This window comes from Macaca nemestrina, chromosome 17, assembly GCF_043159975.1.
Source record: "Macaca nemestrina isolate mMacNem1 chromosome 17, mMacNem.hap1, whole genome shotgun sequence".
Classification (NCBI taxonomy): Eukaryota; Metazoa; Chordata; class Mammalia; order Primates; family Cercopithecidae; genus Macaca; species Macaca nemestrina.
Window position 1 is genome coordinate 10,819,737 of NC_092141.1, and position 70,606 is coordinate 10,890,342.

A 70,606-nucleotide genomic window follows, 5' to 3' on the forward strand; every position below is an offset into this window, starting at 1 on the left:
AGTACAGTATGGGAATTTCAGCTTTGGGGGTTTCTCATCTTATGTCTGTTGTCAGGGTAAGCCCGTAAGTGCGGGGGGCACCCTTGCAGAGAGCAGCCCAGGTTCATTCTGAATTTGGAGAGACCAAGAAATTTCAGTCTGTGTCAGAGAAACCGACCCTTGGTTTGGGCCTGACTTGGGCCAGGGAAGGGATGTCAAGTAGAACAGTGCTTGGCACATAGAGGTACCAGAAATATCTGCTGAATGACGGTGCCGCTGATGTCACTGAGCCGTCGGTAGCCACGGTCTGGCGTGAGACGCCCAGAAAGATTCTCAGGCCACGCTTGGCGGGAAATGCTGTCATTTAGGATTGCTTTGCCACAGGTGCAGGCGAGTGAGTGGAAGGGGCGCGATGCAGGTGCAGGACCTGTGGTGGGACGTCAGAACTGGAGTCTGAAGATGTTGCAGTGACCCTCCATTGCAGATGGGAACCAGAGAAGAGTCTGGGCACATCCACTTTTGGATAACCTGACACTAAGGGACTCTGCTGAGCTCAGACCTGGGCAGATTAGCAGACAGGACACCCCCAGACTCAACTCAAGGTGGTTAGAATTGAGGCAGCCTCCACAGCAGCTACCCTGGTGGGCCTGCATTTGACGGACCGTAAAGTGATTCCCCTCATAAGTGACCCAGCCCTGCCCTCTGGTGGTCATTTCCATCAACTGCACCTCAGTTTAAAAGGATTGGTGTGGGAGCTCCTTTTCCTCATTACTTAGTGGATGTCCTCAGCATTGGGGCTTTAGGACTAATTTTACTAACCCACATGAACCCAGTTCTGCTGTGATGTGAGCGTAATAAGCAGGAAAAGTCAATGTACTTCAAGACTCCATCTGGTTCCACCCATTGTCTGAGACAGTGCAGTTACGGTTATAACATGTGATAGGCATCATGCAGGGCCTTGTATTTGCTTCGTAGCAGAAATCCTTTAGGGCAAGTACTATAATTATTCACATGTTACAGAGGAGGAAACTGAGGCTCAGAGAGGCACTCACTCTTGCTGCAAGAATATGACATTCAGCTGGGTGTGATGGCTCACACCTGTAATTCCAGCACTTTGGGAAGCTGACAGGGCAGGATTTCTTGAGCCCAGGAGTTTGAGACGAGCCTGGGCATCATAGTGAGACCCTGTCTGTACAAAAAAATTTTTAAAAGTATCCAGACGTAGTGCCGCGTGCTTGTGGTCCCAGCTACTGGGGAGGCTGAAGCAGGAGGAACGCCTGAGCCAGGGAGGTCCAGGCTGCTGTGAGCTGAGATGGCGCCATTGCACTCCAGCCTGGGTGAGAGAATAAGATCCTATCTCAAAAAATAGAAGATAGATAGATAGATAGATACATAGATAGATAGATAGATAGATAGATAGATAGATAGATAGATAGATAGATAGATAGAATATGACATTCAGTTCTGGGTGCCACCAATCTGTTAACGATGGGACCTCCCCACCTTACCCCACCCCATCCCTCAGATAGTGGGATTGAGGAGAATGGACAGGGAGGGACACTATTTTATGTTTTACAAATATATTTTTAATATGAGCATATATTATCTCTATAATTCTTTTTTAAATTGTAGACTAAATTCTGGGTGTCATCCCTGATGAAGGGATCTTGCTGGTCTAGGAAGGAGGGGGCAGGGTATAGGAACTGGAGCTCCTTCACCTTGAGAGAACGGGGGTTCATAGGAGTATGGTGGCTGTCTAACCACCCTGGAAGATCCAAGAGAGCAGGTTTATTCCATGTGTATCTCGAGCGCCCAGACCCAGGGCCAGGAGGTGGAGCTCTCAAAAGGGAGTTCAGCTGTGTGACAAAGCATATTGCTAGCCAGGAGAGGCTGCCCTCTGCTGGAAAAAGTGGGATAACTTTGAAAGAGCTTGGGTTGGAAGTTACTGGGATGTTTATACAGGAGAGTCAGTGGTGGGGAGAAGATTCGGTTTTAAAGTCTTAAAGCTACGGCAGGGTGCTGTGGCTCATGCCTGTAATTCTAGCACTTTGAGAGGCTTGAGGCTGGAGGATCATTTGGGCCCCGGAGTTCAAGACCAGCCTGGGCAACATAGTGAGACTCTGTCTCTACCAAAAAAAAAAAAAAAATTTAAAGCATGGTGGTGTGCGGCCAGGTGGGGTGGCTCACGCCTGTAATCCCAGCACTTTGGGAGGCCGAGGTGAGCGGATCACGAGGTCAGGAGATCGAGACCATCCTGGCTAACACGGTGTAACCCTCTCTCTACTAAAAATTAAAAAAAAAAAAAATTAGCCGGGCGTGGTGGCGGGCGCCTGTAGTCCCAGCTACTCCTTCCCAGCTGAGGCAGGAGAATGGCGTGAACCTGGGAGGTGGAACTCGCAGTGAGCCGAGATCGTGCCACTGCACTCCAGCCTGGGCGACAGAGTGAGACTCCGTCTCAAACAAAGAAAAAAAAACCAAAGCAAACAAAACAAAACAAAACAAAACAAAACAAGAAGCATGGTGGTGTGCACCTGTAGTCCCAGAGGCTGAGGCAGGAGGATCGCTTGAGCCTGGGAGGTTGAAGCTGCTGCGGGTCGTGATTGCACCCCACCCTCCAGGAAAGCCTTTGATGTTCAGCTCTCCCAGTCTGTGATCCTACCAGTGGGCTGCAGTACCCACTCCTGCCTGCAGGTGACAGCCTTGGCTCCGTAAAACCCAGGCCTGTTTTTGGTGCGCTGGTTCCCACCCTTGGCCGGGTATTGTTTTCATCTGGAGAGTTAGGGTATTGCAATCTACCGAGGCCTGGGGCTGCACTTCCGGATATTCTGATTTAATCGGTCTTGGGTGGGACCTGGGCATTGGGATTTTTGAAAGCTCCTCAGGTGGCTGTAAGCCAAGATTCGGAGTGACTGAGTGCTTAGACCCTGACATTTCTGTGGATTCGGTGGGCAGATTGTATCACTTTATCTTTTTTCACTGTACTCTGGAGGGGGAGACTGAACGCACGGAGAGAAAGTAGGAGCATTAAAAGAGATGTCACCAGAAGCTACAAAACATACCAGCTCATTAAGATAGAGACAAAATAAAATAAAATAAAATAGGTCCCTCTACAAACAAGAGAGAGAGAAGAAACAGGAGCTTAAACAGTGCCCGTGAAGGAGTTACAGGCCTTTAACTCACCCAGGAAGTGAATTTACTCCAGCCACACAGAGGGCAGGGGAGTGCTCCAGAAAGCAGGGCGACACGCTTGATGGGGGCCAGAGACCTCTCTCTTTCAATAGCAGTGGCTTTAGCATGTGGCCAGGCAGGGGCAGTCTGGAATTCAGGACTCTCTGGGGACCTGAGGGTATGGGCTGGCAGAAGGGGATTCACAGGGAGAATAAGGGGCCTGCGGGGAATTGGCTCCAGCCAGTGACAGTGAACTGACCCAGCCCAACACCTCTGTCCCTAGGCATGGTGGCTGCCCTCATATCTGCCCCAGCCCAGCACTGGGATCTCACAGAGAAAATAGCTATTGTCATAACTCTTCAAGATGCTGGACCACAAACCACATTGCTGCGGCCTGTGCCAGGACTAGAGGGAGGCAAGTGAGGCACCCTCTTCAGGCTCAAATCTAAGGGGACTGCAAAAAACCCTCAGTAATCGAGGCCAGGCACAGTGTCTCATGCCTTTAATCCCAGCACTTTGCGAGGCCAAGGTGGGTGGATCAGCTGAGGTCAGGAGTTCAAGACCAGCCTGGCCAACATGCTAAAACCTGGTCTCTACTAAAAATACAAAAATTAGCCAGGTGTGGTGCCGTGCACCGGTAATCCTAGCTACTAGGGAGGCCGAGGTAGGAGAATTGCTTGAACCTGGGAGGTGGGAGTTGCAGTGAGCCAAGATGACGCCACTGCATTCCAGCCTGGGTGACAGAGTGAGACTCTCTCTCTCTCTCAAAAACAAACAAACAAAAAACCCCTCAGTAATCAAAATTAATCCTATTGTATTGCAATATTTTTTAAAATTGAGGTTAGTGCAAAAAACACCCATGATGAACAAAGTTTTCAATGAAGACGGGATGGGTGTTCTTGCCTTTATGAGCCTAAATGACTTCTCTTGCCTTTACTCTGGTGCGGCACGGCACGGCTCTGGACTTCTGTAAGGGAGTCTTCTATTTTTCACCCACACCTTGCAGGAGCCACCGGTCAGCTTTGACACCTCAAGAACTTTAGCACTCAGGGTGAGGCCAGGCTGGAGACCCTGATGCCTGGCAGAGCAGCAGTGCCACCTAGTGGCAGGCTCTGGTGCCAAGGCATGAAGGGTGATGCCAGACAGAGCAACAGAGAGGGCCAGGAGTGGTCTGGGAGAGAGCGTTTTCCAGAGCACTGGAGCACGCGAGCCTCTGCCTGCACGGGTGTCCGCTGAGGTGGGGCAGCAGGGAGGCTGCGTGAACAGATGAGGCAGGAGCAGGAAAGTGAGAGTCAGTGTTGCTGAGACTGATTTTTCCGGCAGGCAGGAAATTGCGATGCACAGTCTTAGCACAGCCACAGGCAGATGGGGTGACCTGGAAGCAGTTGCCCTTCCTTGTCCTCATCTATGAAACAGGAAGGTCAGCACAGACCGTCTGTCTCTGTGGCTTGCATACTCTTCAGAACTTGTGCCCAAGTTTCCAGTTCCAGGGACGGGTGTGAGAAATCAGCTTCCGAGCAACAAAACAGCCTCCTGTTGGCAGCTCCAGGCCACTTTTTTTTTTTTTTTTGGAAACGGAAAGTGGTGGGGAGAAGTTTCTTTTTTTTTTTTTTTGAGGTGGAGTCTTGCTCTGTCGCCAGGCTGGAGTGCAGTGGCGCGATCTCGGCTCACCGCAAGCTCCGCCTCCCAGGTTCAAGCTATTCTCCTGCCTCAGCCTCCTGAGTAGCTGGGACTACAGGCTCGTACCACCACGCCTGGCTAATTTTTGTATTTTTAGTAGAGATGGGGTTTCATTATGTTGGTCAACATGGTCCCAATCTCTTGACCTCATGACCCGCCCACCTTGACCTCCCAAAGTGCTGGGATTACAGGCATGAGCCACCGACCCCTGCCAAGACTGGGTTTTAAAGTCTTAAAGCTATAGCAGGGTGTTGTGGTTCACTTTCCTTCTTTCATTCTCTCTCTCTCTCTTTCTCTCCCCTTCCTTCCCTCCCTCCCTCCCGCTCTTCTTCCTTCCTTCCTCCCTCCCTCCCTTCTTTTCTTTCTTCTTTCTTCTTTCTTTCCTTTCTCAGACAGAGTCTCACTCTGTCATCCAGGCCAGAGTGCAATGGCATGATCTTGGCTCACTGCAACCTCCGCCTCCAGGGTTCAAGTGATTCTCCCACCTCAGTCTCCCGAGTAGCTGGGATTATAGGCATCCACCACCATGCCCAGCTGATTGTTGTATTTTTAGTAGAGTTGGGGTTTCACCAGGCTGGTCTCGAACTCCTGACCTCAGGTGATCCACCCACCTCGGCCTCCCAAAGTGCTGGGATTACAGGTGTGAGCCACCGCGCCTGGCCTCCCAGCCACTTTGGACGTAACAGTCCCAGGAGTAGCATCACCAGCCACCACATATCCAATCCAAGGGAGAGGAAGGAGGAAAGGACTTCTCCATGTGGATGTCCTCACCCAGCCTCGAGACTGATTTTCTGGAAACTTTTATAACAAGTGCTGTCTGTGCCAACAGCTTAGCACTTGGTGATACTGTTAATTAATTCCCAGAATCTTAGACACTAGGGTGGCGAATAGGATTTTATGAGTGCCTGAGTGCCAGAGTAGATTAGCAAGAGAAAACAAACAAACAAACAAACAAAAAACAGAATGGAGAGATTTCACTCTTGGACATGGAGTTTTGAGAAATCCCCCAGGGTCTGATTCTCAAAGGGTGGTCCCTGGACCGGCAGCATCAGTATCATCAGGGAACTTGCTAGAACTGTAAAACCTTGAGCCCCACTCCAGACCTGAGAATCAGAACCTGGAAGGTGTGGTCTGGTGAGGTGGGTTTCATTCAACATTCCCTGCAGAGCATTCCGAGGCATGTTCAAGTTTGAGAATCACTGATTTTGAGCCATGCTTCTCAAACCCCGCTGTGCCAGCCGGTCACTCAGGGATCTCGTTAGAATGAAGATTATGATCCAGTGGCCTAGGAAGCGGTCTGAGACTCTGCAGTTCTGACAAGCTGCCAGGTGACACAATACTGCTGGTCTTTGGAAAACTTTGTGTAGCAGGGATCTAGGTCTGCATTTCCCAGACAAGCTTTGCAATGAAAGTCACGTGGGGGCTTATTAACTGTGCAGGTTACCAAGTCTCTCCTCTGGAAATTCCTGTTTTGTGGATCTGGCTTCGGGCCCAGGAATCTGCTTTTTAAAACAACTGCTCTAAAAGTTTACCTTTAGGCTGGTCATTAGAATCACCAGGGAGAGGCGAGCGGATCACGAGGTCAGGAGATCGAGACCATCCTGGCTAACACAGTGAAACCCCGTCTCTACTAAAAATACAAAAAATTAGCCGGGCGTGGTGGTGGGCGCCTGTAATCCCAGCTACTCTGGAGGCTGAGGCAGGAGAATGGCATGAACCCGGGAGGCGGAGCTTGCAGTGAGCCGAAATAGCGCCACTGCACTCCAGCCTGGGTGACAGAGCGAGACTCCGTCTCAAAAAAAAAGAAAAAGAAAAAAGAAAAAAATAAATGCAGATTCCCAAGCTCCAACCCAACCTATTGAATCAGAATCTCTAACGGTGCAGCCCTAAATTCTGAATATTTTTTTAAAAAGTAAACCAGGCAGCCAGGCATGGTGGTTCACGCCTATAATCCCAGCACTTTGGGAGGCCAAAGCAAGTGGATCACAAGGGCAGGAGTTTGAGACCAGCCTGGCTAATATGGTGAAACCCTGTCTCTACTAAAAATATAAAAACTAGCCAGGTGTGGTGGTGGGCGCCTGTAGTCCCAGCTACTTAGGAGGCTGAGGCAGGAGAATCGCTTGAACCCTGGAGGTGGAGGTTGCAGTGAGCCGAGATTACACCACTGCACTCCAGCCTGGGCAACAGGGTGAGACTCCATCTCAAAGAAAAAAAAGTAAACCAGGCAATGCTGATGCCCAGCTAGGTTTAGAAACCCTTAAAATAGTTCAGATCTCTCCTTTTTCAAGTAAGTAACCAGAAACCTGGAGACTGAGATGACAAAGATTGTGAAAGAAACTGAAAGGAGTTAAGACTGAAACCCAGATTTTCTCATTCCTACTTGAGTGTTCTTCCAATGACTGTGTGTGTGGCTTTGAAAATACAAAGCATTGGGAATAGGAACTGTGATACAAACAAAGGTGAGTAAGACAGCGTAAGTCGTGACTGCTACTCAGGGAGAGTAGAGGGAGTTTTTTAAAATGCCCCTAAAAAGGTGCACAAAGGATAGGAGCGTAACCACTGGTGGGTGGGGAGGACCAAGACAGCCTGAGGTGTGTTAAGATTTCGAGGGGAGGTGGCTGGGCGGGAGTAGCGAAGGGGAGCCATGTCTGCAGGCACAGGTGGAAGGCCAGGTTGAGCATCCATCTGAGGAGGCTGGGCGTGGTGGCCCACGCCTGTAATCCCAGCACTTTGGGAGGCTGAGGTGGGCAGATCACAAGGTCAGGAGTTGAGACCAGCCTGTCTAATATGGTGAAACCCTGTCTCTACTAAAAATACGAAAATTAGCTGGGTGTGGTGGTGTGCACCTACTGTAGTCCCATCTACTTGGGAGGCTGAGGCAGGAGAATCGCTTGAACCCAGGAGGCAGAGGTTGCAGTGAGTGGAGATAGCGCCACTGCACTGCACTCCAGCGGAGCGAGACTCTGTCTCAAAAAAAAAAAAAAAAAAAAAAAATCCAATATCCATCTGAGGCAAATGTACCAAACTGTTGGTGGGCCGGGCGGGGCATTGACAGTGTCTGGGGAGAGCAGTGACCGGTCAGAGTTGTGTTTCAAATAGGCTTGATTAAAGATGACTAAGCAGTATTAACTAACTTGAATGGACTCAGCTGTGACATTGTCTGTCTTGAACACTACACACTTTGGGGCCAAATGGCTGCTGAACCATGTGTACCCCAGCTCGCCAGATCTTCATATCGCCAGCCTTTACAAGCCAAAAAGTGGTTTCAATTGAGCCATGACATGCAGGAAGAGACGACCCAAAACTACTTCTTCCTTTTTCTTTTTTTTTTTTTTTTTTTTTTTTTTTTTGAGACGGAGTCCCACTCTGTAGCCCAGGCTGGAGTGCAGTGGCTGGATCTCAGCTCACTGCAAGCTCCGCCTCCCGGGTTTACGCCATTCTCCTGCCTCAGCCTCCCGAGTAGCTGGGACTACAGGCGCCCGCCACCTCACCCAGCTAGTTTTTTGTATTTTTTAGTAGAGATGGGGTTTCACCGGGTTAGCCAGGATGGTCTCGATCTCCTGACCTTGTGATCCACCCGTCTCGGCCTCCCAAAGTGCTGGGATTACAGGCTTGAGCCACCGCGCCCGGCCTCATGTCCTTTTAATCTGCTTTTCAACAGGGAACATCACGTCTGAAAGCTCATGGCCTCTGCCTACCTCGTGGGACAGTGCTGGAAATTATGCTCATGTTTAGATAGAATTCTCTGTGAGTGGCTGCTGTTGTCTTTCTGTCAGCACAGACAGGTGCTGGGGTACCCACCTTGGGGTGGGGTGGCAAGAGAAGGCCAGCTTGTATCCACCTCGTTGTCTTCCTTCCTTCCTGACTTGACTTTCTCCTGTGTGGCCTCCTCAGGAGGGGGATGTGGTTGAGAGGAGAATGTGTACTTTACCCCTCACCAGTCCGGAGACGGTCACATAGTCCAAACCTCTCCCCTTCCCAGAAACCTGCAAGTCCCCCTCGGTGCGCCCGTGTGATGAGGCAGGCTCCGATAGCCACAGGCTGGTGGGCCACTAGGGAAGCAGAAAAGGAAGACATTGGATGATTCTAGCTGGAGATAATGAATTGAAAAGCTAGTCTTCGTTTCTGGAAATGATGCCATGAGGCCCTCAAAATAAACATGCACCTGTCTTTCAGGTCTCAACACCTGTTGCTCTTGGGACAGAGACCCCAGGCCCAAAATAGGCACAGCTGCTATGGATGATCTTCTCACCCTTCTGGAGCCGAGGCTGGGTCATGTTTGGAAATACATCTCCCTCCATCCCCTCCTCCCATCCTCATTCGGAGCCTTCGGGCTTTAAGAGCTCTTTCCTCGTTCCCTCTCCCCAGTCTTTCTTGGGTATCTCTGCTTCTCCCATCCCCTGTTCCTGGGCATGTCATAGGCAGTTGGTAAATGACAGATGCATGAATACATGTATAAGGAAACACAGATCTGAAATTTCTAGGAGTAAAGTTTGGAGCAGGAAGCTCTGGCTGGCCCTGGGCTTTTTGCTAACGGTGTCCTGGCTTCGCCCGGCAGCATCCCTCCCCACCAGGCCTTTGCCAGGACGCTCGATCCTCTCTTCAGGCTTCTGAGCCGTGTAAATTGCAAACAGCCACCCCCACTCCCCAGGCCAAGAAAACCAAGGGTTGCTCACAGATTTGTCAGGAATCACTTCTGCCTTATTATCCTCTCTTTATTACCGAAATGTGGAGGCAGAAAGTCAACAGAGAAAGAATTTGTTTTCCCCAAGGCCACATAGATTGCCCCAACACTTGGCTTTTCCTGCTAGGAACTCAATCCAAAAGATGGGCTTTCTTTGGTTCTCTGACTGTAAAAGCGTGCCACCCTGTCACCGTCCTCTACCACGCAGGACCCCTATGGGCTTGGTTTGGTTGTGTTCTTTCATCACTCTTATTGGGGAAGTTTTATTTCCTTTACCTTCCTTGAGGTGTGAGGCTTCACCTTACCTTGTCTCCATTATCCCTGAGTCACTGAGGAGTCCTATGTCAGTGACACCTCTCCATATGCTTTACCCTTCTCTCAGCAAGCTTGCTCCAGGCTTCCCCATGAAGGCCACCTAAGGGTGTCTATCATCCCCCTCCTAAATCTCCCCAGGACTTTGAACAAGGACCATGTCCCGTTTAACGTCACCCGAAGAAGACTCATCAAAGCCCAGGAGTTGGGAGTTCGTGCTCCTCACTACCTTGGCAAGCATGAAACACCTTAGATAAAAACAATCTGTGCCATCCCCTGGCTCCGGATGGCCTGCAGTTGGGGCATGAGCGCCTCCAGAATGTCTTGGCATGGCTGAGGGTAACCAGATCGCCGCTCAGATCCAGCAAGCAGCCTCAGAACCTCCCAGCCGCTGTTGTTTTTAGCACTGGGATTATTGATAGGGGTGTAAAAAGACGTCTGTGTTCTGAGTGGCTCGCTCACCCCACATTCCTAGGCACACTTGTTTTATTAAAGCTCTCAGCTGTCGGGTGATCCAGGCGTGGAGAAATGAAAGGCCGCCCTCACCAGCTGGTGGCGGGCTGCAAACTGCAACTAGTTTTCCCCCATAAGGACATGTTACTGCTATTAGAAACTGTGTCCCTCACATGTCCTTAAGAAGGGGGCCATCTGCCAACCATAAATCAAGGCTTCAGCTGTTCCAAATAAAGAGTCTACCCTCCTTGCTGGCGGTCCTTTTATAGTTGACAGATTTTTTTTTTTTTTTTTTTAATCTTGTGCTTGGCCGTGTATTTCTTGTGTAATTAAAAAATTATAAAAGTAATAAAAAATACAAAGCCACTGCTAAGAGATTTAAGACTCAATAAAAAATTCAGAAAGCCAGAGGTTTCCAGATAGCATGAGGATTACAGGGAGAAGGTTAATACATTCCATACCCCAACACCAGAAAGAAAGAATAAAAAAGAAAAAGCAAGCTGTTTATGAAGGGGAAAAGTAATTAGAAATGGCCCTTAATGGCTGGGTGCGGTGGCTCATACCTGTAATCCCAGCACCTTGGGAGGCCGAGGCGGGTGGATCACCTGAGGTCAGAAGTTCGAGACCATTCTGGCCAACATGGCAAAACCCCGTCTCTACTAAAAATACAAAAAAATTAGCCAGACCTGGTGGCGTGTGCCTGTGGTCCCTGCTACCCTGGAGGCTGAAGCACAAGAATTGCTTGAAACCGGGCGGCAGAAGTTGCAGTGAGCCGAGGTCGCGCCACTGCGCTCAAGCCTGGGTGACAGAGCGAGACTCCTTCTCAATGAAAATAAAAAATATGATAAGAAATGGCCCTTAATTTGGAGAGGCTCACCCAAAAAAAGTGAGATTCAAGGCGCCCTTCATTCTTTTGCCACCCTGCCCTGGAGCCCATGTACGAAAGAGCCGGTGGATGTTGCAAATGAGCTAAAGTCACCTAAGTTCCTACTGAATGGCCGAAGGTCCTGTCCTAAGAGAGTCTCCCTGAGGATGGGGTGGGCTGAGGTGGTGGACAAGAGGAGGGTTATAGAGAAACACCTGGTGGACGCTAACAGAAACAGTCCATCATCGGAAAGAAAACACAAAGTACGCTTTGGGTTCTATCAGCCCAGTTTCAACACAGCTGTACCCTGTGCTCCAGCTCTTTGAGGGATTTCACCTGTCTGTGTGGCCAGCTGCCCTGATAAAAGGTTAGTACCTTGTAGGGTAAAGGAGTCTTAGGATCCAGAGAGAATCCCAGCTCTGCCATTTTGACCTGAAACAAATCACTCAGTGGTTCGTGTCTTCATCTGTAACGCAGGGTTGATAAGGTCCCTCTCCTCATGGCTGAGTCTGCGTGCTGAGGGCACGAGGGAGTGCATGCCAAGTGCACACGGATAGAGTTCAGTCAGTAAATAGTGGCTGATCTCATCCTCCTCCTCTCCACGGTCGGAGGAGACCCCTCCCCAGCTCGTGCGGCACAGCGGTTCCTGATTTGGAATGGAATTGGTGCTTTTATTTTTCTCTTCTTAGTAACACAGCTTACATTTTCTATAGTCATGGGCATCTTTTTTTGATGGAATAAATGACCACTGGTGACTTTGGTCATAATATTCACTCTTAGAAAAGGAATCTTTTCATTTATATCCTTCACAAAATCAAAGCCTAGAAGAGATCGTCATACATCACTTCCAGCACCAAACTCCACACCTTCTCCTTTGTGGGAAATGTCACACTTTGACAATAAGTGGACACAAGGGGTCCCACGATCCCAGATATTTTCAAGTTCAGAGGCACCCCAGTTCTGCATAAAATGCATCAAGGGCCTCTTTTATTAATTCTTTAAGTCTTAAATTCTGTAAAATAAGTTTACTTCAAAGATCTCTTGCTTAGTCTTCCTTTCTGGTGTGTATGTATTTTACCACTTTTTTTTTTTTTTTTTTTGACAGTGTCTCACTCTGTCGCCAGGCTGCAGTGCAGTGGCGTGATCTCAGTTCACTGCAACCTCCGCCTCCCAGGTTCAAGCGATTCTCCTGCCTCAGCCTCCCAAGTAGTGGGGACTACAGGTGAGCACCACCACGCCTAATTTTCGTATTTTTGGTAGAGACGGGGTTTCACCATGTTGGCCAGGATGGTCTCGATCTCTTGACCTTGTGATCCGCCCACCTCAGCCTCCCAAAGTGCTGGGATTATAGGCGTGAACCACCACATCCGACCTTTACCGCGTATTTTTAAAATATAAGGACTATCTTAGAAAGCATAATCACAATATCACATTATACCTTAAAATGAACAATAATCTCATATCACCAACAATATCCAGTCAGTTTTCAAATTTACCAGTTGGACTGTGTGTGTGTGTGTGTGCACGTATTTTTTAACAGCGTGTTTGTACAAAGCAGTATCCTAACAAGGTCCACACAGTGCAATTGGTGGATAGGTCCACTAAGTGTCTTTTAATCTACAAGTCCCCCTTCTGTTTGTTTTATATTTTTTTCTTTGCAATTTATTTATTGAAAAAGCTAAATGATTTGTTGAGTTCCCCCACATCTGGAGAGAGCACCCCTTGGCCTTTCATTCTCACGTGAGTCAAACTAGGTCCCCTCATCTTCTGGAATCAGACAAAGAAGGGAACTTGGCAACTATTGCTAATAAATTTAATGATGACAATAAACAAAGGATCCCATGCTAGAAGATGCTCTTTCTAGTAGCAAGTCAACCAGATGGTTATCTGACTTCCTGCCTTCCTTCCCTCTTAAGGTAAAGACAAGATTATCTTGGGTAAGGGGTGGGATTTTCTGTTGTGCAGCTTTGAAATAGTGCACATTGAGCTAAGGTAACAGTAGTAGATTTAGACTGAGATGTTGAAGGGGCCAGCCTCTTTTTTATTCATTTGTGTATTCCTGATAGCACGGTGCTTGCATGAACAACAAATATTTACTAGATTTCAGATGTATTTCCCCAGTAGAATGTAAAGAAGGGGAATGTGGGCCTTTGCTTTATAACCGTATTCGGCTCGAGACAAGGGCTTTTCATGAGCCTACCTTTGTGTTCCCTTCATGTCATATTAAGAGATGACTCTTTTGAAAAGCTGTGCCTCCCACTCCCCACCAAAGCAAAGGTTAATCCAGAAGGTTTTTTTTTTTTTCCTTTTTGATTTAAGCCAAAAGCCATCTCCCCCTCCGCACATGCACACACCGGTTGAATTTACCGAGCCGTCTGCTTACAAGGATTTCACCTCTGACCATACAAACCATCAAACTAGGAACCATTTCTGCATGGGAAAGAGGAAAACAAATATGGTGAAACAGCCCCAGATTGAAATAAAGCAAAGTTTATTGCATGTGAAAAGGAGTCACATGGACATTAAGTATCAATGGTCAGGAACCAAGAAAATACACATTTTGCATATCTTCTGTCCTGCTCCGGAACGGCTGGCTCACTCTTCACTCTCGTGGACCACCATCTGGGAAGAAAGTAGGCACCTGGAGTTAAGTCAGGTGGCAGACACATTCCCACCCCACCGCTTCGCCGGCTGGCATCAGAGAATTGCTTGCCTACTTCAGTGGGACACAGGATATTTTTTGGACCTTGGGAAAATGCACGATTGCACACATGAAGTCACCCCATAGCCTGAGAAACTGGCCCTACGAAAGAGCAAGCCCCGAATGCTGGACAGCCAGCGACCTACTGTCTGATGCCGTGTTCAGCGGACTCTGGAGGAGCCTCCTGCAGCAGCCTTTTATTACCAGCAGGGGGCGCGTGAGAGAGCTCAGTGGGACCCGCTCACTCGTTTTCAGGATGGCAGTTTGTTTTGCTGGGATACGTGTGCAGAACGTGCAGGTTTGTTATATAGGTTTACATGTGCCATGGTGGTTTGCTGCACCTGTCAACCTGACATCTAGGTTTTAAGCCCTGCATGCATTAGGCATTTGTCCTAATGCTCTCCCTCCCCTTGGCTCCCACCCTCTAACAGGCCCCAGTGTGTGATGTTCCCTTCCCTGTGTCCATGTGTTCTCATCGTTCAACTCCCACTTATGAGTGAGAACAAGCGGTATTTGTTTTTCTGTTCCTGTGTTAGTTTGCTGAGAATGATGGCTTCCAGCTTGATCCATGTCCCTGCAAAGGACATGAACTCATTCTTTTTTATGGCTGCATAGTAGTCCATGGTGTACATGCGCAGGATGGCGGTTTTTACTGTGACTCACAGACCTGGATTCTAGCGAGGGTCCAGTCAGCTAAGTGACTTTAAGCACTTTCTCTTCCTGAGCTTGAGACTCCCAACCTCTAAAGTAAAGGGTTCTCTGAGGTTCCTTCCAGCTCAGAAGCTTCTACAGTCCCTGGGGGGCTCCTCCCAGGTTAGCAACTCACCCTGCTGGAGGTGAAGTCTCGAGTCTTAGCGCGGAGCTTGTTGACTTGAGATTCTGCAATATCCGCACGTTCCTCGGCCTCCTCCAGCTCATGCTGAGCCTTTCGAAATTTGGTGAGATGAGCATTGGCTTGTTCATCCTAAAACCAAAGAGCCAAGGCAGGTTAGATCAGCACGCACCCCTCTCAGAACTCACCATGGGAAACAGCCCAGCCTGCAATGCAGCAGTCAGCACCTATCTCACTTACAGCCTCCTCTGCCTGCCTCTTGTAGGACTTGACTTTCACTTGTAGTTTATCCACCAGATCCTGCAATCTCAGCACATTCTTCCTGTCCTCTTCACTCTAAGAATGAGAAAATGGGAATGTCACTGGAGAAGAGGCAGCAGATTTGCACATGGCATGGGCAGCTTTCTGGGCTAAAGTGTTTCTTCCCATAGTTTGGTGGAGAATCTGGAGTGGCATTTGCACATCACAGAGGACACGATCATGGCATTTACTTTCCACTTACCTGGTACGTCAGCTCCTTGACCCTCCGCTCATACTTCCTCAGGCCCTTAACAGACTCTGTGTTCTTCTTCTGCTCCCCCTCAAGCTCAAACTCCAGCTCTCGGATCTGGGGGAGAGGGTGGGGATATTAGTCAGGGGCTGGAGCATGATCGGGAGGTTAAAAAGCTCGGTGCGGGCGGGGTTCCTCCTGCACACACCCTGGTCTCCAGTTTCTGGATCTGCTTCTTCCCGCCTTTCAGGGCCAGCTGCTCAGCCTCATCTAGACGGTGCTGCAGGTCCTTCACCGTCTGTTCCAGGTTCTTCTTCATCCGCTCAAGGTGGGCGCTGGTGTCCTGTTCCTTCTTTAGTTCCTCAGCCATCATGGCAGCCTGAAAAGCACATGGGACTCGCTAGGATGCAGAGGAAGCTCCAGTGCCTTGGAACTGTCAAAACCTGGACCCCAGAGGACCAGAGACCATGCTAAAGAAAAAGGACAGGACAGGCGTGGTGGCTCATGCCTGTAATGCCAGCACTTTGGGAGGCTGAGGCGGGTGGATCACCTGAGGTCAGGAGTTCAAGACCAGCCTGCTCAACATGGTGAAACCCCATCTCTACTAAAAATACAAAAAATTAGCTGGGCATGGTGGCGGGTGCCCATAATCCCAGTTACTCAGGAGGCTAAGGCAGGAGAGTTGCTTGAACCCAGGAAAAGGAGGTTGCAGTGAGCCGAGATCTCGCCATTGCACTCCAGCCTGGTCAATAAGAGTGAAACTCCGTCTCGGTGGTGGGTGGTGGGCGGGGGAAGAAAGAAAGAAAAAGGACAATAGGTGAGACTGTGATGAAGCACACTCTGCCACCCGGGAAGAGGGCCAGAGCTACACCCAGTAGATAAAATAACCTAAGCAATGAGGCAATGAGAACTTCAGGGACAGGCTGGGAAACAGTTTCTTGCCTTTCTTAAGCTGGCCTCCTTTGAAACCCTCCCCTGTCCCAGGGAAATTTTTGTTTTCATTATCACCAATATATATTTTCAAAGGAGCCTGAGACTTAGTCTGATCTGATACCCAGCCTCACAGTTTTGGAAATAGTGAGATTAAGGGAAGGCCTCTGCAGAATGAAAGCTATACAGGAACAGCAAAATCGTTTCAAGGTAAAGTTCTCCCGCCGGGCAGCAGGTGGCGCCATGAGCGCTGTGGGCTGCCAGGAGAAAGCCTCGGAGACCCAGGAAGGAAGAAATGTGTAGGCTATTGACACCTCAGGTTCTTGTTTTCATATTTGGAATAAGTCAGATGTTGAAGGAAAGACGTGCACACCTCTCCACAGGCAGACCTACTAGGATATAATCCCTTTCTGCCTTTTTTTCTTATGCCCTTCTTCTAAAGTGCAGGAGGGAACAGGAGAGTTTGAGCGGAGATGGGAGTGAATGGGGAGCAGAATGTGGGCACCAGGTGTGTCTGGAGGAGACCGCACCTGTCTAACTATGAGAGGGCTTTAATGCAATGCAATCCTGGCAGCCCGAGGGCAACGGGAAGGAGATGCCTTACGTCCGTGATGGCCTTCTTGGCCTTCTCCTCAGCGTTCCTTGCATCCCTGCTGGCATCTTCTACCTCACTCTGGAGCTGCATGAGGTCTGTCTCCAGCTTCTTCTTGGTGTGGATGAGGCTGGTGTTCTAGGGCAAAAGGAGGGCTGTTACCCAGGTGCGTCTGAGGCTGGAACCTCGCCTCTCTTCCTCTCCCTCCCCTCACCTGGGTGTGCAGCAGCTGCACCCTCTCGTTGGAGTCCAGGAGCTCCTGTTCCGCCAGTTTCCGGGCCCTCTCCGTCTGCTCCAGAGTGGCCCGCAGCTCCTCCACCTCGGCCTGCAGCAGGTTGGCCCTGCGCTCCACGATCGCCAGCTGCTCCTTCAGGTCTTCCTGGCCCCGGAGGGCATCATCCAGGTGGAGCTGCGTATCCTAGCCAGAGAAAAAGGAACATTCTATTTGAAGTTGAGGCGTTAGGACCACGAGCCTCATCTACATCTCTAAGTTGTTGTTGCTGTTGTTTTCGTTTTTGTTTTGAGACAGGGTCTTGTTCTGTCACCCAAGCTGGTGTGCAGTGGTGTGATCTCAACTTACTGTAACCTCTGCCTCCTGGGCTCAAGCAATCCTCCCATCTCAGCCTCCCAAGTAGCTGAGACCATAGGCTTGTGCCACTATGCCTAGCTAATTTTTAAATTTTTTGTAGAGATGAGGTTTTTCTATATTGCCCAGGCTGGTCTCGAACTCCTGAGCCCAAGTGAGCCTCTTGCCTCAGTCTCCCAGAATGCCGGGACTACAGGCTTGCACCACTGTGCCCAGCCTACATTTCTGAGTATGTGAGGACGGGAGAGGCTTTTCCCCGAGGGGTTCTCTCAAACCTTCAGCTGTCCCTGGACACTCCTGAGGTGTTTGAGGGTCTCTGCTGCCTGGCGGTTGGCGTGGCTCAGCTGGATCTCAATTTCATTCAGGTCCCCCTCCATCTTCTTCTTGAGCCGGATTGCTTCATTCCTGCTCCGCACCTCGGCGTCCAGGGCGCTCTGCATGGTTTCCACTGTTCTCTGGTAGTTTCTCTTCAGCTGCTCGATCTCTTCATCCTTCTCAGCGATCTTTCTATCAATTTCTGATTTCACTTGTGTCAATTCAAGCTGGATTCGGAGGATCTTGGCTTCTTCATGCTCAAGAGCAGCCTTTAAGAAACAAAAACAAATCAAATAGTGTCCGTGATGGTATGAAGCCAGCTCTACTAACCTGCAAGGTAACAAAGCTTCAGGGAAATAGCCCTAAATCTAATCCTACAATATTCACAACTCACTTTTTAAACGTCCCAAATTTAGCCGGGCGCGGTGGCTCACGCCTGTAATCCCAGCACTTTGGCAGGCCGAGGCGGGTGGATCACCTGAGGTCAGGAGTTCGAGACCAGCCTGACCAACATAGTGAAACCGTGTCTCTATTAAAAATATAAAAATTAGCTGGGCATGGTGGTGCCTGCCTGTAATCCCAGCTACTTGGGAGGCTGAGGCAGGAGAATCACTTGAACCTGGGAGGCGGAGGTTGCAGTGAGCCGAGATAGCACTATTGCACTCCAGCCTGGGCAACAAGAGCGAAACTCCATCTCAAAAAAAAAAAAAAAAAAAAGTCCCAAATTTATCTTCAGGGCAGAAATAAAACTATGTTTCATTGCTTCTTGGTTTTGATTATACTATCAACCAATAATAATGTTTAAATCATCATATTTCTTAGGAGCGTAAAGCCCTTTGTAGATATTTTTAATTCATCTAATATTTTGTAAAATCTCGTCTTTAGGCCTATTTTAATATGACAGTCTTCTCCAATAAATTTAAGAAAATTCTCATTCAGCCTCACAGTTTTGCTGTGTGACAGGAAAGGAGCAGGCATTAGGACTGTGATTTGACAAAGGCTAAAATGAACACACAGTGTGGAGTAGCTAGACTCCCCGGCCGCCGCTCACCATGACTGCGTCTGCACCTGCGCCTGCCTCCCAGCGCTCACCTCTGCTTCCTCGAGAGCCAGCTGGATATCAGACTTTTCCAGCTCAATCTGCTTTCTTGATTTCTCCAGTTCATGGATGGTTTTACCATTTTCAGCAATTTGTTCTGTGAGATCCGCTATCTCCTCTGTAAAGAAGTAAGTTTCAGTTGCATATGAGTGCTTCTACATGTGTTTCCAGACATGCAAAGCATTGACTCGGTGCTTTTTACCTGGTTTATTATAATCCTAAGCTTTCCTGTTTCCCAGAGTTAAGATATCATATAGAGAGAGGCTAAAAGTAACCTGTCAGATGGTGAACACTTTCTGTGTGTGCATTAACACACATGTATGTAGGAAACTGAACGATGAAGCCGCACACGCCAGCATGCTCTTGAGCAATACAGCATGAAAGGAGGAAGTTTCAGAGGATTTCGAGTGACTTACGCTCTAAGTTCTTATTTTCCCGTTTCACAGTTTCAAGTTGATCTAAGGCTTCCTCGTAGGCATTTTTCAGTTTGAAGAGTTCAGTGCTCAAGGAGCGGGACTCCTTCAGGGATGCCTCCAGCTCTGCTTGGCTCTCCTCACACTTTGTCTTCCACTCTGCCAACACCTGGAACACCGGGACAGAAGGTCTCTCCATTTCTGACCTCTCCTCTAGGTTTCTAACTAAATACTAAATAACTAAATTAAATGCAGAGTTACAGCTACCCTTGGCATCACTTACCTGGCTCCTTGTTATTGATTATTGGGCTAATCAAGATTTTGTTCCATAAATGTACTCAAGGTAATGAGTCAGGAACAACTACCATCTTGAAAATGCAAATAGATCCTTCGAGAAGGAGTTAGCTGGGCATAATTGCCCTTTTCCTAACACAAAAATGGCCCCGTACTTTGGAATATTTCATTAAAGCATTGGTTTCAATCAGCTTTATCTGCCATCTTGAAAGAAGGGCTTCCAGAAAGCCTCCCAATGGGACCTCAGCTTAGACAGACCAGCAGTACAGAAAGGAAAAATGCTTAGGGCTGCACCGACGTTGTAGAAACTGGTTTGTTTCTATGGACAACTTTTGAAAGGGACCTCTACCCCCAGCCTATTCCCATTCTGTTTTGCAGATAAGGAAACTACAGCCCGGGGAAGTTCAGGGACTTGCCCAAGGCCACACTGCTGGTGAGGGCAGAGTCAGGTCTGGGATGCATTGTCCTCCTTCCACGGCTGCTAGAAATCCCCTGCATCATGGCATTCACCCAGCACAGAGCGGACCCCACACCTTGTCAAAGTTCCTCTGCTTCTTATCCAGAGCGGCGGCCAGGGAATTGGCTCTTTCAACATCAACCATCAGATCCTCCACCTCTCCTTGCAGCCTCTGCTTGGTCTTCTCCAGTGAAGCACATTTAGCATTCACTGCCTCAACCTGTTCCTCAGAATCTTGAAGGCGCTGAGCAAGTTTTTTCCTTAAAGAATATGAAAGAGAAGTAACTGATATTTAAGTTTCCATCCACTTGAACATCACTACTCATCACGTTGGAATCACTAATCTATGTGATTCAGACACGCATGTGTTTCTATACGCCCAGGAGAATTTCCTGTCTACTCAAAATCCGGGATTAATAACTTGCCTTGTGTCTAACCAAGATCAAAGTTGTTTGTTTTAATAAAACGTGCTAACGCCAGGTCCCTCTAATGGCCCAGCACCGCATTTAAAGACACATGAGATGGGGAAACGTCTAGTAATACAAATAAATTCATCGAATTCATTCCCAAGCAGTTCTTCTAAAAGCAAACAGAGCTACGCACTTGGCCTCCTCCAGCTCCTCTGTGCGCTGGATGGCGTCCGTCTCGTATTTGGTCCTCCACTGAGCAACCTCACTGTTGGCCTTGGACAGCGCCCTCTGCAGCTCGGCTTTGCCTTCCTGCTCCTCCTCATACTGTTCCCGCAGCAGGTCGCAGTCGTGGCGGGAGGACTGCAGGGCGTGCGCCAGGGCGTTCTTGGCCTGCAGAAGTTAAAAAGAGAAGAGCACCTGATATATTCAGTGCCAAGTGCATGATGCAATCCAAGTGTGTCCCTTCTGTCACCACCTACTGAATGAAGTTGCCTATTATTTTTCCTCCCGCAGGTGATATTTAAAAATCTGAGCAAAGTAGCCTCCCTTCAATGTACCTTGTTCTCTTCCTCCAGCTGCCTCTTGAGCTCTTCTATTTGCTGGGTAAATGCTTGCTTGCTCCTGGAAAGTTGGGATACTATGCTTTCCTTTTCTTCCAGCTGACGACTCAGCTCACCTGTGTCCAGAAGGAAACACTTTCATTTAATTCATTCACTCATTCACTCATCAAGTTTCTATTACGTGTAAGGCACTGTGCTAAGATCTGGGGAGAGAGAAAAGGATAAGATATAGTTTCTTCTTGAGGGAGAAGGTATATCGTTCATGAAAAAGGAAACTAACAGCAGAACTGGATAAGATACTGTTGGAAACTACTGGAAGGTGGGACTGACGTTCTGTCAAAAAAAAAAATCCATTGAGAAGAACTGTAAATGTAAATATTACCAGGAGCACCTAATTACTCACATCAGACCTTCCCAGTGGCAGGTGTTTCCAGCTGTTTGTTGATTTGTTATCAATAAATACATAGAGAAATACTTAAGAGCTTTATATCTATGGTTAGACTCTTGGGTGAATAGGGTAAGTTCAAGTTTATATGCTTACAAAGAGGTAAGAGAAAAACATGGAATGGGGCTTTATGATTTCAGAGGTGAATCCTCCAACATGACTGTAAAAGTGGCTACCATAGGCCGGGTGCGGTGGCTCACGCCTGTAATCCCAGCACTTTGGGAGGCCGAGGCAGGTGGATCACGAGGTCAGGAGTTCAAGACCAGCCTGGCCAATACAGTGAAACCCCGTCTCTACTAAAAATATAAAAATTAGCCGTGTGTGGTGGCATGTGTCTGTAGTCCCAGCTACTCAGGAGGCTGAGGCAGGAGAGTCGCTTGAACCTGGGAGGCTGAGTTTACAGTGAGCTGAGACCACGCCATTGCACTCCAGCCTGGGTGACAGAGTGAGACTCAGTCCCAAAAAAAAAAAAAAAAAAAAAAAAAAAAAAAAAAAAAGTGGCTACCAAACTTCTTTTCTTCATTGTCTTGGCTGTGACTGCCAGCCAAGGATGGAGTCACCTGTGAGGATGCACCAGGGCTGGGTGGAGCCACATTTTCTAGGCAAAAACCCCAAACAAACTTTCCTTACTTTTTTTTTTTTGAGACAGAGTTTCACTCTTGTTGCCCAGGCAGGAGTGTAATGGTACAGTCTTGGCTCACTGCAACCTCCGCCTCCTAGATTCAAGCGATTCTCCTGCCTCAGCCTCCCAAGTAGCTGGGATTACAGGTGCCCGCCACCACGCCTTGCTAATTTTTGTATTTTTCTTTTCTTTTTTTTTTTTTTTTTTGAGTCGGAGTCTCGCTCTGTCGCCCAGGCTGGAGTGCAGTGATGCAATCTCGGTTCACTGCAAGCTCTGCCTCCCGGGTTCACGCCATTCTCCTGCCTCAGCCTTCCAAGTAGCTGGGACTACAGGCACCCGCCACCATGCCCGGCTGATTTTTTGTATCTTTAGTAGAGACGGGGTTTCACCGTGTTAGTCAGGATGGTCTTGATCTCCTGGCCTCTTGATCTGCCTGCCTCGGCCTCCCAAAGTGCTGGGATTACAGGTGTGAGCCACTGCATCTGGCAATTTTTGTATTTTTAGTAGAAACGGGGTTTAACCGTGTCGGCCAGGCTGGTCTCGAACTCCTGACCTCTGGTGATCTGCCCGCCTCGGCCTCCCAAAGTGCTGGGTTGACAGGCGTGAGCCACCACATCTGGCCTCCCTTATATTTTTATTATATACCAGGATCTTTAAACAGTGGCCATGTTTCTCTCTTTATTCTCAAAAACTTGGATGCAGACAATGAATATCGGAGTTAATGTGCAGAAAGAAGTAGCAAGGCCCTGACTCTTAATTTCTAGTCTCATTTCTTCTCATCAGAGTCTGTTTGATGCAAGTTTATATTACTTTTGAAAGAGTTTGAATGAGATGATATTTTGAGCCCCTTCTCTTTCTGGTCTACTCCTCTTTCTCTCTTGTTCTTACTGAACTCCTCATGTTCTCTCCCTTCAAGCTATTTCAAATGGCTCTTTCTGTGAGTTATTTCCATTTCTTCTCTCCTGAAAAGATGCTTCCTTAGAGATTCTCCCCTCAACACACCCTGCCCTTGGTTTTGGCCAGCTGCGCCCATTGGGTGCCAGGAGGTTTTGGCCCCACTGGTTTTCTGCTCACCAGCCTCGGTCTGCAAACGAGACTTCTGTGTGGTCAGCTCACTCAGGCTCCTCTGAATTTCCTCATTCTTGCCCCTGGCCTCACTTAACTGATCCTCCAGCATTCGGCAGATTTTTTCCAGATTTGCCTGAAGGATTCAGAAAGGGGAGCAGAGTCAGTTGGCAAAGTCAAGTTTGAATGACCACGGAGTCTCTCTGATGGAAAGCCTTGAGCCGCCCCCACACCCCCCACCCCCCGCAGCACCTTAGATTTCGACACACTCTCCATGCTGCTGGAGAGGTCATCAATCTCCAGCTTGAACTCGCTCTTCTCCTTCTCCAACTTCTGCTTGACCCGCTGCAGGTTGTCAATCTGCTCCCCAAGCTCGGCCACACTATCCGCGTGCTTCTTCCTCAGCGTGGCCACCATGGCTTCGTGCTGCAGGGTGGCCTCCTCCAGGTCCCTGCGCAGCTTCAGGAACTCTGCCTCCCGCTTCTTATTGAGCTCTATCTGCGTGGAGGTGACTCCTCCCGCCTCCTCCAGCCGCTCACTCAGCTCCTCCAGCTCTCGGGCATAGTCGCTGCGCTGTTTTTCTGTCTTCGCGCGGGTCGCCCTCTCTGCCTCTATCTCCTCCTCCAGCTCCTCAATTCGAGCCTGTGGAGGGCAGCAGTTCACCCCGTGGGCAGTCGGTTCCCCCCGGGGACTCTGATTGTCAAAAACAGGCTGGTTTCCCTTCCCATTAGACAAACTGAGTTTTAGACTCCCCCCCAGTGAATATTGCAAATTTCCTTTCACATGAATTTTTTCTACCTGAACATGGTAATTACTCCTGCAGTGACCAAACCTGAACATTTTCCACTCAACTAAATGTTAACTTTTAGTTGTTAACTTAAATACTTTAATTATGGATTTTGTCAGATGTGATGGGAAACGGTTCATCATGGCCAGGCCAGCCTAGCAGAAAGAAAACCATGAGGCAGGTGGCCCCACAGTCTTGCCCACTTGCTCTGAATGACTTATAGCAGACAGCACCCAGCTCACTGTAAGTGGCCTCACATGGAAGAAAGGAATGCAGAGGGCTCCTACCTGCAACTCTTTGATTTTCTTCTGAAACTGGAGGCCCAGTGTCTGCTCATCTTCCACTTTGCTTTGAAGTTGACAATATTCAAAATCTTTCCTGTGAAGAGAAATGGAGAATGCATGAAGATAAAATACACAGTAACTTGCAAAATGGAAGCCAGTGGTTGAGGGGCATACTTCTTGAGCCTTTCGTCCAGCTGTTGCTTGTCATTCTCCAGATCTAATATGGACTCTTGGGCAAGCTTCAAGTCTCCTTCCAATTTCCTTTTGTTCCTTTCCAGGTCTACGCGGAGCTTCTTTTCTTGTTCTAGGGAACTTTCCAGCTGAAAAAGGCACCATTTCCTTTTGGAACAAATGCTTTGCAAGAGGACCCTTGAGGGCTCTTCCAACCCTGGAGTTCTAGGACTCCTGATGAGCATTATTTACTTACGTCTTCAACTTGCTGTTCCAGTTTGCTCTTGGTTTTGTTCAAAGAATTGACTTTGTCTTCTTCAGCTTGGAGGTCATCCAAAGCCTGCTGGTGGGCCTCTTGGAGGGCCTTCTTCTCCCTGGTTAACTTTGCAATTGTTTCATCTAATCCGGAGAGTTCCTCAGTAAGGTTTTTAACCTAAGAAGAATCCACAAGCAATTATAAGCTTAGAGTTTAGTTTGCAATGACTATATCAAGCTAGACACAGCTACAAAAAGAATACCTTGTTCTCTGTGGCATGTTTCTCCTTCTCAACCTTGGCCAGAGTCAACTCAAGGTCATCAATGTCTTTCTTGAGTTCTGAACATTCATCCTCCAGTTTCCTCTTCTTGGCTGTCAGCTCAGCATTGATCTCTTCCTCATCCTCAGCTCTCTCCGTCACCTCTTTGATCTTGGCCTCGAGCTGGAATTTGGCTTTGATCAGCTGATCGCATCTTTCCTCAGCATCCAACAAATTTTCACTTTCCTTAAAACAGAAAGAATAATAATTTCCTTTAATGATATAAGGTTTGCAACATTCCAGTATTTTGCTATATATGAAGTTCTTTATGAAACATTTCAACTAAAAAGCAAAAATCCCCACCAATAACCCAATTTTTCTAAACAAATAATCAAATCTAGAAGAGTTTTAAAAAAAAAGGTTGCTAAACACATACAGCTTGGACTTGGAGCTGCAGGTCATTCTTCTCTTGGACCAGAGTCACCAGTTTTTCCTCTAGCTCCTTCCTTTTTGCCTCCGACTTGGCGAGTTCATCCTTGGTTTTCTGGAATTCTTCCTTCATGGTGGCCATCTCTTTCTCGGTCTCTGCACTCTTGAGGAGGGGCTTAATCTTGAAGAACAGTTTCATCCAGGGCCAGTGCTTGACGTTCATGAATGAGCGAATGTTGTACTGGATGCAGAAGATGGACTCCCTAAAAACAAGACATTGCTTATTTCTGAGAGAGACTCCCCTTCCCCAAAGAGCTCATGTTTGAACAAAGACCCTGCTGGACCTCCTCTGCACCATCTTCTGGAATTCCACACGCATGAGGAACCCTCTGCACACAGCCTGTGTCCGGGTGATCAGTCTGGCCAGGCGGTCATCCCGCATCTCTTCCAGGGTTCCCAGCAAGCCAGCCTTGAAGAACACCTTGTGGGGCAGAAGGTGACATGAGTCAGTTTCCTGGAGAAGCTGTGTCAAGAGGACAAACAGGCCAGCATCTGTCAGGACTGATGCATTACCTTGGTATGTCCAAATTTGTACTGAGTGTGGTCAATATCGATGGATGCCAGAAGCTTTTCACAGGCTTTCTTGCTGTCAATGAATTGTCCCTCAGGGATTGCACTGGCATTGAGCACTCGGTATCTGCATTGTAGACACGGAAATCATCACAGACTGTTGGTAAAGACACAAACTTTGGAGAACATGCAGTTCAGGCCTCTCTTCCTATAGGCAGAAGGCCAAGGTCCCAGGAGATGAAGGAACTAGCTCGGAGTCACATTGCTCGACAGCAGTCTAGAATCTAGGTCTCTTGACTCTTCGGCCAGAGCTTTTCCTGCCATTTTGTATATCAGATAAATTCCAGAGAAAACCATGGAAGAAACAAATATATATGACTTGGCCAAATGGTAGGTTGTTCAGTTCGCATGGAGGTCCATAACTGCTCTTTTCATACCAATCTTTCTCCCTCTCAAATTTCAGTGTTCATACATCTCATCCCCAAGCATATAGAACATGTTTATTACAGACCTTTGTTTAAAATCCCCGTAGAGAATCCTGTTCGGGAATCCTTTCCTGCAGATGCGGATACCCTCCAGGACACCATTACACCGCAGCTGGTGCAGGACAAGGCTGTGTTCCATAGCCCCTGGGAACAGAAGCGAGATATCAGCCTGACATAGAAGTTCTTAAAAACTGAGCACCACCTAGCAAGCCAGCAGGTGTCTCACCTGGAGTTTTGGTTTCGTTGGGAATTATACAGCGCACAAAGTGAGGGTGAGTAGTTCTTAAATTTGACATCAGCTTGTTCAGGTTTTCCTAAAAGATGAAGAAGAAGAAAAAAAGACATTTGCCAGCCTACTGTAGGTTTTTATGAAGACAGAGATCCATTGTAATGAAAATAAGATCTATGTTTAAAATGTATCATAAGTTCTAAAGGATAGTGAAATGATTTAACTCTGTCTTTTTTTTTTTTTTTTTGAGATGGAGTCTCGCCCTGTTGCCCAGGCTGGAGTGCAGTGGCTTGATCTTGGCACACTGCAACCTCTACCTCTCAGGTTCAAGCAATTTTCCTGCCTCAGCCTCCTCAGTAGGTGGGACTACAGGCACATGCCACCACGCCCAGCTAATTTTTTGTATTTTTAATGAAGACGGGGGTTTCACCATGTTAGCCAGTATGGTCTCAATCTCCTGACCTTGTGATCTGCCCACCTCAGCCTCCGAAAGTTCTGGGATTACAGGCGTGAGCCACTGCGTCCAGCCTAACTCAGTCTTTTAACGGTCCTATGGCTGGAGGTGTAGGCTAGTAACTGATACAATTGTCTTTTGTCTCCCAGTGAGCCACAGGCTCGCCAAGTACAAAATGCTTTCTGAAATCAACTCAGGGGATGGATCCACTGGGAGCGTGAGGTCTATTGCTGGTGTCCTTTAGGAAAATCGGAGAGTTTGTGCTGGAAACTCAGACCAGCCAACTCAGCTATCTTTCGTATAAGATAATAGTGATATTGTCATCCCACATTGGTTAGACCATATTTATTATATTTCATCGTCTGTCACTTCACCTCAGTAAGTGACAGTAATCAGATTAAGACAACACTACTACTCTCGAACAAACCAAGTTTAGAATCTCAACATTGCTCGTTTTGATAAGACTTAAACCAATCAGAAGCAAATAAACTTGTATTTTTCTTACCCTGAAAAGGGCAGAGACAGTTTGGAAGGAAGAACCCTTCTTCTTGGCCACTTTCTTCTTTCCACTGTCAGCTGAAAGCAATAAAGGAGGGCACGTGTTATAGGTGCATCTAAAAGGTTTTTTGTTACTGCGGAACAGATGGAGGGAGATCACATGAACACATAGCACTCCTGTTACCATCCGCCGTGGCAAACGTGGCATAGAGGTGTGCCAGGAGCCTGTTGGAGGACTTCTGGTACAGCCCGACCACGGTCTCATTCAGAGGGTCCTTGTTCTTCTCCAGCCAGCCTGAGACACTGTAGTCCACGGTGCCCGCATAGTGGATCAATGAGAAGTGGGCCTCGGCCCTGCCTTTGACCACCTTGGGCTTCTGGAAGTTGTTGGACTTTCCAAGATGCTGGTCATACAGCTTGTTCTTGAAGGAGGTGTCTGTTGCCTTGGGGAACATGCACTCCTCTTCCAGGATGGAGAAGATGCCCATAGGCTATATTGAAGGCAAAGTGCAGAGGGGTAAATGTGAGCTGCCGTAACGAGCAGAAGAGTCTATGAGAAGTGGGGATGGAACTGGATACCTTCTCGATGAGCTCGATGCAGGCAGCCAGGTCCATCCCAAAGTCGATGAACGTCCACTCGATGCCTTCCTTCTTGTACTCCTCCTGCTCCAGCACGAACATGTGGTGGTTGAAAAACTGTTGCAGTTTCTCGTTGGTGAAGTTGATGCATAGCTGCTCCAGGCTGTTATACTAACAACAAAATATAACGTTCATGTGAAAAGTTAGACTTCTTTCAAAATCAAAGACCATCAGCATTCCTCCTCATTGCCCCAGGTTCTTGTCAAACACATTAATACTTTCAGATACAGTCACAGTCTTCAAGGCCTGCCTCATCTCCTCCTTGGAGTCTTCTGTAAACTTCCAATGAGAAGGTATTTCTCCCTCTCCTGAGTTCCCAAGGTCTGGGCATCACTTATGTACTTTATTTTGTAGTTACTCTTCCATGTGCCATATAGACTTCTATTTCTTCTCTACTAGACTACAAGCTCATCTATTTTTTTCACCTGCATGCCCTGTACCTGGGAAACACTAAATACACACTTTGATGAGTGACTATCCACTTTTTTTTTTTTTTTGAGACGGAGTCTTGCTCTGTCACCAGGCTGGAGTGCAGTGGCACCATCTCGGCTCACTGCAACCTCTGCCTCCTGGGTTCAAACGATCCTCCCGCCTCAGCCTCCAGAGTAGCTGGGACTACAGGCGTGGGCCACCAAGCCCATCCAATTTTTGTATTTTTAGTAGAGACGGGGTTTTACCACATTGGCCGGGATGGTCTTGATCTCTTGACCTCGTGACATGCCCGCCTCGGCCTCCCAAAGTGCTGGGATTACAAGCATAAGCCACCACGCCTGGCCGTGGCTATGCACGTCTACCACAGAACCAGTGGTATATTTATAGAAAATAGTGCATGATTAACTTATCAAACTCTCTGATAAGAGAGTTTTAGTATCTCTTTTATGGCAGTCCCTAAATCAGTGATTGCATTTAATTTTTTTTTCTTTTATCCATTTCAAAATGTCCTTTAAAATTCCACTTGATAGACATCTTCCCTTCCTTTAAAATAATACAAACCCAGCCGAGTGCAGTGGCTCACGCCTATAATCCCAACACTTTGGGAGGCCGAGGCGGATGGATCACTTGAGGTCACGAGTTCGAGACCAGCCTAACCAACATGGTGAAACCCCATCTCTACTAAAAATACAAAAATTAGCCAGGCATGGTGGCACATGCCTGTAATCCCAGCTACTCAGGAGGCTGAGGCAGGAGGATCCCTTGAACTCAGGAGGCGGAGGGTGCAGTGAGCCGAGATTGCACCACTGCACTCCAGCCTGAGTGACGGGGTGAAACTCAGTCTCAAAAAACAAACAAACAACAAACAAACAAAAAAACCTAATACAAACCTTTCCAGTAAGTACCGCTCCTCTATTCCATCCACTCTCCATCTAGTTTCTTACAGGAAACCACAAGACAGCCACCTTGCTCTCTTCCCTTTAGGATCATGAAACCAATTTCCCTCACATGAAGCCATATGAAAATATGAATGTAACTAACACAAACCTCAAAGATTTCAAAGCCTGCAATGTCCAAAACGCCAATGAAGTGTTGTCTTGGAAGCTTCGTATCCAGTTGCTGGTTAATGCGAGTGACCATCCACAAGAACAACTTTTCATAAACTGATTTCGAAAGAGCATTAACAGCATGGTGAACCTGTCAGGGGAAAGACCAGCTAATGGGTATGAAGGCAGTGGCCAGCAGGGTCCTGCCCCCTTCCCCGGCCTCGAAACAGTTACCTGATCCACAGTTTGACCTTTGGTAACGTACTCATTCCCAACTTTCACTCTAGGAAAGCACAAAGCTTTCAGGAGGTCCGAAGAGTTCAGGCCCATCAGATAGGCTGTTTTGTCAGCCACTGGCAAGAAAACAAGGACAATACTTAGAAAAGCAGAGGAGCTGCTTTAAAAATCATCCAGAAGTTTCAAAGGTTGGCTGAGTTCATCTTGGTACATTTGTGCCTTCCCTGTGGCTAAACTGCATATACGTGGCCAATGGAAGCTAAGTCACTCAGAGAATGTGATGGACTTTATGAAAAGGCAGGGCTGGGTTTCAGAAAGCCCTGGTCATCCCTCACTGCATCTGAAACAAGACTATTCGAGTGATTCAGCAAAAGCAAGTGGCAACAACAGCTATGGGCATCTGAGGCCCAGAAAGGGTTATTCACTTCTCCGGATGGAAGGATTAATCGCTTTCAATTGTTTTTGTTTTTGTTTTTGAGATGGTCTCACTGTGTCGCCCAGGCTGGAGTGCAGTGGAGTGATCTCAGTGCACTGCAACCTCTGCCTCCTGGGTTCAAGAAACTCTCGAGCCGGCTGGGCACGGTGGCTCATGCCCGTAATCCCAACACTTTAGGAGGCCAAGGCGGGCGAATCATTTGAGGTCAGGAGTTTGAGACTAGCCTGGCCAACATGGTGAAACCCTGTCTCTACTAAAAATACAAAGAAGTTAGCCAGGCACGTTGGTGTGTGCCTATGATCCCAGTTACTCGGAAGGCTGAGGCAGGAGAATCACTTGAACTAGGGTGGAGAGGCTGCAGCGAGCCGAGATCGCGCCACTGCACTTTAGCCTGGGCGACAGAGCAAAACTCTGTCTGACTCTTGTGCCTCAGTCTCCTGAGTAGCTGGTACAGGTGTGCTCCACCATGTTCAGCTAATTTCTTTTCTTTTTTTTTTGAGATTGAGTCTCACTCTGTTGCCCAGGCTGGAGTGCAGTGGTGCAATCTCGGCTCACTGCAAGTTCCACCTCCCAGGTTCACGCCATTCTCCTTCCTCAGCCGCCCAAGTAGCTGGGACTACAGGCGCCTGCCACCTCGCCTGGCTAATTTTTTGTGTTTTTAGTGAGACAGGGTTTCACCGTGTTAGCCAGGATGGTCTCGATCTACTGACCTCATGATCCACTGGCCTTGGCCTCCCAAAGTGCTGGGATTACAGGCACCAGCCACCACGCCCAGCCTAATTTTCTTTTAGTAGAGATGGGGTTTCACCATGTTGTCCATGCTGGTCTCCAACTCCCGACCTCCCAACCCAGGTGATCTGGCCCCCTCAGCCTCCCAAAGTGCTGGGATTACAGGTGCGAGCCACTGGGCCTGACTGGATTAATTGCTTTCAAAAGCAGCACCAAGTGACCTCAGCGGATCAGCCACCCACTCTGGTTTGCGGCCTGTCACACTGATTTTGTACCTTCTGTGCCGTCCGGTTCGGCCTGCTCCTCTCGCTGCTTCTGCTTGAACTTCATGTTCCCATAGTGCATCACGGCTCCCGTCAGCTTGTAGAGCCCAGATTTCTCTTCTGGGGTGAAGCCCAGGATGTCAATGGCGCTCTGGCATGGAAAGGGCAGCACGTCAGCCGGTTGGCCCCAGTGATGGAGGGGGAACACCCACCCCTTCTGTTGGTTCCACTTACATCTGTAGCCAGCAACTCCTCCGCATCGTCTATGCTGGCCACGAGGATCTCCCCCTGGCTGATGAACGGGTAGTCGTAAGGGTTGGTCGTAATAAGCAGCAGCTCTGAAATGACGAATCGTTCCAGGAGGTCATGCGGATGCAAAGAAAAAAACCACCCAGTGAGTGTTTTGAGCTCCTGCACCCTGGGCTGGAACTTTTACCGCTGGATCCCAAATTGAACTTAACATTAAAAATCTTTTTTTCTCTTTTTTTTTGAGACAGAGTCTCGCTCTGTCTCCCAGGCTGGAGTGCAGTGGCGCGATCTCAGCTCACTGCAAGCTCTGCCTCCCAGGTTCACGCCATTCTCCTGCCTCAGCCTCCCGAGTAGCTGGGACTACAGGCGCCCACCACCACGCCCGGCTACTTTTTTGTGTTTTTAGTGAGACGGGGTTTCACCGTGTTAGCCAGGATGGTCTCGATCTCCTGACCTCGTGATCCGCCCGCCTGGGCCTCCCGAAGTGCTGGGATTACAGGCGTAAGCCACCGCGCCCAGTCAACATTAAAAATCTTTTAGGCAGCTCCACAATACGCAGGCTGTCATGGAAAATATGGTCCAGGGAAGACTTCTCAGTCTCCCACACAATGGAGAGGAAGGACCCTAGGGAGAACCTTTAAATTCCCTTGCCTTGCATGCTAATGATGCCTATCAGTGTCAGCTGGGAGAAGTTAATAGGGAAAACTGGCTGAGTGGGGGTCAGGACAAGAGCCCACCTACCCATTTGGTATAATCATAGCCTTTTCTAAAATCTGTTGAAATGCTGCAGCCTGTTTCCAAGCTGGAGACCAGAAGGCTGAGCAAACACAGCCAAAGAGCAAAGAAAGCAGTGTGCACGGAGACCACTGTGAAGGGTGGACAAGGGAAGTGCGTAGTACCTCCATGGGCTTCCTTACTCTGTTTGCTTTGGTGGCGCTTTTGGCCATAGATTGTTTCTGTGCCCGAACACAAGGGGGCGCCAAAGGACAGTTAGATGTTCCGTTGCTCAGAAGGTTTTTATAAACCAGAGCTAGTCAGGAGTGGTCTGTTCTTGTTACCCTCTGTTTGATTAGGTTTTTCAAATTGGCATGTGACTGCCCAGATAGTCACATCCCATTTCTAAAATAAACTTTTCCTGGCCAGGTGCAGTGGCTCACACCTGTAATCCCAGCACTTTGGGAGACCAAGTCGGGCAAGTTGCTTGAGCCCAGGAGTTCAAGACCAGCCTGGGCAACATGGTGAAACCTCATCTCTACAAAAAATACAAAAAGTAGCCGGGTGTGGGGGCATGTGCCTGTAATCCCAGTCACTCGGGAGGCTGGGGCTGGAGGACTGCTTGAACCCGGCAAGGTCAAGGTTGCAAGTGAGCTGTGAACATGCCACTGCATTCTAGCCTGGGCAACAGAGGGAGACCCCATCTCAAAATAAATAAATAAAATAAAATAAACTTTCCCTGTTGACTGTAGAGTAACCATACGTAGATACAACTCTCCTCAGTCTAGCGATCACAGTCAAACTGCCTAAAACACCAGCCCCACTGGTGACTTCCTCACCTATGAGTTCAGGCTTCTTATTAGAAAGTATCTGGTAGAAGATGTGGTAGCTTCTTTCAGCCTTCAGCTGGAAAGTGACTCTTGATTTTTCCAGCAGATCTGGAACACAAACACAGGACTCTCTTTCAAACAGTTCCCAGTTACTCTGAGACGCCATTGAATCCCCATGGATCTACTTACAAGTTTCAATATCTGCAGAGGCCAGCTTCCCAGTGGTTCCAAAATGGATTCGGATGAACTTGCCCTGTATGGGGCGGGATTCAGGAGGAGACCAGATTCCACCGTGGCCCAATAGTTCCTATTCATCTCATGGGTGATGTGAATAAGAGCCTATTTCCCCTAACATTTCTGTTTTGTTTGGTTTTGTTATGTCTTTGAGACGGAGTCTCGCTCTGTCGCCAGACTGGAGTGCAGTGGCATGATCTCAGCTCACTGCAACCTCTGCCTTTCGGGTTCAAGCGATTCTCCTGCCTCAGCCTCCCGAGTAGCTGGGACTACAGGCACGTGCCACCACACCTGACTAATTTTTGGATTTGTAGTAGAGACAGGGTTTCACCATGTTGACCAGGCTGGTCTCAAACTCCTGACCTCATGATCCGCCTGCCTCGGACTCCCAAAGTGCTGGGATTACAGGCGTGAGCCACCGTACCCGGCCCCACCTACAGTTTGAAATTAGATATGTCCTTCCTCTTCTCCCTTCTTCTCCGTCCAGTTTGGGGTTTCTCCTTATTTCTTTTTACTTATCCCTTTTATTCTATGCTCCTCCCCCACCTCAACATATCTAGTCAACAAAGTAATTAGAGTGATTGTTTCAAGGTGCAAATCAAACCATATCACTCCCTGGCTTATAGAATCCCTCAGTAGCTTCCTCTTACACCTAGAAAGGAATTCAAGCTTCTTCTCATGGCCTATGGCTCCCAAATGACCAGTTCTCTCTCTCTCTTCCACCTCATCTCATGGAACTGGCCCCCCTGCCCTCCTCCCTACAACCACACAGACCCTCTGTAGGTGCCCTGACTGTACCAGGCCCTTCCCCGTGTCAGGGACTGCCCTTGTCCTTCCTTCGTCCCCGCTCCTTCCTGTCATTTTAAGTTGGGCTCCTTCTCACGCTGTAACTCTCAGCTCCTGTGCCAGCCCTGCAGAGAGGCCTTCCCTGCCCACTCTGCCCAAAGCAAGCCTGGGCCCCAGTTCCTCTCTCACACATGCTGTTCATTGAACTTAGCCTGAATTTATCTTTATCTGAAATGGTCCCGTTGGGTTGTTTTGTTTTTCATCATCTGTCACCTCTGGTCTCTACACTCTTTGAGGACAGGGCTCTTGCCTATTTTGTGAGACACAAAGCAAATTCCATCTTAACCAAACTCAGACTCACGAAACGGGAGGAGTTGTCATTCCTCACGGTCTTGGCGTTCCCAAAGGCCTCCAGCAGGGGGTTGGCGCTGATGATTTGATCTTCCAGCGTCCCCTAATGCAAGAAATTGAGGGAAGAAGAGGAAACTTTTTTTTTTTTTTTAAAGACGGAGTTTCGCTCTTGTTGCCCAGGCTGCAGTGCCATGGCACAACGTTGGCTCACCGCAACCTCTGCCTCCCGGGTTCAAGCAATTTTCCTGCCTCAGCCTCCCAAGTAGCTGGGACTCCAGGCATGCGCCACCATGCCTGGCTAATTTTGTACTTTGGGGTTTCTCCATGTTGGTCAGGCTGGTCTCAAACTCCTGACCTCAGGTGATCTGCCTGCCTCGGCCTCCCAAAGTGCTGGGATTACAGGTGTAAGCCACCGTGCCCGGCCTGAGGAAACAGTTATTTATTTATTTATTTATTTATTTATTTATTTGCTGAGACAGAGCTTCACTCTTGTTGCCCAGCTGGAGTGCGATGACACGATGTTGGCTCACTGCAACCTCCGCCTCCCGGGTTCAAGTGATTCTCCTGCCTCAGCCTCCCGAGTAGCTGGGACTACAGGCATGTGCTACTATGCCCAGCTAATTTTGTACTTTTAGTAGAGACGGGGTTTCTCCATGTTGGTCAGGCTGGTCTCGAACTCTCGACCTCAGGTGATCCGCCTGCCTCGGCCTCCCAAAGTGCTGGGATTACAGGCGTGAGCCACCAAGCCTGACCTGAGGTAACAATGTTTTTAAACCATAAAATGACAGTAAAAAATGATCACCCGCTCTGCCACTCTGGCTTGCCCTGATAAATCCCTACCCTCCTTGACTTTTCCAATCCGAGGACCAACCAAATCAGCAGTACGTCTTACTCAAAACACTTTTGCCATTTTGTTATATTTGGCGCTACAGTTGGGGGTCTCTTGACTGAACATTCCTTTAACACTTCAATCCCTTGATTCTCCAGTCAGTTGTCCGTATTCACTTCATGCTGCTGTAATACATTTGTTTCAAAAGGCCAGGATAGGCTGTGAGTCACTCACATTGGTATATGTGATTCTGCTATAAAAGAACAAGCTCACTGAGCTGTCTGCAGATTGACCTTTAAAGTTTAGCCCTAGAGCCTTGTCTTCTAAGAAGTCCCGGGATCTAGTCCTACAAGATCAACTCCACACTGTGTTGTCTAAGCTGACTGGCTGTCCTTCAAGATAGTAAATCCTAGCCTGCCCTCCATTCCCTGAAGAGCGGGGAATGTGAGGGCATTTGGCCCCCCTCATTCTGAGGTTAAGACCACAGTTAAAAGTGAAAGCAAAGCAAGCCCTGCTCTCCCATCCATACCTTCATTTTGGAGTCCTTCTTCTTGGCCAGGTCCCCAGTAGCTGCAATTGTTGCAAAGTACTGGATGACCCGCTTGGTGTTCACGGTCTTTCCTGCCCCGGATTCTCCGCTGTGCAGAGTGATCAAAAAAGAGAGAAAGAAACAAGTTTGTTAGTATAAACAGGCTTTCCAGGATGTCGTACTGAGGCCTGGGCATGGTCTGAGCCACCTCTGACACACACCCACCACACTAATGTGACAGACCACTTGAGAAGGCAGAGGCCCAGGGCACAGGTGCCACAGCCACTTGCTCAGTTGACCCAAGTATGGGTAATTCCATTTTTCTGAGGCCTTATGCAGATCTTCCTGCCCATCCCCAAATCCATCTTTTCATTTTTCTTTCTTTTTTTTTTTTTTTTTTTTTTTTTTGAGATGGAGTCTCGCTCTGTCACCCAGGCTGGAGTGCAGTGGCGCGATCTCGGCTCACTGCAAGCTTCGGCTCCCAGGTTCACGCCATTCTCCTGCCTCAGCCTCCCGAGTAGCTGTGACTACAGGCGCCCACCACCACACCCAGCTAATTTTTTTTTGTATTTTTTTTTAGTGGAGACAGGGTTTCACCGTGTTAGCCAGGATGGTCTCCATCTCCTCACCTTGAGATCCGCCCGCCTCGGCCTCCCAAAGTGCTGGGATTACAGGCGTGAGCCACCACGCCCAGCCTGATCTTTTTATTACAGACTCTGCTCCAAACACTTTCTAATGAACAGAATAGAGCCAGTGGCACATTTGGTCACAGCTATGAACCATTCTATGCCATGGATACTTACGTGATCAGAATGGACTGGTTTTCACGATCTGCCAGAGAAGAAAATAAAATAGAGTTGATGGCGATATAAAAAGAGCTTCCTGATTCGACCCAACTCTGAAGCAGCCAGAGTTAAATTGCACAATTCCTCTTCCATTTTTTGTTTAGCCTCAGGTGGAAATCTGAAGAGCCTCCATCTGCTTTTTATTTTATTTTATTTTTAATTGACAAAGGATAATTGTATATATTTATAGGGTTCAATGTGATGATTTGATATATGTTTATATGGTAGAATGATTAAATCAAGCTAACTAACAAATCTATCACCTCACATACTTATTTTTTTTGTGGAGAAAACATTTAAAATATACGATTTTAGCCATTTTGAAATATACAATGCATTATTACTTATCAGAGTCACCATTCTGTGGGACAGATCACCAGCACCGATTTCTCCCATCCAGCTGTATCCTTTGGTCAATATCAAAAGCCTCCTTCTTGAAACTGAGACTCAGAGAGGTCAAGTCTCTACTCAGAATCAGCCAGTGGTAGCCGGGTGCGGTGGCTCACACCTGTAATCCCAGCACTTTGGGAGGCCAAGGCAGGCGGATCATGAGGTCAGGAGTTTGAGACCAGCCTGGTCAACATAGTGACCCCTGTCTCTATTAAAAATATAAAAAATAGCCAGATATGGTAATGCACACCTGTAATCTCAGCTACTCGGGAGGCTGAGGCAGGAGAATCACTTGTACCCAGGAGGCAGAGGTTGTGGTGAGCCGAGATCGTACCACTGCACTCCAGCCTGGGCAACATAGCAAGACTCCATCTCAAAAAAAAAAAAAAAAAAAAACCGCCAGTGGCTTCTCGTTCTTGTCAGATTAGGGTAAACTATATAAAATGGTCAGTTTTTAGTTTTGACCCATGAAAACGTCCATTTCCGTTTTGCATGTTCTAACTTGCATTAAATCCAAACTTGTCACGTTGGCATGCGGGGCCCTACATGTTGTGGCCCCTTTCTGCCTCTTTTGGCTCCTTCTTCCTCCTTTCCCTGTGCTGAACACCAGATGGGGTCCGGCCTGGGACCAAGGGGCAGCTGCCACACGCCTCATGCAATGCCTGCTCCAGCACCCCGTGCTTCCTCCTGGGAGACTCACCAGTCAGCATGAACTGATAGGCGTTGTCAGAGATGGAGAAGATGTGGGGTGGGGCCTCCTGGCGCTTTTTGCCTCGGTAGCCTTCCACCACCTCAGGGTTGTACACCGGCAGCCACTTGTAGGGGTTGACAGTGACACAGAAGAGGCCCGAGTAGGTCTGTAGGAGGAAAAACATGTATGTGTGTATATGTATATATGTGCATATGGAAAATCCCTTGCCATTATTATTATTATTTTGAGATGGAGTGTCACTCTGTTGCCAGGCTGGAGTGCAGTGGCACAATCTCAGCTCACTGCAGCCTCCACCTCCCGGGTTCAAGTGATTCTCCTGCCTCAGCCTCCAGAGTAGCTGGGACTACAAGTACGTGCCATCACGCCCGACTAATTTTTGTATTTTAGTAGAGATGGAGCTTCACCATGTTGGTCAGGATGGTCTCGATCTCTTGACCTCATGATCCGCCCACCTCACCCTCCCACAGTGCTGGGATTACAGGTGTGAGCCACCGCGCCCGGTCGCCTTAATTATTATCTTATGTTTCTTTGGGATAAACTTATAAAGGGGGGAAGCTACCATTCCTATTTATAGTGAGGTACTGAGACTCAAAAAGGGGAGTAGGGGACCCTCCCACAGTTGGTAAGTCACAGCGCCCCGTGACCAAGCCTGGCCCCCGCTTCCCCGCTCTCCGGCTCCTGGTCCTCCTCCCCATCTTCCTTCTTCCTGCCCCATCCACCTCTTGCTTTCTTGCCTTCTTTCTCCTCTCTCTTTGTCTTTTGTTCACCAGCTAGGCAAGCAGTCATCTTCCAGAATCCCGCAGCCCACACACATACCTCTGCCTCCCTCCCCCGCCCGCATATCTAATGCCCCAGGGAAACCACGGCAAAAGCCCTTGCTGACATAGATCATCCAGGATGTGTAACGGTCCTTCAGGTTGTACAGCACGGCTGGCTCGTTCAGGTGCGTCAGCATGGCCATGTCCTCGATCCTGTCGAACTTGGGGGGGTTCATGGCATACACATCCTCTGGTTTGACCACCAGGGTCTAAAAGGGAAGAGGCACAGTGCTTCACTAAGATTGTCTGCACGTCTTGTCTGCTGCCCCCACCAAGAGACCAAGACACTCTGGAGCCAAGATGGAAGGGCCCAGCCCTAGAGCAAGCCCAGCTCACGGCGAGAGGAGGAAAGGCCATGGGGCGGCTTGTGGTGGTGCTGATGGAATGGGGTTTGTTTCTGTTACTCGGGGCTGTCTTTGTCCTCCCCAGTGGGCCTGAGGTGAGAAATGGATGTCAGAAATGAGAAAAGAGGATCTCTGTGGGTGATGTGGGCGACGGTGGCTGGGAACGGGGCCAGCGGGAACCTCTCAGCTCAGTCCGTAACACTGCCTGGACCAAAATCCAGCTCCAGCAGCTGACTCCAGCATCTGGCTCTTTCCTGTCTACTGAGAGAAAATGACCCGCATGTCCCCTGCAGTCGTGAGGCAGGAACCAAAGAGAATGAGGGAGGGCCACTGGATCGCCAGGCTGGTGCCCACAGATCGCCAACATTCTGAGTTCTCTGAAAGCAGCTGTCCGGCCCCTGGCTCTGGCCCACGTCTTCCCCCTTTACCACCCAGCCCCAGCATGCTTAAGAAATGGCCCCTCAGCTGCCCTCCCCACCCCTTTCCTGCCCTTTCTGGGGTCAGAGTGTTAGAAGTCAGGCAAACGGCACCATGAGGCAGAGCAGTGGTTCCCAGAACCTACCCTTCTCTCAAAAGGAGAAACCCCCACACCCTGGGGCTTCCCAGGGCTGGAGGACCTCAGGCACAGGGGCTGGGGAACTTGTCTTCCTCTCCCCTGCTCTGTCCTCACTCCTTTTTCTCTGTGACCTCCTCTGAAATGGTCAGTTTTCCTGGTTTCGTCTCTGGACAGTGTGGATGGGAAACCCGCCTTTTTCTCTCCCTTCAAGCAGGGATTCATTCAAACCATCCCAGCCAATGGGCCCTCACTGTCTATGATGGTCTCTTAGGTTTGTCTTAGATTATCATTCACTGTATCTAGCTTCCCTGATGTGTTAGGAGCCCATTCTTAGCTCTTTATCTGAAATACACAGAGAGCCACCTTCTGGGAGCTCCAATGCTGGTAGACCTGCAGGGTGGTTTTTAATGCCTTTTTCCTTCATGCCCAACCCAATGATACTATTTCCTTTACTTGTCTCTTTTCTTTTTCCTCTTTTAAGTTCGTTCTTTCTTTCTTTCTTTCTTTCTTTCTTTCTTTCTTTCTTTCTTTCTTTCTTTCTTTCTTTCTCTTTCTTTCTCTCTCTTTCTCTCCCTCCCTCCCCTTCCTTCCCTCCCTCCCTCCCTCCTTCCTTCCTTCCTTCCTTCCCTCCCTCCCTCCCTCCCTCCTTCCCTCCTTCCTTCCTTCCTTCCTTCCTTCCTTCCTTCCTTCCTTCCTTCCTTCCTTCCTTCTTTCCTTCCTTCCTTCCTTTCTTCCGACATTTCCAGATTCTCCTGATCTGGATTTTAGAAACTAGTGAGGTCCAGAATTCCTCGCAGCACCCCCACAATGGCTTGGACCAGAATGTAGTGGGCTGCAGTGCTCATCACTTTCATGATACAAGGAAGCTGCTATTTCATTGAGCTTGTGGTCCCCTAGGACCCGTAACACATTTTCCTTATTTCCTTAGTTAGACGGCCATTGCTAGAAGAATTTGGGACAAATCTAGGCTACCAAAGGAGAGTGTCCTAAAACAGCTGTCATTCATGTTGAACTCCCAACTCCACACCCTTGGACGCGTGGAGCTGGGCCCCTCTGGCCTACAGTGAACATGGACAAAAATACCTGAAAACTAATTGTTTTAATCAGCCACAGCCAGACTATTTCCACCCTGGAACCTGAGGCCAGTATTCACTCTGCTTTCTCCGAGGACACCTGGGAAGCCCCAGGCTACGTGGTATATGGCATTCCAGTGCCGGAGCCACATCTGGAAGTGGCTGGGGTTGGGCAGATGCATATCCCAGGCAAGCAGGTATGACCAGGTGGAGGGCCAGCAGCCTGTGGAGGTGCAGAGTCTTACCCTGTTGTCCTCAGTTTCCACGGTGACCTTCCCATCCTGAGAACTCTTGATTTTCCCCTTGGCGTATTCTTCCTTTGAGTCCACCACAAAGCAATACGTCTTGGCATCAAAGGGCTGGTTCTGAGCCTCGATCCGCTCCTTTTCTGACTTCCGGAGGAAAGGAGCGGCTACGCCGAACACTTCCGTTTCAGTGTCGCTGCTCATGGTGTCAGCTGGAAGGCAAACCCATCTGGTGAGCTCAGCTGCCCCCTTGCTGGGCACCCGGCGGCTCCAGGCCTGTCTCAGCCTCCACCCTGTCCTCCTTCAGCCACAGGAGCCCTCAGCGTCAGGGCCCCAGGAAGCAGGCTGTCCTCATGCCTCGAGGAGCTCCACCCCAAGGGCTTCATTGCTGGGAAATCACACGGGTGCATGTTTATTGAGGGGCTACTCTGTGCGACAGGCTTACAGCCTATTTAACCCAAGCTCCTCAAGCATCTGAAGCTTGAATTGGCGATAAGGGGCCTTGGAAGTGAGCGCTACTCTTGGGACCACCTTTTCCGCTTCTGTGACACCCAGGTGTTGCTGAGGGAACATTTCAGAATAAACACCATTAAAAAAATAAATGCCTTCTTCAAAGAGAGTGTGCTAATGGCAAAGAGGAAAGATATTTTTGAACCATTTCAATCAAGGTGGCTACATGCTCGCATGAGGGAACGTGCCTTTTGCTTCCTTGGGTTGCTAAGAACAAAAGCAAGCATCTGACATCAGCATCTGTTTGACAGTCCCCCAAATGCCACCTCCTCTCCTGCCTGACCTGTCCTTGTCTTTTTTTTTTTTTTTTTTTTTTTTGAGACGGAGTCTTGCTCTGTCACAGGCTGGAGTGCAGTGGCATGATCTCAGCTCACTCCAACTTCCGCCTCCCGGGTCCAAGCGATTCTCCTGCCTCAGCCTCCTGAGTAGCTGGGATTACAGGCACCTGCCACCACATCCTGCTAATTTTTGTATTTTTAGTAAAGACAGGGTTTCACTATGTTGGTCAGGCTGGTTTCGACCTCCTGACTTCCTGATCCGCCCGCCTCGGCCTCCCAAAGTGCTGGGATTACAGGCATGAGCCACCGCGCCCGGCCACGACCTGTCCTTGTCTAAACATGCTAATTCCTCGGTCCCTCTGTGCCCTTATAGCCGGTGGGAGGAGGGAGGAGCTGGCAAGCTTGGATTGCCTGGAGACCTCCAATGGCCGAGGGACAGGGCCCAACTTCTCACCTGAGAGTCCCACCTGCACGATGAACAGAAGACAGCAGCAGCCAGGAGATCCCGGACCTGGAATAATACGCACATACACAACTTAGCGGTACTTGGGGTGGCTGCGTCCATGTAGAATCGGCTTCTGATGAGTTAGCTAAAAAGGATAAAGGGGCTGGGCGCCATGGCTCACGCCTGTAGTCCCGGCACTTTGGGACGCTGAGGCAGGCGGATGGCCTGAAGTCAGGAGTTTGAGACCAGCCTGGCCAACATGGTGAAACCCCATCTCTACTAAAAATAAAAAATTAAATTAAATTTTAAAAAGCTGAGCGTGGTGGCAGGTGCCTGTAATCCCAGCTACTCTGGAGGTTTAGGCAGGAGAATTGTTTGAACCTGGGAGGCGGAGGTTGCAGTGGGCCAAGATTGTGCCATTGCACTCCAGCCTGGGCGACAAGAGCAAAACTCCATCTCAAAAAAAAAAAAAGAAAAAAAAGACAAAGGACTAATACTTTAAAGAGGCAGGCCAGAAGAGCAGATGGCACGTGACCCACAGGAAGCCAGGCAGGGAGGAAAAGCTCTCAGCTGCGTAGAAATCTGGTTTCTCCCAGCCTGCACCGGCGCCTTCTTCAGTCTTCCTGACTCCTGTTTAGAATCGGACCGCAGGGACTGCATCCCTGCTAAAAGCCTATGGTTCCAGGGTAGGGGGTGGTCTCCTTGTCTGTGAACTGGTGAAATCTCTGAGATTAATTTACACACAATGGTCACAGCCAGTGTGGTCTTGAGAGGACAAGACACCTGGCAAATGTACAGCCCAGGTGGGGAAAGTGAGGGCAGGGTGAGGCCCCCAGTCCCGTTGACCCTTCATGAGTCACCGAGGCAATGGGAGAAGGTCAGGCCATGGCAGCTGGGCCCACGGGGCATGCAAAAGGATCCTGCCCAAGAGGACACTTGGAGAGGAGGACAGGGGAGAGGGGGTAGAGGAAAGAGAACCTGCAGGGCTCCTGCTTGGGGGAGGTGCTGGAGCCAGAGGGTGCTGGGTATTTGGGCCCAGGGAAACCTCGCTCTCTACACCTAGCTTATCCTAAGAAAACTCAGACAGGCATGAGGTGCCACCTCACCAAAGTCAGGCGGGGATAGGGTGCCACGCACGGGGCTCCTCACCAAAGCCTGGCAGGGCCAGGGCGCCATGCACAAGGTGTGGATGTGCCCACCGGGTGGGTGTGCTCCAAGCAGCTGAGACCTAGAAGAGGAGCCTGTGACTTACCTCCGCCCACAAGCGAGCCACAGAGGGCTGGCCGCTCCCCGGGGCTTTTATAGGCCATTGGTAACCCCCACGGCTCATTCCTTCTCTATATTTGGAAAGAGGATGAGCGGCCCCCCAAGCCGAGAACCAGCTTCTTCCACATGTATTTTGGTCGTTGCCAAGGGAAAGGTATAATTAGAAATGAGCAGGATCCATCACCATTTTCCGACAGCAGAATGTCAGGAGCTTGGAATGCCGTTCTCTGAACTTGGGGCCGGTGCTCCCTCACCTGATGGGATGGGATGGCCTCACTTCGAGGGGGGGTGGGGGGCAGCCGCCTCCATTCTCAGGCGGTCATCACCCCCCGAACACAGCGCCAGCCCCTAGCTCATGGGGACCGAGGACTGAAGTCGGGGTCTTGCTTAGAAATCTCATCACGTGGAAAAATGAATAAGACTGAGGATGAAAAGTTGAAATCCTTTTGGAATTTCGAGCAAGATTGTGTCACAAGCTTGGGTTGTGATTGCAAAATCTGTGCCAGGAATAATTAATAATAATAATAATAGCAATAATTCTCCTCCCCGCCTTGCCCTCTTCTCCCTTCTCCTCCTTCTACTCCTCTCCTTCTTTCTATTCTCCTAAGTACATTCTGGCTCATTAGTGTCATTATTAACTTAATTCTTTCTGAAGCTCTAATAAGACCAGCAAGTGAATTAGTGACGTGGGGCCCTGCCGCCAGCTCATATTCCCAGCGACAGCTGCCTGAGGACCTGTGGCTATTAAGATAGATGACCAATTAGGAAAGATCAGCTGCTGGCCGGGATGGGGTAGGGGGAACGGCGGTGGCCTGCAGAGAAAGGGCGGACAAGGGGGGACTGTCTAACAAATGTGGTCATTTCTAAATCAGGAGTGGAAAAATAAAGCCTCAAGAGAAGAGAAAAGTATGTCGGACGCTTTTGCCCATTCTCATCCTACTTTTTTTTTTTCTCGACAAATCTTTGGGAAGATAGTTGGGTGGGCATCCTGTGGTTACTTATTCTAATAGAACTGTTTGTCCATGTTTCCCATAGAAACCGCCCCTTCCGTACACAGCAGTACCAAGCCCCGATGCGGAGGCCACTCCATGAGGTGTGCGTGGGACCGGGGAGGCAGGGCTGCGGTCTCAGGGCGAAGGCACTGCACTCTGGCCCCTACACGCAGTGCTTCAAGAAGACGCAGAGGAAACAGAAGATGCAGCCTTTATCCTTAATGGTTTGTATTCTAGATGATGAATCCTGTGGACACTACAGACTCATTTACAAAATTGAGGCGATTTCACATCGAAGCAGCACATGTTTGTGAAGCGCCTGTTCAGTGAATACCAGGCAAGGCCAGTGGCCGCCAAGGGAGCCAGTTGGGCAGGGCTCACTCCCCCCTTGCCTGCCCACCAGCCACTGAGCATTGCCCCTGCCTGCTGCCCTCTCTCTCCAGGTGAGACTGACATGTCCATCCTTGGAGCCCCTCCTTATCCAAGGAGAGGGTAACTGTCACTCCTAAAGTGTCCATCCATGTTGTGAAGGGAGTGGTCCCCTGGGGCTCTGCCCTGTTGGCCCAGTGATGCACTGGCTGAGGCTGCTGGGTGATTGGGGGCTGTCTCCTTGGGAAACCTGGTCAGGATGGCCATGGACAGGTAAATATCACTGAGGCGGTGTTAACAAGCTCCGAGGGGTCAGGGGACAGGGCGAGCGGTCCTGGCTACATCTCCAGCAGTGGTGTATGCAGGGCAGGCTGTGGGTGGGGTGGGAGTGGGTGTGGGTGCTTACAGTTTCTACGTCAACACTCAGACATGTTGTTAGGAGGAACTGTGTGGAAATGAAACGGGGCAATTTTGCTTTTTCCCTTTTGCGGTGACCAATGTACTCGTCTATCTATATAACTACATTCATACTCACCTCCAGGAGACAGAAAAGAAATATTCCATTCAATATTTCTTTCAGTTCCCTTAAGAGAGAACCCATATTACATCAGGACCTAACACAAGCTCTAAAATGCTGATGGCTTCTTGCCTGGCTTTCCACACCGTCGTTCCTTCCTTCTCTTCATCAGAATTCTTCATCTTCAGCAAACAAATATAAGTGAATCTAGGAGAAAATGTCGTAGACTCCCAGAGTGTTCAGCTGTGAGATCTTGGCAGTTTCTTTTAGTCTGGATCATTCCTTCTATCTTATGTATTTGTTTTTCAGTCATGTAAATATCCCTGGACACTTTTTATGTGTCAGGCACAGAACCCGGAACTTTCAGGGAGATCCACATGGAGACGGGCTGGTCCCTGCCTTCAAAGAGGCGTTCGTCTCTAGGGGTAAGAAGAGGAGGATGCATTCCCCCAGATGAACTGTGTGGTACAAGATCAAAGGTGTTGAGTGGGCCAAAAAGGCACCCATGCTGAACGAACCATGGCGTTGGAATGAGGGAGAAAGAACATCCCGCTGAACCATCTCCTTGGCTGAACTGTCTCCTTTTCAGATGAGGAAACTGAAGGCAGGAGCCACAGGAAGCTTGCTGGAGGCCGTGAGAGGAGGGCCAGCGTCAGGGATGGAGGTCAGCTCTCCAGGAGAAATCGCACGGTGGCTGGAAGGGACGGCACCCACCGTAGTCTGGACAGCAGTTGAAAAGCTGGATATCAGGAATCACAAAGTCTAGTCATTTGGAAATGTGTCTTTAGGAGAGGTGAGAACTGCATGTACTTCCGTAGCAGCAGGTCGGAGCAGGAGGAGCATGGAGCTGAGAGTCCGACAGGCCTGGGTGTGGGTCCCGGCTTGCCTGCTCGCACACCACGTGATGGCAGGCAGTGTGCTTCTTTGCACCTTCGTCTTCTCCTCTGTAAAATGGGGGTGACCTACCTGCCTCCCAGACTAGTTATGTGCATTCAGCAGCCTATCCGAGCATTGCACACACCATGCCTCGCGCTGTTTGGTACGTTGCAGGTATTTGCCAGGTGTAAGTTTTCTTCTCTACCTGAAGATTACAGCACAGTACGACTGGTTTTCTTAATGAGAACCCTGAGTAAATTACACTGAATATATGTCTTATTGAGATGGGGAGGAGGAAAGAGACATGTAATACTAAAAAAAAATTTCTGGCCTAGTGCGGTGGCTCACGCCTGTAATCCCAGCACTTTGGGAGGCCGAGGCGGGCAGATCATGAGGTCAGGAGATCGAGACCATCCTGGCTAACATGGTGAAACCACGTCTCTACTAAAAATACAAAAATACAAAAAAAAAAAAAAATAGCCAGGCGTGGTGGCATGCACCTGATGCACCTGTAGTCACAGCTACTCAGGAGACTGAGGCAGGAGAATGGGGTGAACCCGGGAGGTGGAACTTGCAGCAAGCCAAGATTGCGCCACTGCACTCCAGCCTGGGCAACAGAGCGAGATTCTGTCAAAAAAAAAAAAAAATGTCTATCCAGCTGGGCATGGTGGCTCATGCCTGTAATCCCAGCACTTTGGGAGGCCAAGGCAGGTGGATCCCTTGAGGTCAGGAGTTTGAGAATAGCCTAGCTAACATGGTGAAACCCTGTCTCTACTGAAAAAAAAAATACAGGCCGGGCATGGTGGCTCACGCCTGTAATTCCAGCACTTTGGGAGGCTGAGGCGGGCGGATCACGAGGTCAGGAGATCGAGACCATCCTGGCTAACACGGTGAAACCCCGTCTCTACTAAAAAAATTACAAAAAATTAGCCGGGCGCGGTGGCGGGTGCCTGTAGTCCCACCTACTCGGGAGGCTGAGGCAGGAGAATGGCATGAACACGGGAAGCGGAGCTTGCAGTGAGCCGAGATTGCGCCACTGCACTCCAGCCTAGGGGACAGAGCAAGACTCCATCTCAAAAAAAAAAAAACAAAAATTAGCTGAATGTGATGGTGGGTGCCTGTAATCCCAGCTATTTGAGAGGCTGAGGCAGGAGAATTGCTTGAACCAGGAGGCAGAGGTTGCAGTGAGCCGATATTGTGCTACTACACTCCAGCCTGGGCAATAGAGTGAGACTTTTTTTTTTTTTTTTCGCTCTTGTTGCCCAGGCTGGAGTGCAATGGTGCTATCTTGGCTTACTGCAACCTCCACCTCCCAGGTTCAAGCGATTCTCCTGCCTCAGCCTCCTGAGTAGCTGGGACTACAGGCATGTGCCACCACGCCTGGCTGTTTTTTGTATTTTTAGTAAAGACGGGGTTTCACCATGTTGATTAGGCTGGTCTTGAACTCTTGAACTCCTGACCTCAGGTGATCCACCTGCCTCAGCCTCCCAAAGTGCTGGGATTACAGGTGTGAGCCACCACGCCCGGCCTGAGACTCCATCTTAAAAAAAAAAAAAAAAAAAAAAAAAAAATTCCGTCCAAGGAGAAAAAACTTGAAGAAGAGAGCCTCTTGCTTCTTCAAGAGGCAGCTTCCGGGGTGACCTGGACCCTCTCTTGGAATTCCTCCTCTGATGAACAGGGGGCAGATTACTTAGTGGTATATTATTAGCTGGCTTTTGGGAACAGAAGGAGCCCTTCTTCTTTCAGCCATCACACAGCCAGGGATAATCCCCACAGCCAGGGCAGAGAGCTACATTTATCCCTTGATGGGCTGGAAAATATACGTATTGGGTCTCAAGAATGCAGGCCGGCTCGGCAGGCAATGAATCAGGGGCTGCCCTCTCCTTCACGATGCTCAGTCACTTCCTGCCCAGCCATTTTCTCCGCCGCCGCCGTTTGATGTTCAGTCCTGAGAACGGACACTGGGGCTCCCAGCCTCTCAGCGGCATTCCCAGGCCTGCTCTCTGCCAGAGCATGAAGTCAGCCTTGGAGAGCACATGGCTCCTGGATCAAGTGCCTTCTCCATGCCCCACTGCGATGGGGATTAGGTGTCACTAGAAATGAGGAACTTGGTTATCCTGAGCCGAGACCATTCCCTGGCACTGAGGGTGAAGGGTGGGGGTCCTAAGCCAAAATGCCCAGAGTCCCAAGAAGAAATTCAAGCAGAGAGAGAGGCCATAACTCTCCTTTTAGTTCAATTCAACTATATGCACCTTCCCCAATTTTCTTTTTTTCTTTCTTTCTTTCTTTTTTTTTTTTAGACAGGGTCTCACTCTGTCACCCAGGCTGGAGTGCCGTGGCGCGATCTTGGCTCACTACAACCTCAGCCTCCCAGGGTCAAGTGATTCTTGTGCCTCAGCCTCCTACGTAGCTGGGATTACAGGCAGACGCCACCATGCCAGGCTAATTTTTGTATTTTTAGTAGAGACAGGGTTTTGCTGTGTTGGTCAGGCTGGTCTCAAACTCCTGTCCTCAAGTGATCCACCCGTCTTGGCCTCCCAAAGTGCTGGGATTACAGGCAGGAGCCACTGCGCCTGGCCCCCAACTTTCTATCCTGAAAAATGTCAAGCATATAGGTAAGTACAAAAAATAATAAATGAACACCCATATCTAAATGTGACCACTGTTAACACTTTGCCGGTTTGCTTCCTCCCTCTCTCACTTCTCCTTCTTTCTCTGTAGCTAAGTCTTACTTTGCTGGGACATTTGAAAGTAAGTAGGAGACATTATGCAAATTCACCCTTAAATATACAGTATGTATCTCCTAGGATAATCTCCAAAATGCCATTGTTTACCTAATAAAATTAACAATAATTCTATATGATCTCTTATGCAGTTTGCATGTAAATTTTTCCAGTTCTTCCAACAATGGAATAACTGGGTTCTCCTTACCCGCCAAGTAAAGATGGAACCTTCCTTTAGGCATTTTACTCGGTGGTTATGTCTCTTTAGTTTCTTTTAGTCTGGATCATTCCTCCTATGTTATTTATTTATTTATTTATTTATTTATTTATTTATTTATTTATTTTTCAGTAATACAAACATTACTGGGCCCAGGCACGGTGGCTCACGCCTGTAATCCCAGAACTTTGGGAGGCCGAGGCAGGTGGATCACCAGAGGTCAGGAGTTCAAGACCAGGCTGGATAACATGGTGAAATCCCGTCTCTACTAAAAATACAAAAATTAGCCTGGTGTGGTGGTGGGTACCTGTTATCCCAGCTACTCAGGGGGCTTGAGGCAGGAGAATCGCTTGAACCTGGGAGGCAGAGGTTGCAGTGAGCCGAGATCATGCCATTGCACTCCAGCTTGGGCGATAGAGCGAGACTCTGTCTCAAATAAAATAAAATTAAATTAAAATAAAATAAAATAAACATGATTGTGCATTTTATGTGCCAAACACAGAACCCAGCACTTCCGGGGAGGTACAGGTGGAGATGGCCTGGTCTCTTGTCTTCAAGAAGGCGTTCGTCTCTAAGGGTGAGAAGAGGAGGACGCATTCCTCCAAATGAACTGTGTGGTACACGATCAAAGGTGTTGAGGGGATCAAACAGGCACACATGCTGATGGCGTTCAAATGAGGGAGAAGGAACATCTCGTGGGACAAGGTGGCCCCAGGGAGGGAATGCAAGGGCACTCTGTGAAGAGGCATTTGTGTGGAGCCCTGCGGAGCAGGAAGAGTGTTTGAGAAGTCAATGCTGCAGAAGGCATCCTCAGCAAGGGCACAGGAGGGCCAAAGGCAGAACTGGGAAAGCTCACAAGGGGCCCGGGAAACGAAGGCTCCTGGAAAGTCGTGGGACAGCAGAAACCAAGTTGACAGACATCAGACATTGATGGATTTCTCAGAAGGGTCCTTTCCTCTGGGAAGAGAAATGGGTGGCTGAGGGGACACAGGGCAGGGGGGGACTTTCTTTTGACTTTTTACTATTTACCTTTCTGTAACTTTTGAATTATGTGCTTAGTGTATGTGTTACCTATTCCAAAAATGAACTAACACTTTAAAAAAGGTCTAGTATGGCCAAGTGCAGTGGCTCACGCCTGTAATTCCAGCACTTTGGGAGGCCAAGGCAGGTGGATCACCTGAGGTCAGGAGTTTGAGACCAGCCTGACCAACATAGTGAAACCCCATCTCTACTAAAAATACAAAAATTAGCTGGGCGTGGTGGCATGCACCTTTAATCCCAGCTACTCAGGAGGCTGAGGCAGGAGAATCGCTTGAACCTGGGAGGCAGAGGTTGCAGTGAGCCAAGATCGTGCCATTGCACTCCAGCCTGGGTGACAGAGTAAGACTCTGTCTAAAAAAAAAGGTCTAATATGAAAAATGCTTCCCACCTTGCAAATACAATAAAAATGAATATTATGCCTGCTTTCAAGTTATGTAGTGTCTTATAAGTACTCACTGTTAATGCAGGAGTAAAAATTGCTGGCACATTTTCATCTCTGCTCTGCTAAAGATATTGTGAGCATTGGGCTGGGCGCAGTGGCTCACACACCTGTAATCCCAGCACTTTGGGAGGCTGAGGTGGGCGGATCACGAGGTCAGGAGATCCAGACCATCCTGGCTAACATGGTAAAACCACGTCTCTACTAAAAATACAAAAAATAAAAATAAAAATAAATAAATAAATTAGCCAGGCATGGTGGCGGGCGCCTGTAGTCCCAGCTACTCGGGAGGCTGAGGCAGGAGAATGGCATGAACCCAGGAGGCGGAGCTTGCAGTGAGCCGAGATTGCACCACTGCACTCCAGCCTGGGCGACACAGCGAGACTCCATCTCAAAAGAAAAAAAAAAAAAAAGATATTGTGAGCATTGCATTGGTTCGTCTAATGCTCGTGTAATCTCTGCAAGGGAGGCACTATGATTAGCTACGAATCCCAAAAGAGGAAACCAAGGCACACGACAGGTAGAGAAATTGCTTAGGGTATGTAGCTAGTGAGCGACTGGCCAGGATTATAATGGAGTCCAGTTTGATGTTAGAGCCCTGGAGTGAACCACCTCCCTAACTATTAATATATGAGAAGAGATTAGGGGATGGACGATTCAGGAATTATGACATAAGCTGGAAGGTTTGCGAAGTTAATCAGAGTAAATTTCCTGAAAATGTCAAACCTCAATCTGGAAGCGAAAGGGAGAGCTGGTGCTGAAAGATGAACAAATAAGGAGCTGACAGGGAAACCTAAGCCACGGGGAAACCTGAGAGGACTCAAGACGAAAGTCAGGTCCAAGACACTCAGCTGGCAAAAAGGAGACGACCCCATATCTCTGGTGGGCCAGGTGGTGGCTACCGTCGCAGGATTCACTGAACTCAGATGATTGACGGGACCCTTGTGGTAGGGAGCACAGAGCAACGTGATTTAAGTTAAGAAGAATGATTTGAGCAGAACAGGTGAAGACAGATTCCAAGGGGAAAAAAAGGAGGCAGGCATGGACCAGGACCTTGCCAGGGGATTTAGAGAAAGGAATTAAAAGTAATGGATGGGCCTGAACAATGACATAGACAAGGAAGCAGATAAATTAGTCTGCCAGCTATATATCAGGCATGGAAAGGAAAAATCAAAGATCACTATGAGGTTACCAAAGCGGTGAAATTGGGAGCAAATGGCACCATAATAATACAGAATCTGAACGAAAGGTGGCCAATGTGGGGGGTAGGGTATCATTTACTTTTATTTTTTATTTTTTTATTTTTAGACAGAGTCTCTCTGTGTCGCCCAGGCCGGAGTAGAGTGGCACCATCTTGGTTCACTGGAACCTCCGCCTCCTGGGTTCAAGCGATTCTCCTGCCTCAGCCTCCCGAGTAGCTGGGATTACAGGCACCCACCACCACGCCCAGCTAGTTTTTGTATTTTTAGTAGAGATGAGGTTTCACCATATTGGTCAGGCTGGTCTTGAACTCCTGACCTCCAGTAATCCACCTGCCTCAGCCTCTCAAAGTACTGGGATTACAGGTGTGAGCCACTGCGCCCAGCCCATAACATTTAACACTGAATTTTTGTTTAAAGCAGTGATTTCAAACCTGACTATCTCTTAGAATCACCCAAAGAGCTGTTTGTGTAATCAATTGGATCTGGAAGAAAAGACTCTACAGCAACAGATAGGATAAAATACTTAAGAATAAACTTAACAGGGGATGTGTAAAACTTTATACTGCTGGAGGACACAAAAGTAGATGTTTCTGGCTTTGCACAGGGTACTTCACTGTCATAAAGATGTCAATTATCCCCACGCTAATATATACATTTAATGCAGTCCCAATAAAAATACCAACACTTCCTTTTTCTGGAGCTAGACACTTTATTTTAAATGTCGTGGATGTATGGTAAAGAAAATACTGAAAAAAGAAAAGCCACAGGAGGACATTCTGCCAGATACTGAAACGTACACTGTGAAGTCTACATAATGAAGAGGGCCGTGCCGTACGTGGAGAGACAGATTGACCAGTGGAACAGTATAGAGAGTCCAGAAGAGGCCCGGATACTTGTGGAAATGTGATCCCTGAAATAGCATCTCCAGTCAGTGGGGCAAAGACGGACTCTTTTTTTTTTTTTAGACGGAGTCTCGCTCTGTCGCCCAGGCTGGAGTGCAGTGGCACAATCTCGGCTCACTGCAACCTCCACCTCCCAGGTTCTCGCCATTCTCCCACCTCAGCCTCCTGAGTAGCTGGGACTACAGGCGCCCACCACTGTGCCCGGCTAATTTTTTTTGTATTTTTAGTAGAGACGGGGTTTCATCGTGTTCACCAGGATGGTCTCGATCTCCTGACCTCGTGAACCGCCTGCCTCGGCCTCCCAAAGTGCTGAGATTACAGGCATGAGCCATCGCGCCCGGCCCAAGACGGACTCTTTAATAAGTGGTGGTGAGACACCACCATTTTCCAGATGGCCATTTGGAAAAAAAATGAATCTGGATCCATACCTCACACATACACCAGATTAAATAACAAATAGATCAGATCAAAATGCAAAGCAAGGAAACAGGCACTAAAATAGATCATGGTAGATTCTTTTATAATCTGGAAACGGGGAAGGTCGACTATGACTCAAAAGCAGTAAAATAAAAAACAATAGATAAATCCAGCATCGTAACAATGAAACATCTTTATAGGAAAATTAAAATAGAGCCAAAAGACAGGACAGGCTAGGCACAGTGGCTCATGCCTGTAATCCCAACACTTTGGCCAGCTGAGGTGGGAAAACTGCTTGAGCCCAGGAGTTCTGGACTAGCGTGGGCAACAGAGTGAGACCTTGTCTCTACAAAAAAACTAAAAACTAGCAGGCATGGTGGTGCATGCCTGCAGTCCCAGCTACTTGGGAGTGGCTCATGCCTGTAATCCCAACACTTTGGCCAGCTGAGCTGGGAGAACTGCTTAAGCCCAGGAGCTCTGGACTAGCGTGGGCAACAGAATGAGACCTTGTCTCTACAAAAAAAAACAAACCAACAAACTTAAAAAATTAGCCAGGCCTGGTAGTGCACGCCTGCAGTCTCATCTACTTGGGAGGCTGAGGTGGGAGGACTGCTTGAGGCCATGAGGCTGAGGCTACAGTGAGCTACAATCATGCCACTGCAGTCTAGCCCTGGCAACAGAGCAAGACAAAAACAAAACAAAACAAAACAAAAAGACATGATAAAATGGAAGAAAATATTTGTAATTTACATCACAAAGGGCCAACTTTCTTAGTGCATCAATAATTCTTGGAAGTTACGAAGAAAAAGACAAACCAAACAACAAAACCCCGCAGATAGCAACAAATGGCAAATAGACAAGCAGACAGTTTATAGAAAATTATACACAGAAGGGCTTTAAACATATGAAACATGCTTACCTTTCCTTATTTAAAAAAAAAAATGCATATTGAAAACACACTTTCTAACCAATCACATTGGAGAAAATCCAAATGCTGGGCAACACATTCTGTTGGCAAACCTGTAATAACACAGACACTCACACTATTCTGGTGGGTGGAAAATTTTACAACTGCTATGGAGGAGAATTTAGAAAAACAAACTAGCAAAATGATATGTGCAATTTCCCTTCTACTGGGAAAATCATTTCTAGGAACCTACCGTAAGAGGTATTTTCACAAATACTAAAATACTGTTTGCATAACGTTATTTATTGTGGCACTGTTTATAATAGTAAAAGACTGGAAGCAGCCTATGTTTATTGACAGGAGGCTGATTGAATAAATTATGTTATATCCACATGATACAATGTTATGCACCCTTAAAAAAGAATTAGAGACCGGGTGCAATGGCTCATACCTGTAATTCCAGCACTTTGGGAGGCCAAGGCGGATGGATCACTTGAGGACAGGAGTTTGAGACCAGCCTGGCCAACGTGGTAAAACCTCGTCTATACTAAAACACAAAAATTAGCCGGGTGTGGTGACAGGTGCCTGTAGCCCCAGCTACTCGGGAGGCTGAGGCAGGGGAATCGCTTGAACCCAGGGGGGAGACGTTGCCGTGAGCCAAGATCGTGCCACCGCACTCTAGCCTGGGTGATGACAGAGCAAGACTCCATCTAAAAAAAAAAAAAAGAATTAGAAAGGTCTCTATGAGCTGAAATGGATTAATTTCCATGATATAGTGTTAAAAAAAAAAAAATAGGCCGGGCGCGGTGGCTCACGCCTGTAATCCCAGCACTTTGGGAGGCCGAGGCGGGCGGATCACAAGGTCAGGAGATCGAGACCACGGTGAAACCCCGTCTCTACTAAAAATACAAAAAATTAGCCGGGCGCGGTTGTGGGCGCCTGTAGTCCCAGCTACTCGGGAGGCTGAGACAGGAGAATGGCGTGAACCCGGGAGGCAGAGCTTGCAGTGAGCCGAGATCGCGCCACTGCACTCCAGCCTGGGCGACAGAGCGAGACTCCGTCTCAAAAAAAAAACAAAAAACAAAAAACAAAACAAAACAAAAAAAAAATAAACAGCATTCTGGAGTATAATCTTTTGTGTAAGCAAGAAGACAAGAACATCTACTATAATCCCAGCACTTTGGGAGGCTGAGACGGGCGGATCATGAGGTCAGGAGATCGAGACCATCCTGGCTAACACGGTGAAACCCCATCTCTACTAAAATATACAAAAAACTAGCCGGGCGTGGTGGCGGGCGCCCGTAGTCCCAGCTACTGGGGAGGCTGAGGCAGGAGAATGGTGTAAACCCAGGAGGCGGAGCTTGCAGTGAGCTGAGATCTGGCCACTGCACCCCAGCCTGGGCAACAGAGCGAGACTCCGTCTCAAAAAAAAAAAAAAAAAAAGAACATCTAACACAGGAAGGATAAATCAGACACTACTGAAAATGGTTACTTAGAGAGAGTGAATGGGACCCAGGAGAGGAGCGCCTTCTTACATGGTTTTGACTTTTGAACCATGTAAAATGGTTTATAGATTCGAAAATAAATGTAAATATGAAGGAAGGAAAAGGCAAATCCTGAAATTGAATATAAACAGAACATTAATAAATCTAACTTATATCAAACTAATAACATAACTACACTTAGAAAAGACTTAATTCCTATAAAATTTGAAAAGTACTCTGTACATTCTTTTTTTTTTTTTTTTTTTTTTTGAGACGGAGTCTTGCTCTGTCGCCCAGGCTGGGGTGCAGTGGCCGGATCTCAGCTCACTGCAAGCTCCACCTCCGGGGTTTACGCCATTCTCCTGTCTCAGCCTCCTGAGTAGCTGGGACTACAGGCGCCCGCCACCTCGCCCGGCTAGTTTTTTTTTTGTATTTTTTAGTAGAGATGGGGTTTCACCGTGTTAGCCAGGATGGTCTCGATCTCCTGACCTCGTGATCCACCCGTCTCGGCCTCCCAAAGTGCTGGGATTACAGGCTTGAGCCACCGCGCCCGGCCTGTACATTCTTTGTGAGATATATTCAAAGCATAAAAAGAACTGCAGTGGTTGGGTGCAGTGGCTCATGCCTATAATCCCAGCACTTTGGGAGGCCAAGGCGGGTGGATCACTTGAGGTCAGGAGTTTGAGACCAACCTGGCCAACATGGTGAAACCCCGTCTCTACTAAAAATACAAAAATTAGCTGGGTGTGGTGGTGCGTGCCTGTAGTCCCAGCTACTCAGGAAGCTGAGGCAGGAGAATCGCTTGAACATGGGAGGCAGAGGTTGCAGTGGGCCGAGATCACACCACTGTACTCCAGTCTGGGCGACAGAGGGAGACTCTTCTGTCTACCTACCTATCTTTCTATCTGTTCAAATCTAGAGGCTATTTTAGGCTGAAAGACATCAAAGAGATAGAACAAAATGTAATACTATATGAACCTTGGTGAGGTCCTAGATTGAAAAGAAAGAAGTAAAAAAGGAACAGAAAAAAAGAACAATCTGATGAGGCATTTGGGGGACAAATTGAGGAAATTTGAACATAAACTGGATATGAAATGATACGCATGGAATTTGTGAATTTTCTTAGGCGTGTAAATAGCAGTACAGTTACGTAGGAAACTGTGGTTACTTATAGGAGTTTTAGACTGAAATATCTGGAGAAAGATAACTAATACAACACACTTCAAACAAAATGAAAATAAAGGAGTTTACATCAGTAATTTTCTGATGCTTTAGTTTGCTTCTCTTTTATCGCAAGTGAGGTTGAACCTCAGCTTACACACTGGCTGGTCATTTGTAGTTCTGTGAATAGTCTTCATATCCTTTGCCCTTTTTCTCTTAAGATGTTAACATTTTTCTATTTTAAGAACTTTCACATAGCAAAGATTTTAGTAATCACTGTGTATATTGCAAACATTTTCCCCATTTGTTTCTTATCTCCTCTGAACCTCTCAACAATCCCAGGGATTAGGCAGAGCAGGTGGAATTATCCCCACTTGATTGCTGGGGAAACTATGATTCAGTGGGGAATGTTTGCCCAGGGAAACAGGACTGTGGGAAGACCTCACGCCCCAGGATGTCCTACCGCCCTGCAGGGATGTGAGCCCCAATGGCATCTTTTAGGATTACGGGACAAATAATTTTCCCTATACAAATGACAATTTCTTAAATATTTGGGCCTCAATTTCCTCCTGTCTTGCCAAAAAAGAAGAGTTGAGGCTGGGCGCTGTGGCTCACACCTGTAGTCCCAGAACTTTGGGAGGACAAGGCGGGAGGATGGCTGGAGGTCAGGAGTTCGAGACCAGCCTGGCCAACATGGTGAAACTCCGTCTCTACTAAAAGTACTAAAATTAGCCAGGCATGGTGGCTGGCGCCTGTAATCCCAGCTACTCAAGAGGCTGAGGCAGGAAGGCTGAGGCAGGAGAAATCGCTTGAACCCAGGAGGTGGAGGTTGTAGTGAGCCGAGACCATGCCATTGCACTCCAGTCTAGGTGACAGAGGGAGACTCTGTCTCAAAAAAAAAAAAAAAAAAAAAAGGAGTTGAACTAAATGACCTCTTAAGTCATCTTCAAGTTGGGCATGGTGGCTCACACCTATAATCCCAACACTTTGGGAGGCCGAGATGGGAGGATCTCTTGAGCCCAACAATTTGAGATCAGCCCTGGCAACATAGCCAGACTCCATCTCTACAAAAAATAAAAAACAAAAAAATCAGCTGGGTGTGGTGCTGTGTGCCTGTAGTCCCAGCTACTCCAGATGCTGAGGTGAGAGGGTTGCTTGAGTCTGGGAATTTGAGGCTACAGTGAGCTGTGGTTGCACCACTGCACTCCAGCCCGGGTGACAGAGTGAGACCCTGTCTCAAAAGGAATAAAGAAAATAAAATAAAAAGTCATCTTCAGCTTTGCTATCTTCTGATTCTGTGATTTAAGGCACAAGAGAGATTTACTTGGAGCAACGCACTGTCTTCATCTGAAACCGTGTATGTTGAAGGTGGGGAGGGGGAGGCAGCTGGGTTATCAGTCCCGTGTATGACATTCTCCAGGGGGAATGTCCATGACAGTACGTTACCAAGAGCGTTTCCTTCAACGGCTTGAGTCCCAACATGCCTCTCTCCAACCGAAAGCAATCAAGCACACACTGCAACAATAAACTCCAGCATTTCTGTTTCATGGTCAAAGAGTAATAGATCAAGGGAGATACTATTTTTTCCCACAACCCCTGCAGGCATCATCAGTGGATCACAGCACACAACATTTGAGCCTGGCCACGGCTTCATAATCCTACTTAGTGCTGTATTGTAGGAAGCAAACGACTTGATTGAAATTGACCCAGGAATAAACTCTCTTACAGGCACTATTTTTCCTAATGATCTTTTTTTCCACTTTCAATTTCTCCAAGTGAAATTTACAGGTTTTTTGTTTGTTGGTTGGTTTGAGATGGGGGTCTCACTGTATTGCCCAGGCTTGTTTTGAACTCCTGGGCTCAAGCAGTCCTCCTAGTTCAGCTTCCCGAGTAGCTGGGATTACAAGCACATATGCCACAGTGCCCAATTAATGACTCTTTCTTACTGCAAAGTTAATGTATGTTCATTTAGGAAGGTTTGGAAAGTAAAAATCATCCACAAACACACCACCATTATTAACACCTGTTAAGGTTTGGGTATTTTTTTTGTGCTTATGCAAGAAATGGGATCAAACTTTTACAGCTCACTTGCTCACTCAAAGTACACATTGGATATCTCTTCAGATCATTAAATATTAATCAATAGCTCTATTTTAATGGTTCTATGGTACTCCACTTATGAATATACCACTGTTTTTTTCTGCTGTAGTTGTTTTTGTTTGTTTGTTTTTCGAGACGGAGTCTCCCTCTGTCACCCAGGCTGGAGTGCAGTGGCACAATCTTGGCTCACTGCAACCTCCACCTCCTGGATTCAAGTGATTCTCTTGCCTCAGCCTCCCTGAGTAGCTGGGACTACAGGCACGCACCACCACCCCCAATTTTTTTTTGTACATTTAGTAGAGACAGAGTTTCACCATGTTGGCCAAACTGGTCTCAAACTCCTGACCTCAGGTGATCCGCCCGCCTCAGCTCCCAAAGTGCTGGGATTACAGGCATGAGCCACCGCGCCAGGCCTCTGCTGTATCTTACGGATGACCTAGACTTGGGCATCTAGGTTGTTTTCTATTATTTACTATTTCCACGATTATTACAAAAATACTGCAGTGAACAAATTCTTGTGCATATCTATGGTTCTGTTAAATGCATAAAGATGGAATAGCTGGCTTGCTGTATATCAACAAATTGCTATCCAGAAAGACTGCCACACTTCATATTCCACCACTTCCTATGTGAGAGTCCATTTCACCCCCATCCTCAATGGGTAACATCATTCTTTTAGTGTTTTGTCAAACTGAGACAAAAATTCCACTGTTTGAATTAAATTATTAACTATTCGTATTCCTCTTTTCTGAAGCTGTTCGTGTCCTTTGCCCTGCTTTTTCTCAAGGTCTTCATCTTTTATTTCCTTATGGATTTGTAAACATTGCTTATATATTGGTAATAGTAACTCTTTGTTATATGTTTTTGATCAAGCCTAGTAATGTTTACTTTATGCTTTCTGCCTTTGCTGTAATGCTTACAAAAACCAGCCCTACTATTTTAGTCTGACTTTGGTGGTTACAAAAACAGGCTCATTCTGAACCTCCAGAGTAAGAAGAGAAGGAGGGAGTGGGTATTGTAAAACTCATGTTCATTTTAAAGGAGGACCCAGGCTAATCTAACCTGTTTCATTTCATTAATCATTGTTCCAATATTTTTAATAATCTTGATCAGTATACTATCTTTGTTAGGTAGTAACGTTTTACATAACATGGATCTATTCCCATACTTTTTATTCCAACTGGATCTTTCTGTTAATACACTTTAATAAAAGTATTATGACTCAGCAATACAGATTACTATTGATAAGGCAGGACCTTCTCTTTGCTCTTATTTTTCATATTTATTTTCCAGATCTCAGAATCTTTTTGTTGAGCTACAAAAAAAAAAGACTGCAATTTTTCAGTAAGGTTTATTGAGGTATATATATTACAATTCACCCTTTTAAAGTGCACAGTTGAGTGAGTTTTCACAAATGCACACAGTTGTGCAGCCACCACTACCAAGACACAGATCATTTTCACCACTTCCCAAAATCCCCTCCTGCCCCTGGCAATCATTTGCCATCGCAATATTATTAAGCCTGTGTTGAAGACTGACGTTATGAGAAAACTGACATATTTACGTTGAGTCTTCTCACCAAGGAACAAACTATTTTCTTAATTAATATCTCAACATTTTTTCCAAAATTTTTATAATTTTCTTCCCCTGGATCTGAGTCATTATTACATTGATTCTATTTATTATAGATTCTATGTGGTTATTGTGACTTTAATACATTTTAAATACAGTAGGCATTGATTTTTGCATATTTACAACTGGATGCTGAGTAGATACATAAAACACTCAAAAGAGAGTTGAAGTTTAGGTGCACTCGTTGACACTTTGGTTGGGGCATCGTGTCTAAAAGCTGCCCTACTCTTTTTTTTTTTTTTTTTTTTTTTTTTTTTTTTTTGAGACAGAGTCTTGCTCTGTCACCAGGCTGGAGTGCAGTGGCACGATTTCAGCTCACTGCAATCTCCGCCTCCCAGGTACAAGCGACTCTCCTGCCTCAGCCTCCTGAGTAGCTGGGACTACAGGCGCGTGCCACCACGCCCAGCTAATTTTTGTATTTTTAGTAGAGACGGGGTTTCACCATGTTGGCCAGGATGATCTCGATCTCTTGATCTCGTGATCCGCCTTTTCTTTATCTTGTCTGGTTATTTGCATCCCAGAGGCACTCTCCAGGGCCTAATTTTTGTATCCCTCGTACTCAGCCTCACATAGGTACTCGGCAATTGTTGACGTCATCAGTCAATCGGTGAACGACTGTTTTGTGCTGTGATCCCGCACGTTCCCTACAGGGTTTTCTGAATGTACGGGGCTGAGGCTGGTAGAGGGAAAAGTGAGCCATCCAAAGGCCCGCCCTGCTTCGGGCACTGAACGCTTACCTGTCTCCATTAGGAGTGGAATTTAATCCTTGCAGGGCTCTCTGACCCCACATTCTTCTGTAACTAAGAGGCCTTAGCAGAACCTGGGCTGACAGGGAGACAAGCAGTTAGTCTCTCTCAGTCCGTTACACGGGCGGTTCTCAGCAGCCTGCTGCACTAAGGCCCACAGAGATCAAATGATCCTCAATCAGGTTTCAGCTGAGTATTTGAGAATGACTACATGGAAAGACTGCACTGAGCCCCGATAAGGTCCCACCGGGTAACCAAGCAGCATCTCTGCTTTTTGATCATATTACATCAACTCAGTGGAGAAACACGTGGTGTGCTGTGCCGAATAGAAGTTCTGACAGAGAGTGACAGTCTTGGATGAAAATTTAAAAAGTGGGGCAATTAAATAATTATCAGAAAATGGAATTTGTTGACTTGAAAGACTCTTCATATTGTTTCATGGGAGCAAAATTAAATAAAGAGCTTCCCGGAGGGGGAAACATTACTTAATTCGTTATTCTTTCTTGACTTTTTTCCCCTTCCCTATTGGGTAAAAATTAATAGACGCTGTGGTATTGGGGGTGGGGGAGAACCCACATGCATAAGACCGAGGTGGGGATCTTGTTAAAATACAGACTGTGGGCCAGGCCCGGTGGCTCGCGTCTGTAACCCCAGCACTTTGGGAGGCCAAGGTGGGTGGATCACCTGAGGTCAGGAGTTCAAGACCAGCCTGGCCAACATGGTGAGATCCTGTCTCTACTAAAAATACAAAAATTAGCTGGGCGTGGTGGCAGGCGCCTGTAATCCCAGCTACTCGGGACGCTGAGGCAGGAGACTCGCTTGAACCAGGGAGGCGGAGGTTGCAGTGAGCCAAGATCGCGCCACTGTACTCCAACCTAGGCAACAAGAGCGAAACTCCATCACAAAAAAAAAAGAAAAAGAAAAAGAAAAGAAAAAACAGACTGTGATTGAGGAGAGCTGGAGTGGAGCCTGAGACGCTGCATTTCTGGTAAGTTCCCCGGTGGTGTGACACCGCCGGACCATGGACTACACTGAGTTAGCAAGGCTGTAGAGGGAGTCCAAGTATTAGCTTTGCTACAAACTTGTAGGTAAGTCACCATTTGGGCCCTTCTTCCTCTGTTCAGTGAGGACATCCCAGATGGTGTGTGACACGTCTGACATTGCGATGGTCAAACCACCTCAAGGTCCTCACGAAACCTTGGTGGCCAAGGCTCTCAGTATGACCTCTTGAGACCAGGAGGCTCTCACAGGCATCTACAGAGCTCAGTCTTGGCCCCTTACCTTTACGTCATCCTTGAATGGAAAAAGGATCATGGGCTGCCAACTGCAGACCCACCCAGGAATACTTCAGATGGCTGAAGCACAGTGGTAATGTCCTTGGCTTACTCCATCAAAATGCAGCGAACATCATTGGAGCGGTCCGGAGCTTGACTGACAGGGACCAGCTGCTGCTCACCACGGCAGCCAACAAGGAATGTGCCCGCTCTCTCCTTCAATTTGCTCCTCCTCAGTGTCGGGGTCCCAGGGCCCTAGAAGCCTCTAAAGGCCTCTGAGCAAACTTCTTTGCCTCTCAAAGCAGTGACAACTTTAGGTCCCGTCCTCCAGCTTGGCGGTCACTAGAGTTATTGATTTCCTGTCCCTTCAAGCGAGGATGAGAAGACGCTGTCTCTGGGGCTTAAGTGTGGCTACCCTGCTCCGTCCACACCACACCCCAGGTCCACTCTCCTCCTATCTGCCCCTTGGTTTTGCTGAAGCTTGCTGACACTTCCTCCACGCTGTCTTCTTTCAGGCCTTCTCTCTCCTGGGCAAACTGATGTTGGCATTAGCTTTTATCACTGCCCAAGCTACAGCAAGTTGCTGAGAGCTGTCCAATGCATTCTCCACATCACAGACTTGCTTTCTTTCAAGGCTGCCTTTTGCAGGGATTCTCTTTCCCCTCCACTTTGCTTTTGGAGTTATAGGGTGCAAACAGTAAAAGGCATACATCTTGAGTTCAAAGTTTAATACGTTTTTATGTATGTAAGTCATCACCCAGCTCAAGCTACTGAACATTTCAATCGCTCTGGAAGCTTTCCTGGCACCGCCCTCTGAATTACTAACCATCCCAACTCCTGCTGGGGGTAAGCACTATTTTGACTTCTATCACCATGGGTTAGCGTTCCCTGTTCTCATAGCATCATACTTCATCATAACCAATTATACCTGTTTTATAAATTTAAAGAAAAAAACCCCCCAACAACGAGGATAAGTGGGTCAGTCTTTCCAAGCCGGTCCAACCTGAATACCGCCACCCTATGTTTGAGAATGGGAAGAGAGGCTTGGAGGGGAGGGCCGTCTTCCCCTAGGGTTGTGTCTTCCTTGAACTGGGTGCAAACGTGGGCAAAGTCACATGTATCATATGGAGACAACACATCTCCACAACGAACCGCGTCGTAGCTCCTTGAAATCAAAGGACCAAATTATAAATGAGTTTACACTGACTGGATATTTGATGATATTAAGCAAAAACCAAACAACAACAAAATCCAAGAGCAAAATCAAAAACCTTTTTGCTGCGCTGGTGAAACTGTCGTTCTTTCCCTTCCCCTTCCTCTTTCTTTTCTTTTTTCTTTCTCTTTCTCTTTCTTTTTCTCTTTCTCTTTCTTTCCTTCCTTCCTTTCTTTTCTTTCTCTTTCCTTTCTTTTCTTTCCTCTTTCTTTTCTTTCCTTCCTTTTTCTTTCTTTCTCTTTTTCTTTCTTTCCTTTCTCTCTCTCTCCCTCCCTCCCTCTCTTTTTTTTTGAGACAAGAGTTTTGCTCTTGTTGCCCAGGCTGGAGTGCAGGAGTGCAGTCACGTGATCTCGCCTCACTGCAACCTCCGCCTCCCGGATCCAAGTGATTCTCCTGCCTCAGCCTCCTGAGTAGCTGGGATTACAGGCGTCTGCCACCATGCCCGGCTAATTCTTGTATTTTTAGTAGAGATGGGGTTTCTCCATGTTGGTCAGGCTGGTTTCGAACTCCCAACCTCAGGCGATCTGCTCGCCTTGGCCTCCCAAAGTACTGGGATTACAGGCATGAGCCACCGCGCCCAGCCAACTGTGGCTGTTTTTAAAAGACAAAGTTGGTCTCTTTCAGAGGCACATGCTGGGAATGGGCTGGGGTGGCAATGGGTGGGGGTGCAGACAAAGTTAAATGTTGGTAATTACTGAAGCTTGCTGATGGGTACATCAAGTTAATTAACTATTCTTCTTTTTGAATAAGTTTCAAATTTTCCACAATAAAAAGGAAATAAAAGAAAACTCAAGTTTTCTTTCAGTTAAACACCCACACAAATGTTCTCATGAAATAGTACACAGAGTGAGTGACTTTAAGACCCCTTATGAAGCGGGACATTAGCATCCTCAGGTTGAAGATTGAAAAGAAATACCTCCAAGTATTATTTCTTGGTAGTGGAACAAAAGTGATTTAAAAATTTCTTCCTTCAACTTTTCCGTATACCAAACTTTCTTTACTGAGGATATAGTATAATTATGGAAGAAGAGCTAACAAACTTTCAAATACATTGGAAAAGTGTATAGAAAATAATTACCCCCATAAGGTCTAAAGGTGTTACTAAGGAGTATGTGGCTAAAGAGGCTATTACTTGCATCTTATTAATGAATAGAAATAACCATCCATTTTGTTACAGAGTAATATAACCCCTAACTGGTAAGTAAAAAGCACAAACTAGGCTGGGCGCGGTGGCTCACGCCTGTAATCCCAGCACTTTGGGAGGCCAAGGCGGGCAGATCACCTGAGGTTGGGAGTTCGAAACCAGCCTGACCAACATGGAGAAACCCCGTCTCTACTAAAAATACAAGAATTAGCTGGGCGTGGTGGCACACGCCTGTAGTCCCAGCTACTCGGGAGACTGAGGCTGGAGAATCGCTTGAACCTAGGAGGCAGAGGTTGCAGTGAGCCAAGATTATGCCATTATTGCATTCCAGCCTGGGTGAGAAGAGCGAGACTCCATTTCAGAAAAAAAAAGTACAAACTAAATGAGTAAAAAATGCTTGTATGGGTGACTGCTCTTTTAAAGGTAGCTTATATACACATACACAAATATTTAAATTGTGCTAAATATAAAACCAAGAAAGGTCTGGGAGATTATAGATGATTTGAAAATATTAATGTTAATTTCTTTTTTTTTTTTTTTTTTGAGACGGAGTCTCGCTCTGTCGCCCAGGCTGGAGTGCAGTGGCATGATCTCAGCTCACTGCAAGCTCCGCCTCCCGGGTTTACGCCATTCTCTTGCCTCAGCTTCCCGAGTAGCTGGGACTACAGGCGCCCACCACCTCGCCCGGCTAGTTTTTTGTATTGTTTAGTAGAGACGGGGTTTCACCGTGTTCGCCAGGATGGCCTCGATCTCCTGACCTCGTGATCCACCCGTCTTGGCCTCCCAAAGTGCTGGGATTACAGGCTTGAGCCACCGCACCCGGCGTTAATTTCTTTTAAGCATAAATTTAAGAACAATAAAAGCTATTTTAAAGGATCTTATGCAGATGCATTTACAACTTAAAATCATTTCACTTGGTACACATTAGCCTCCCAACTCGCATGTTTTACTGGTAGTCAGTAAATCTCACCTCTTGCACTTAAGATATCAGCTGCTTCATGAACAGCCAGACACATGAAGTACATTCATGCCTACTGCATTGATAGGATTCTTGTAATTTTCAAATAAACAAGTGGCATTTCTTAAAATATGAATTCGATTGAAGAGTCTAGTGAAAACACTGTAACCCACCCAAGTAAAGATTTGCAAGTGATACTTCATTGAAAGACAGCCTTGCAGCCAGGTGTGGGGGCTCATGCCTGTAATCCCAGAACTTTAGGAGGCCGAGGTGGCGGATCACCTGAGGTCGGGAGTTCAAGACCAGCCTGACCAACATAAAGAAACCCAGTCTTATTAAACATGCAAAATTAGCCGGGCGTAGTTGCACATGCCTGTAATTCTAGCTACTTGGGAGGCTGAGGCAGGAGAATGGCTTGAACCTGGGAGGTGGAGGTTGCAGTGAGCTGAGATTCCGCCATTGCACGCCAGCCTGGGCAACAAGAGTGAAACTCCATCTCAAAAAAGAAAAGAAGAAAAAAAAAAAGACAGCCTTTTGATTTCCCAAGATTCGCAGTTGAAAAAGATTGCCCCACTGGCATGGCACCTTTGTTTTGGTTGGATTCACATAGTCACCATAAGCGCACGATAGCAGCAGAAGAAACAGGAACCTACCCTAGAAATTGGGACCTGAGTTTTGCACCCTAATTCTCTGAGATTGTCCCCTTGTGCATAAACAGGAACATCTGGAAGACATCACCTCTAAGGTCCCCTTCCCCACTTCTAACATTCTGACTTCAAGCCTTTAAACTTGACATTAGAATGAAGAACAAATAGAAGTTTTCTCCAAAAGCTGCTGTTCCCTTTCTGGATCATTGCACAAGCCTTAACGTGCAACAGCTGAGAATGAAGACGGAATTTTATCTAAGAGCAAACGGAGCCACACAAATGTTTTCTGGCTTAAAACCGTTAATCTTTTTAAAGATTTGGCCTTTGAGATACTTAATATCTCTCTTGTTAAATAAGAATAGTCTTTTAGTAAGTTCCTTTCTTGACCAAATTCCTAGGAAGGTCATTCCAATCTTGCAGTTGTTTATTAAGGAACAGGCTATTATATTAGCTTGCTAGGGCTGCCTTACCAGGTTTGGTGGCTAAAACAAAGACATTTATTTCCTCACAGTTCTGGAGCTTGGAAGGCAAAAATCAAGGAGTCTGCAGGGATTGTTTTGCTTTTTTTTTTTTTTCTTGCAACCTCTCTCTTGGCTTGTAAGACGGCTGTTTTCTCTCTGGCTTCTCATGGTCATCTCACTGTGTCTCCTACTCTTTTTGTGACAGCGTGTTGCTCTGTCACCCCAGCTAGAGTACAATGGTGCAATCTTGGCTCACTGCAACCTCCGCCTCCTGGGTTCAAGGGATTCTCCTGCCTCAGCCTCCCGAGTAGCTGGGATTACAGGCGTCTGCCACCATATCCGGCTAATTTTTGTATTTTTCAGTAGAGACGGGGTTTCACCATGTTGGTCAGGCTGGTCTCAAACTCCTGACCTCAGGTGCTCCGCCCGCCTCGGCGTCCCAAAGTGCTGGGATTACAGGCGTCAGCCACCGGACCCGGCCCTTTTTTTCATGTTTTTTTGAGATGGAGACTCACTCTTGTTGCCCAGGCTGGAGTGCAAGGACACAATCTCAGCTCACAGCAACCTCTGCCTCCCAGGTTCAAGCGATTCTCCTGTCTCAGCCTCCTGAGTAACTGGGATTACAGGCACCTGCTACCATGCCCAGCTAATTTTTGTATTTTCAGGAGACAAGGTTTCACCATGTTGGCCAGGCTGGTCTCAAACTCCTGGCCTTAGGTGATCTGCCCGCCTCGGCCTCCCAAAGTGCTGGGATTACAGGCGTGAGCCACTGTGCCCGACTAATCTATTATTTTAAGAACACCATTCATGTAGAACTAGGGCCAACCTAGCAGCCTCATTTTAACTATCTCTTTAAAGACTCTATCTCCAATTACAGTCACATTCGTAAGTACTGAGATTAGGGCTTCAATGTATAAAATTCGGGGGACATTATTAAACCTATAACTAGCATAGTTTTTTTTTTTCTTCATATACTTTTACTTTGATATAAATACTTAGGTTTCAGTATTGAGAACTTAAAAACCAAAAGGCCTCTATCATGTGCATGTAGAAACATATCGTGTCAAAAGAATCTGTTGTCTGTATTTGTTACATCTTAGGATTTACTGAAAAACTTTCGGAGAACTTTGCCCCTAGGGCAGCAGCTTCTGGCGGAAAAAGACCAAACCCGGGCATCCAGGGCAGTTAAATTTAGAAACAAAAGCCAAGATTCACTCTATCATTCAATAATCATTTTCTTCAATGGCTGTCACACCAAAAGAAGGCTCAAATTTGTTTATTTGTAAATTCATTTTAATTAATGTATCTCTACATAGATATATATAGAGAGGGCCTCACTCTATCGCCCAGGCTGGAATGCAGTGGCGTGATTATAGCTCACTGAAGCCTTGAATTCCTGGACTCAAGTGCTCCTCCATTTCATTCTCCTGAGTATCCGGGACTACAGGCATGTGCCACCACGCCAAAAAAATTTTTTGTAGCGATGGGGAGGGGTCTCACTATGTTGCCCAGGCTTGTCTTGAACACCTAACCTCAAGCAATCCTCAGGCCCTGGCCTCCCAAAGTGTTGGGATTACAGGCATTAGCCATTGTGCCAGGCAAGTTATTTCCCCAAAAAAAACACTTTCTTAAGGGATGGTCCCGGTCCGCCAGCATCTGAGTCACCTGGGATATCTTACGGAAGCCGGTCTCTGCATCATACTGCGGATTCAGTGAATTCAGCTCTGGGTCTGGGAATCTGCACTTCAGCAAGCGTCCCACCCACCTGCCCGCTGGGGCCTGCGGGTCTCTTCCCTGAGAGCTGTGTGCAGCCATCTGTGCACCCACTCATCACCCATGAAAAAGATCACGCTTGTCTGAACAGCAGAATCGAATATGTTTATTTTACGCAAAGTACAATTCAGTATATGCAGAGAGGTACTCAGCATCACCCCCGTGATCAATATCCTCTTTATTTTCATTTGGTATGTCACTGAAACCCTGGCACACCACTTAGCTAAAAATCACACAAAAGACCCCCTAGAGACATCAAACTGATGTTTTTTTTTCCCCCAAACGATAGATTTCCTCTTCATTGGTCAAATCCGATAGTGATATTCATTAATAAGGAAAACTAAAGTTTTCAAGTATCAACTCTGAATGGCAGAGACCCTAATCTGTTATTAGCCACCAAGAACTCAGAAGAACAGAGAACTCAAGAAGAGGCAAGCAGGAGCACTATGAAAATTATATTCTTTTCCATGAAATTCAGTCCCACAGCTCTCTGAGCAAGGGTCCAAGACAATGGAGAGGCAGGAAAGCTGCTGGAAGGGCCTGTTTGCAGGCACAAATGCACTGGCTGTGCCTCGCCCCGCCGTGTCCTTTCCGCAGGTGGGTTCTTTACTGGCTTCACTTTAACTTGGTCCTCTGACTTTGGGTTGTAAACTTTACAGTTCCAAGAATCAATTTTGGTTGAACGCAAGGGTAACATCCCCATCCAAAACAGAAATGTTCTCATGATATGAAGGCCACTCTGTAGACTGCATGTATATATGTTTATATTTATATAAGCTCCTATGCGAGACAAAGTTTCCTTCCTCTTAGCAAGAGAATACTGCATCCAGCAACACTGCTTTGGCTAGCTCTTTTTCCTGTATGGCCTCATGTGTGCGACAATTGAAGCGGCTATTTCTCCCTTCCTCTTGTTCTGGCCAAAATAATCTAGGAACTCACCATCTGGTCCAACCAAGTACATTATTATTGTGTGATCCACCTGCAAGAAAAGCGGGGAGAGTGTGACAAAGATTACCAAAATAAGCTGCTTATTTTACTGAATGTATCCTGCAAGATAAGAGAACTTTACATTCATGCTTAAATAACCTTTGTAGCATCTATTATTCATGGAATAGGCTTAAGCCTATTATAGCAAATTCCTAACAAAAATTGTCTAAAATCTTCTGTGTCCTAAACATCTGCACTGGTTATTGCTTAGTCACAGCTAGAACCTGAAATTCTTTTGGTTTAATCCTTAACACATTTACCCACACACTCTCTGAGAAAAGAATTCACCTTCTAAGAAATAGCTGCTGCCGGCTTTCATAAAGCAGTCAATATTTGTGGAATAGCAATGCTGTTGAAAAATACCTTCATTTTTGAGTAAGGTATCTCCTCAGACCCTAAACATGTTAGAGACATCACATGGAATTAAGTGTTGGTGCAAAACTGCTTTCTTTCGTAAGTTCTCGGGTTTATTCCTTTATGTTTTAGAAAGAACTGGTTGTCATTCATTACTGCCAAAATTCTGCTTACCATGCTTTATGAGAAGAAATCAGAAAACTAATCACGAGTTTAAATAATCTATAAAGTTGAACAATATTTACTTTTAATATTAGTAATTCAAACAGAAACAGGAAAAGAAACATTTTTCTCCCCAAGGCAATTTTTGTCTCCTCCACTGAATAATCCTGTCTGAAATCAATCCATCACCTGGAAAGCAAAACTTCAGAAGCCATAAATGCTGCCCTTCCCCAGCCCCCCAGCCCCCGCCGCCAACTCACGGAGTCATCTTAAAAATCACCTGGAAAGCAAATCCTCGGGAGCGTAAATGCTGCTCCCCCCAACCACAGAGTCATCTGAAACTCAGCATCCATTTTCCCAGCAAAGTCCTAAAACGGTCCCAGCTCTAACTTTAACTTAGATTAGTCAGCAGTTTTTTTAGTTAGACACTTCCATAAAACCCAATTTCAAGTGAGATTTGGCACTTAAGAGTCCTTGGAATTTATTGCAGGCTTCATTGCTATTTGGCAAGACAAAGAAAGACAGGAATGTGATTACAAATACCAAACTGGAGACACTGCCCAAATATACCCCAGCATGCATCATATGTCTGTGAGGGTATTATCTTTTATACACGCATTCTTAAGGCAGCAAATGGAAAGAGCACCTGCTTCCCCACATAAGGAAAGAATGTGCACCAAAACAGCGCCAACAACTGGATCTCAAGTGCTGTGGGGCAGTTCACTGTCGGAGCAACACGGGGAGCTCT

At 47.5% G+C, this 70,606-nt stretch overlaps 2 protein-coding genes across 2 annotated transcripts in view; both read right to left on the reverse strand.

Annotated features, from left to right (window-relative positions):
- Window positions 1–13,615: 13,615 nt before the first annotated feature.
- On the reverse strand, window positions 13,616–41,956 carry LOC105473568 (myosin heavy chain 3). Its single transcript, XM_071082348.1, has 40 exons — window positions 41,904–41,956; window positions 40,662–40,873; window positions 38,509–38,652; window positions 37,614–37,770; window positions 36,482–36,509; window positions 35,679–35,787; window positions 34,331–34,423; window positions 33,139–33,202; window positions 32,959–33,057; window positions 31,391–31,494; window positions 31,169–31,307; window positions 29,726–29,844; window positions 29,493–29,642; window positions 27,954–28,124; window positions 27,559–27,865; window positions 27,382–27,452; window positions 26,420–26,507; window positions 26,220–26,337; window positions 25,712–25,835; window positions 25,483–25,619; window positions 25,146–25,401; window positions 24,713–24,955; window positions 24,451–24,627; window positions 24,198–24,343; window positions 24,027–24,117; window positions 23,205–23,594; window positions 22,962–23,088; window positions 20,818–20,936; window positions 20,454–20,650; window positions 19,927–20,110; window positions 19,103–19,268; window positions 18,680–18,804; window positions 17,548–17,856; window positions 16,901–17,104; window positions 16,699–16,824; window positions 15,373–15,543; window positions 15,177–15,281; window positions 14,915–15,010; window positions 14,669–14,806; window positions 13,616–13,763 (listed from the first exon to the last, which is right to left on the reverse strand). The coding sequence occupies exons 2-40, from the start codon at window positions 40,863–40,865 to the stop codon at window positions 13,737–13,739; spliced, it is 5,823 nt and encodes a 1,940-aa protein (XP_070938449.1). The 5' UTR covers window positions 40,866–40,873; window positions 41,904–41,956; the 3' UTR covers window positions 13,616–13,736.
- Window positions 41,957–68,441: 26,485 nt separating this feature from the next.
- Window positions 68,442–70,606, reverse strand: part of LOC105473566 (synthesis of cytochrome C oxidase 1) — a 14,953-nt gene continuing 12,788 nt past the window's right edge. The window contains exon 6 of the mRNA XM_011727383.3: window positions 68,442–69,334. Within this exon, the coding sequence (XP_011725685.2) occupies window positions 69,200–69,334 (135 nt within the window). The 3' untranslated portion in view covers window positions 68,442–69,199. The remainder of the gene's footprint in view (window positions 69,335–70,606) is intronic.

Bases quoted from the DNA above. Each gene is read 5' to 3' on its own strand.
- LOC105473568 (XM_071082348.1), bottom strand. From the start codon at position 40,865: ATGAGCAGCGACACTGAAACGGAAGTGTTCGGCGTAGCCGCTCCTTTC. The intron at 20,111-20,453 runs GTGCGTAGCTCT...ATATTCTTTAAG, and splicing joins GAGGAGCTGGAGGAGGCCAA to GAAAAAACTTGCTCAGCGCC. The intron at 17,105-17,547 runs GTTTGAGAGAAC...TTCTCTGGCTAG, and splicing joins GTGTCCAGGGACAGCTGAAG to GATACGCAGCTCCACCTGGA.